This window comes from Plecotus auritus (genome assembly GCF_963455305.1).
Source record: "Plecotus auritus genome assembly, chromosome: 4".
Classification (NCBI taxonomy): Eukaryota; Metazoa; Chordata; class Mammalia; order Chiroptera; family Vespertilionidae; genus Plecotus; species Plecotus auritus.
Genome location: NC_137775.1, coordinates 189,730,907 through 189,802,824, shown reverse-complemented (window position 1 = coordinate 189,802,824; position 71,918 = coordinate 189,730,907). Strand labels below are relative to the sequence as shown.

At 46.9% G+C, this 71,918-nt stretch overlaps 1 protein-coding gene across 6 annotated transcripts; it reads left to right on the top strand.

Annotated features, from left to right (window-relative positions):
- Positions 1-33,613: 33,613 nt before the first annotated feature.
- VSTM2A (V-set and transmembrane domain containing 2A) lies at positions 33,614-62,509 on the top strand. Of its 6 annotated transcripts, none has more exons than XM_080663945.1 (5): positions 33,614-34,386; positions 36,218-36,384; positions 37,460-37,510; positions 40,542-40,878; positions 60,603-62,509. In XM_080663945.1, the coding sequence occupies exons 1-5, from the start codon at positions 34,314-34,316 to the stop codon at positions 60,689-60,691; spliced, it is 717 nt and encodes a 238-aa protein (XP_080520071.1). In that variant the 5' UTR covers positions 33,614-34,313; the 3' UTR covers positions 60,692-62,509. The 6 variants fall into 6 exon arrangements, with proteins under 6 accessions (XP_080520071.1, XP_080520073.1, XP_080520075.1 ...); XM_080663947.1 differs by having other exon boundaries at positions 33,736-34,386; positions 60,481-62,509; XM_080663949.1 differs by having other exon boundaries at positions 33,736-34,386; positions 60,343-62,509.
- Positions 62,510-71,918: the final 9,409 nt, after the last annotated feature.

Sequence of the window (71,918 nt, the reverse complement as noted above, 5' to 3'; positions counted from 1 at the left end):
GCCGATCCATGATTCTCTGTCATCATTGATGTCTCTCTCTTCCTCTCCCTCTTCCTCTCTGAAGTCAATAAAAGTATTTTTTTAAATTGCTGACAGTGAGCAGGGATTGTGACAGCAATGAGACTTGCAATGAGACAACCACTGCCCCTCCATGTCACACTCCCCTTTTGTGGTATCGCAATGCCTTTGTTGCTCACGCCACTTTTAATATGCCATTCCATCGTTTGCAGACAAAACATTCTCCTACACATGCTAGCAGGTTGGAGGCGGGTGGCAAGGCTGAGAAAGCAGGTCAAGATGAGATTACCAGGAGGCAGAAGCCCGGGCAGGGAGTGTGGGCCTGCCTTGGCAAACAGTGGAGGGATCATTGATGAATTTTGAGCCGAGGAATGACACCATCCGAGCTGTACCTCAAAGGACTAATTTAGAAGTTGTGTGTGGGAAGGACTTAAGAGAAGGCTCAGAACATTTCATCACTTGGAAGGCATTGTTGAATATTCATAAAAGCTAGTTTATCACTCAGCATAAATACTTTTTAAGCACAAAGTAAAATACAGTATGCGTTGCCATGGAAGTGAGAAAGCCCAGGAGAGATCATGACAAGCAGGAAAGAAGGTGCCATTGTAATTCAAATTGGCATAAAGCTTTCTAGAATTTAAGTACCTTCTAGGTGGAGTATTTTGAATACACAAGGAAATGATTATGGTTATTTTATAGTTCTTGCCAAGAAAGGAAGTAACAATAGAGGTTTTCACACATGAGACCTATAAAGCCAAACAAGATCAAGTTCACACAGTCAGGAAGCTGACTGGGGTTGGAAAGAGGGAATGAGTCGCTCGATAATAACGGGGCGGGACCGAACACAATATGAGGTTAGTGTCAGCACTTGCGATGGTTGTAGTCACTCTGATCACGGTAACAACAGCTAAAATGTAGTGACCCTGATTAAGGCCTAAGCCTTGCACATAACACACAGGGGCACGCGGCTTCTCTGTCCCTTTCACTGTCACTTCTACCCTCTCTGATGATGAAGTGTAGTACAGGTAAAGAACACAGCATCATGCCCTGCCTGGCCGGCATGGCCTAGTGGTTGAGCATCGACCTATGGACCAGGAGGTCATACTTCCATTCCCCATCAGGGCACCTTCCCGGGTTGTGGGCTCGATCCCCAGTAGGAGGTGTGCAGGAGGCAGCCAATCGATGTTGATGTTTCTGTCTCATCAATGTTTCTCTCTTTCTCCCTCTCCTATCCTCTCTAAAATCAGTAAAAACATTTTTTTTAATCTTTAAAAAAGAACCCATTATTGTGGAATTCAGAGAGAAGAGAAATACCGATGCGTGAGAAACAAAGCTGTAACGTAGGAAAACGGTGAAATCAGAATTATGCCAACATTTTCAAAACTATGAGTGAATAAGGAGTTTGGAAAGGAAGGTATGTGGATGTCAATCAAAAATAGACAAATATTTAAGGGTTCAGAATTTGAAAAAGAAGGTTTTGAGCAATTCTTTAGCAGGAAAATTACTGTATATAGAAAGGAAAAAGAGGTGATGATAGCCCCCCAAATTTCCTTAATCTGAATACACATAATAAATGCTATATCAAGTCAACGCCTGGGATGGATGGTGAAGAACCAACGCTGAAAACTCCAACGTCTTTGGTTTTTTTGTTTGTTTGTTTGTTTGTTTGTTTTAAACATGTTTGATCGCTTTTATTTTCTTTTTTTTATTATTATTATTTCTTTTAATTGTTTGAAGTATTACAAATAGTAGTACATATGTCTCCTTTTTTTTTTCCTTCCCCATTGACCTTCCCCCGGCCTCCCCTTCCCCCCAGTACATGCCTTTACCTGCCCCCTCCCCCCAGTGTTTTTTATCCATTGGTTATGCTTATATGCATGCGTACAAGTCCTTCGGTTGATCTCTTACAGCCCCCCTCCCCCGCAACCTCCTCTGCCTTCCCGCTGTAGTTTGACAGTCTGTTCAATGCTTCTTTGCCTCTGTATCTATTTTTTTCCCCATTTCATTCCTTTAAAAAATCTTGCCTCTGCAGACTAGAAATAAACATATAATAACAAAAAATGTTTGAGTCCCAATTTCCATGTCCAACAGTTCTGAGTCCCCATTTCAATGTCAAACAGTTCCTTATGTGTACATGTCAGCAATGATATCTGGATGGTGGGCACATGGTGGCAATGCAGGTCCGACCCTGTCTGGTTTGGTCCTAGGCAACTTGCTGCGTCGCACAGCTGCTGACTGCTAGCGTGGCAAGGTGTCGTCAGCGTCTTCCATCTCTGGACTGTTTCTCCTCTTGTCTTCGTGGTTGGAGCAGACCTGTCAATTCCTCTCTGTTGCAGGAATCCACATGGTCTTGGAGTTGTTTTCTGAAAATATACAAACATATTCTCGACCAAAAGTTAATAAAGGAATCTTTTCTATATAATTGATTTGGGTTCCATTTTATTTTTGCCCAAATGATTTTCCTTTGTCTTATTTAGACACCATGTGTGTTTTTCATGGGTGTCTTGCTGTTAGCATTACAAATGAAAACTAATTTTGTAAAGTAAAAGTTTTCTAGATGTAATTTACTTATAGGATATTTTTCCTTACATGATATTACCCTTCTATCCCCCCTTTTTTGATTAATGGAGGCTTTTGTAACTTTTATAATGCAGTCTTGATGACTTTAAATTTTAATTTTTTGACAAAATATGGCTGCTTTAGTTTCATTGCATGTTCAGGAATTTTACCATGAGATGAACTACCAATAGAAATTTTAGTTACCACATTAGGAACATACAACCTAGAGCAGCACCTCACACGGCCCGGTGGTGACATTCTGAGCAGCATTTCAGGTCCCTCAGACCCCTCGTTGCTATTGCTGGCACAGGCGGCCGTGTGCGGTGAGCGTCTCCATATCCTCCCTCACTGGACAATAAATGAACTAAAAGAATTAAACAGTGAGACAGAAACTCAATCAATCATGAGGGGGTTTTGAGCCTATAATCTATCTTCACAAACCTAACGTAATATCCCAAAAGCTGTGGTTCTCTGGGCTCAGCCCCTTTAATTTCTGGTTCAGTGGGTTGAAGGGTGGGGAGCTGAGAATTTGCGTTTTCCACATTTCCCAGGGGAAGCTGTCTCCTCACGGTGAGACCACAGCACACAAGCAGAAGACTCAACACATGCATCTCTCCACCTGACCAGTGGTTCCCACCCAACCCCGCCCCCACCCCCCACCGGCTTCCACACCAAACATCTCACAGAAGCTGTCTAAAGAAGGTGTGTTGCATCTATGCGATGGAACACTACTCGGCCATAAGAAAAGATGAAATGCTGCCATTTGTGATGACATGGATGGACTTGAGAACGTTATAAGACACAGACCAGAGGGCAGGGGTGGGGAGGAAGGAGAGTTAACTATATGGAAGTAAGTGTATGGCGACAGAAGAGATCTGGCTTTGGGTGGTTCGCACACATGCCATATACAGATGATGTATCATAGAATCGTACACCTGACACCTATATAATTTTATTAATGATGTCACCCCAATAAATTCAACTTAACACGAATAAATAATAAAAACAGTGTGCCCATTTTCTGACCTCCCGTTCCTCCTCAGGCCACTTCAACTTGTAGTTCACGCCCAAAGCTGCTGGGTAGGGTTCGTAGGACTCAGCATCCAAGTACCCCGCTCTCCTTGCTGACCTCACACCTTGCTGACCTCTCTGCACTCTCGCTTTGGGTGATGGCTCGCCTTCCTTGCTTGCTCTCGGACACCAGTGCGTTTATTTATCCTCCGTCTTCCTCGTTGACCCAAGCTCCTCGCTGGGTTCCACGCTGTAGCGAGATTTGCCTCCTAAAAATTCCAATGAGATCACATGGATGCCCTCCTCCAATGTTTTAAATGTCTCCCTTCTTCTCCCTGAACTGCACACACAGGGCCCCTTATCATCACTTGCTAGTTATTCTTCACGTTGAGGCTTAAAAGCCACTCCCTGTGCCCACCAATGTGGCTCAGTGGCTGAGCCTCTACCTATGAACCAGCAGGTCACAGTTTGATTCCCAGTCAGGACACATGCCCGGTTTGCAGGCTCCATACCCAGTAGGGGGCATGTGGGAGGCAGCCGATCAATGATTCTCTCTCATCATTGATGTTTCTCTCTCTCCCTCTCCCTTCCTCTCTGAAATAAAAAATACATATTAAAAAATGCCACTCCCTGTGGAAAGCAGCCCTGCCCTCACACCATCAAAGAGCACCCTGAGCTTTGTATGCGGTCACTGGGGCTGCTGCAACAAAATGCCACACCTTCGGTGGCTTAAGCAACAGAAATTTATTTTCCCAACGTTCTGGAGGCTGGACATCAAGCAGGATTGGTTTCTTCGGAGGCCCCTGTCCTGGGCTTGCAGACGGCCGCCTTCTCGCGGTCCTCACTCAGCCTTTACTCTCTCGGCACATCCCTGGTGCCTCTGTGTATCCTAATCTGCTCTTCTTATAAAAACACTGTCAGACTGGATGAGAGCCCACCCTGAAAGGCTCCTTTACCTTTCCTACCCTTTAAAGGTCTTATCTCTAAATACAGTCACATTCTGTGGTTCCAGGTTTCAGGGCTTTCACAGATACACTTTGAGGGAAAGCCATCAATCAGACCATACAAGCTTCTAGACTGCAGCTCAAGTTAGAATTAGAATTGCGTTATCCTTTAACTTCCCTGCCTTCCCTATTTATCACGTTCAGTGCTGGCTCTGGAGGACTTGCCCCAGTGTCTGTGCCCTAGAAGGTCAAAGTTAGCTTTCTTCCCATTGAGGGATGGGACCATGGTGGAGAGAAACTCGGATACAAGGAACCCCGGCCAGCTTCCCTCCAGTTGGGAAGGTTCCCGGCACAGACTCACTGGACAAAAACGCCTGTGATCCACGTGGCTTCGCGGTGACCTGCCCTCCCTGGGGCTCAGTCCATGGGACAGAGGCAGATCCAAGGCAGAAGAGGAAAGGGATTCAAGGAAAAGCGTTTGGAATCTCAAAGCCCATGGAACAGTTGTGCGAAGCTCATGACGAAGCCGCAGTTCCCTCCCCAGCTCACCTTCTCAAGCAGCTAAATAAACCAAAGTCCACAAATAAGCAATACCCCGTCCCCCAGGGCCAGGTCTCTCTGTTCAATCCAAAGATGGCAAAGCAAAGGCAAGGCCAGGCGGCTCCTCCTGTCCCATGGCACCCGATGGGCTCCTGGTCAGGCTGAGCTGGACACACCCTGATGCCCAGGACTGGGTGCCTGGACCTTACACAGCACTCATCTATATATATAAAAGGCTAAGCCACCAACCATACGTCCATCTGACCATCCGACCGACAGGCCGGCCGGTACCTATGACACCCACTGGCAATTTAAAAATAAACGTTGCCTCGCGCGTGCGCAATACATATAAAGCTCTCGCTGGTGCACTGACAGCATGGAGTGATTGGGGCTGGTGCCATCAGTGGGTATGAGCGGTGGCTGCTGCCCCGATCACCCCTCAGGAGCAGGGGGAGGTGGAGAAGCCCTCAGGGGCGATCAGGGCCGGCAGCCGTCACTCGCACCCACTTATGATGCAGAGCAATCGGAGCTGGCGCTGGGTGCCGGCAGCAGGTGTGAGTGGGGCCAGCACCAGCAGCGGGTGCAAGCGCTGGGCGGGACCTTGGCACACGGGAGCAAAGAATTTTCAGTAACCACCAGAGACTCTCCCCAATGACAGTGACCAGCACCCCACCTTGGTCTGGCACCCCCACTCACCTGCTCCACCATCCTGCTGCGGCTGATACCTGCCATGTTCCGCACGCGCCCCCTTGTGGTTAGCGCACGTCATAGCAACCAGTTGTTCGGTTGTTCTGCCATTCGGTCTATTTGCATATTAGGGTTTTATATATACAGGTGTTAAAATATGCATGCACACCAGATGCTAATGAACATATTACACAAAATACACTGATTTTTTTCCTAGTTTTTCAGCCTTATAGTCATTTTGAGAAACTCTTTATGCTTTTAGGTTTCACTTCTTTCTTCTATCTCTTTTACCCTTGTGGAATTGGTTTACTGTATATGTTATGATTTGAGAATATAATTATACTTTTTATCTTTTTTCTTCTGTTAAAATTAAAAAAAAAAATTATCCATTAAAAATTCAAGTGATTCGATAAACCTTTGAGTAAAATGAGGTAATGATTCATACTGCTTCTCTCCCCACACCCTGAACCCACACCTAAGAGGCTATCACCGTTTATAGCTTTCCAAACCTCTGTTCTTTTAGGTATCATTAGTGGTCTAGTTACACCTTTTTTTAATCAAATTTGATCAATAAATTATGCCACAACTTGCTTTTTCATATTGAACATTTGCTTAGTGGTCATTTCATGTTACCAAAACAGCATCATTTTTCTTTGAAGTTACGTATTATTCCAGGGTATGAATGTTCTGTAATGTATTTAACTGTGCAACCACAGATGGTGTTTAATTTGTTTCTAGTTGTTTTTGTGTGTGTGTTTTTATTTTATTTTATTTTATTTTTTTGCAAATAATATTGCAACAAATATCCTTGTGCACCTTTTATTTTGCTCATAAGTTATGATGTTTGCAGGACTAGATCCTACATTTTAAATTGTAAGTTACATTTTGACAGAGACTTCCCAACTGCTCCTAGACGGTCTGCATCATTCCACATTCTCACCAACAGTGTGGCAGAGTCACCCTTCCCCCCACATCCTCCCCAACTTCGCACACTTAAAATCGACCATTTTTTCCGGCTAATTGACAATAAATAGTATTCAGTTCCATTGGTTTGCACGGCCACACTCTCCTGGGCACGAGCAGTGCTGGTAAGAGGTTGGGTTTGCCTACCTGGCGCGGTGCCTGCGAAGTTGCCACCTGCGGGTCCTGCCCTGTCTGTCCCTGCAGCTCCAGGAGCAGCCACTGGCCCTGTGGCCTGGCTCCTCCCGGGGATCTCAGAAGTGCTGACTTTTCCTCTTGTTTGCTTTTTACTTGTGGCGACAGGGCGGTGATTTCCAAACTCCGTACACGCCGGACCGAGAACTGGACGTTCCAGGGGTGGGCAAACTTTTTGACTCGAGGGCCACAATGGGTTCTTAAACTGGACCGGAGGGCCGGAACAAAAGCATGGATGGAGTGTTTGTGTGAACTAATATAAATTCAAAGTAAAGGAGCGGAGGGGAGAGCAAGAGAACCCTCCGCTCTTTCGGCTCCGCGGGCCGGATAGAACAGCCGAACGGGCCGGATCCGGCCCGCGGGCCGTAGTTTGCCCACGGCTGTATCTAGACTTTTTATGTTTAACCTCGCTGTGCTTAACAGAGAACGAAGAAAAATACAAGCTGAATTCCAAGCTCACTGTCTTTGAAGGTCATGATCAATGCGTACGAAAACTGAAAGGAGCATTTACTCCTCTTGATTTGCGTCCCAAGCCTTAATTGATTCTTAGGCGCTATTTTCCTGGCATGACTGTTACACAGGTCAGCCCCACGCGGGCCTCTGACACCAGGAAACGTTGACCTCACTCTTCTACGCAGCTAATCACGTTAGCTCCATATTCCGCTGAGAAGACTCAATCAAGTGTTCACAGGTTCTCTCTCATTAAATCCAGACGCCCATTGTTTGGCCATCAGATAAATGCACTTCTAATTCGATGTGGAGAAAACTGAAAATGCACACCAATCTCGTTTGCATTTACTGAAATGTTCTTATGTCTGTTCGGAGCACAGCGTCATTCTGCAAATGAGCATCCATCTGGCATAGCAGGAAGATAATGCATCCTTGGCTCTTAACTTCCTCTTTTCCCATTAGGCCACACAAGGAAGGGAAATGAGTTCAAGGCTATCCTTTTGATTTATGGCCTAACTGAGCCCGTTTACACAGAGAAAAGTGCAATTTTAATTTTACACACTTCAATAAACGCACACACACGCATGTTCAACCTTTAGAGGTAGTCATAAAAGGGACTCACGGTGGGGGTTCTGGGAATACTAGAGTAAAAACACACATCGAAGTTTCACTTTTTAGTAGTGTTGTTCGGAATCCTATTACCCAAAATTAAGGGTAGGTTTCTCGTATTTTGTAAGGTGCACACCCTTGAATTTAGCCTTCCAAAACTGTTTACCTTTTACATTTCCTCACCATTTACAATAGGCTCGTGTTTCTCATGCTAGAACATTATGCAATGATTTTAAAATCCTGAAAGTAGGATTTCTCTTTTCTCCTTTCCCCCTGCACAGTGGCATGAATGCCTGCAACATTTTGTCCTTGTATTCGGGTCTTTGATGTTATTATCTCCAAGATTCAAAATAGATCAAGTAATTTTTTTCATGAATGCTTTTCTTGAAGAAATTCTGAGTCCCACCATTACAGATTGTTAAAGTACATTACCACATTTTATTTCTCATATTTAGCAATTACTATTTCACCTAAGCTATTCATTTTTTTAACATATTTTATTGATATTTTACAGAGAGGAAGGGAGAGGGATAGAGAGCTAGAAACATTGATGAGAGAGAGACATCAATCAGCTGCCTCCTGCACACCCCCCACTGGGGATGTGCCCGCAACCAAGGTACATGCCCTTGACCGAAATCGAACCCGGGACCCTTCAGTCCGCAGGCCGACGCTCTATCCACTGAGCCAAACCGGTTTCAGCAAAGCTATTCATTTTGAATGATAATTTCCTCATTACCTTCCCCTCCCACCTGTCACCAATATATCCTATATAATAAAAGCCTAATATGCTAAGTGTCTGGTAGTCCAGTTGTCCATTCAACCAATCAAAGCATAATATGCTAACGATATGCTAAGCCCACTCAACTGCTCGCTATGACATGCACTGATGACCAGGGGGAAGACAGTCGACCAGTTGACCAGTCGCTATGGCATGCACTAACTACCAGGGGGCAAATGCTTCAACCAGTAGGTACGCTTGCTATTGGGGTCTGGCTGATCAGGACTGAGTGAGTTGGGCCAGACACACCCTGGAGCCCTCCCTTGTCCCTCTCTGGCCCTGATCGTGCACCTTTGGGGTCCCCTGGCCTGGCCTGCACCCTCTCGCAATCTGGGACCCCTCGGGGGATGTCGGAGAGCTGGTTTTGATCGGATCACACAGGCCAGGCTGAGAGACCCCCACTGGTCCATGAATTCGTGCACCAGGCCTCCAGTATACAGATATTTAAATGTACCAAATGCCCATTAGTAACCTTTTGAAATTTTGGCATCTTAGTGCTTTCTTCTTCTTTTGACTTAGCGCTGTTTTCTTCTTCTACTTCCTCAATTGCTGAAAATCCTCTATCTAAAAATGATTCTGTGACTGCACCTGCATGGGGCAAAACCCCACATCTACCTTCTGATGACAAGGGTGCACTGAGAGCAGAGGCTGTGAAGAGATAGTTTGGAAGAGATAAACATTGGGTGAAACTGATGAGCCAAAGGAGACAGGAGAAATTAAAGACATTCAGAAACACACTCCTGATAGGTCTGTGAGCCACAATACAGAAAAACAGAAACACGTCGAGCTCTGATGCAATCTAATGCTAGGAAACGCAACCAGCAGCATGAATCACTGAAACATAAATGCATTTCAAATGAAATTAATTTTAGGGAACGCTATGACTTTAGAATAAGTCTATTTTGGATGAGATGAAGACATAATGCCCATTAAAATAGAAAAAATAGAACACAAATTTGTAAGACAAAAATAAAATACAGCAAGTTAAGAAAAAAAAGATTGGGCATGCTATGGCATAGATAGATAGATGATAGATAAATAGAATATTGTAGAATTGCTATTATTCAGGTAAAGAACATTACAATTCATAAGATGGCTATTTTTTATCATTTCCATTTAAAAGACCAAAGGACTAAGAAAAGAACATGGTCAGTGACCTGCCCAAGGTTACACAGCAAGTAAGGGACAAGGTGGCATTTGTGTCCATGCAGATGGGTTGCGCAACGCACACTCTCAACAATTCCACTTTTCTCTTTTCTCCTTTCCCCATGCTTTCCCTCACTTTCCCTCCCCACTCCACCCCCTTCTTATTAATTAGGTACATTTGTTACTCATCTTGCTTGTTTACTACTGCCTAATTAGTTAGTCAAGAATGACAGTAGAGTTAAAGAATTCCATACCTATTATTTCCCCTAAAGTTCTTTGTATATGCATTGTGGAAGGTTATACAAGTAAATCATTATTAATGATTTCCATAGAAGATAAAAAAAAATTTCCTATTGATATTTATAAAGCTTATTCAAATTTTTTTGCTCTTACAATAAAATAATATTCTAATTTATGAATCTTTACAAATATCTGTGCACTATATTATTTTTACATCCGAGAAACCTAGAAGACAGAGTACTAATAAAAAATGAACAATTATTCATGTAAATATTATCACACACTTCTAATTCTACAAACTGCAGTTTATTTACTTGCCAATAACATCAGCTTATTTTGTTTTGTCTTTCTGATCCACAGAGGTTTCTAACACATCCTGCATGATAACTTTATCTAAAATAAGCTGCAAACAATTGCTGTCACCGTGTTTTTATTTGTTAGTGAGATCTCTTTCCTATCAAAATGTTAATTTTCTCATAACTCCGGAGCTTTGTTGGGTTTGTAATAAGTGTGCCATTCCCCGAGGCTGAATCTATGGCCTCCTGTATTTCCTTCTAATAGCAAGGCCCTTTCGAATAGGGAAATGTGATCATTCCGTCTTGGTTGCATTTACTTCTGTGTTCGTCATTTATCTCTTGCCGTGTTTTATTCTTGCTGATGCTTTCACAACTTTGACTTTTATTTGATTCATGGAGGTTCCCAAGAACTCGGTGGTCATTCCTCCCTGGATTTGAAAAAGCAATGGTGCCACTGTATCTCTCCTACATGCCAGCTACCCGCCGTGACTCCAGCATGGATTCTCTCCACTGATTCCATCTGCCAGGTTGGTGTCTCCTGCCCCTGTCTGCAGGGCGACCCAGAGAGATCCCTGGTCTCTCCCCCGGGGGGTTGCTTCCAGTGGAGTTGCTTTATCCATCTGCAGTGAGAGCTGTGTGGGGGGCTCTGTGAAACTCGTCTGTAAATTAAGGGAGAAGAGGAGGTTAGCATCCACCTCCTTACCAGAGACGTTCATTTCTGTAGAGGAAAGCTGCCGGCCAGCCTCTCATGCCCACCTTCTGTCTGGTGCAGGTGGCACTGCATTCCTCAAAATTCATCCGATAGAGGATTGCATAAAGAATAGCCCTGGCTGGTTTGGTTCAGTGGATAGAACATCAGCCCAAGGACTGAAGGGTCACAGGTTCAATTCTGGTCAAGGACATGTACCTCGGTTGTAGGCTCAATCCCCGGCCCAGTCAGGGCGTGTGCAGGAGGCAATCAATAGTTGTGAATCTCTTGCATTGATGTTTCTCTCTCTGTGTCTCTCCCCCTCCCTCCCACTCTCTCTAAAAAAATCAATGGAAAAATATCCTCAGGTGAGGATTAATTAAAAGAAAGAATATGTGGCATATATATACAATGGAATGCTACTCAGCCATCAGAAAGTATTAAATACTGCCATCCGTGACAACATGGATGGACCCTGAGTCTATCATGCTAAGTGAAATAAGTAAGACAAAAAAAGTTAAGAGCCATATGATTTCACTCATAAGTGGCATATAAAACTGAAAGCAACAGGTGACCAAACAAGAAAAACAAATAAACAAAACTCATAGACAGAAAACAATATGGTGGCTCCCAGAGGGAAGGGGGGCTCAGGGGTAGCAAAGGGTAAAGGGGGTCAGATATATGAAGAAGATTTGACTTTGGGTGGTGGGCACACAGTGCAATATATAGAGAATTATACACTTGAAACCTATATAATTTTATTAACCAACTAGAGGCCCAGTGTGCGATTGAAATCGCCCAAGGAGGCACCCCACCTCCCGCCGTGCTAGGAGGCACCCCGCGGGGGGCCGGGACCCGCGCCTGACTCGCACAGCGCCAGCCACCATGGGGGTCAGGCTGGACTGGCGCCATGGGGGGCCAGGACCTGTGCCTGACTCACAGTGTCCCCCAGCCCCCCTGCCTGTGTCCACTCCGGGGCCACCCAAGCCACCGCACCAGCTGGGGCAGGCCCCCCTGCCTCTGTCTCAGTCTCCACTCGGGGCCTCACCTGCGTGTGCAACTTCCTCCCGTCTGGTCATGACCCATTATGGAGTCCTGGCCTAATTTGCATATTACCTCTCTCTCTCTCTCTCTCTCTCTCTCTCTCTCTCTATATATATATATATATATATACACACACACACACATATACATATATGTATATATATGTATATATATGTGTGTGTGTGTGTGTATATATATATATATATATATATATATATATATATATATATATAAAGCTCCAATAAATTCAATAATAGGGAAAAAAACTTCATAAAAGTGGTTGACAACAAGCTTCCCTAAGTCACCAGAGATAATAACCATTTGTTTCCTTTCGGTCCTATTTTTATCAGCAATTGGTTTTTTCAATGTGAAACATCTGTTCGCATAATTCCACTTCAAAAATCTCCTTGATGAGACTTTGAAATATCGCCTATGCTTTATGTTAACTATAGAGGACAGCCATTATATAAGCGTCTTTTATTTCTTCCTCCAGATTTATGCACATATTAGTCTCAATATTTCAGTAGTGTATTCTACTCTAGTAACATCAATGTTATCACTGACAAATTTAATCATTTGACCCGTCGTTTATTCCTATATAAAAATGGAAAGTTAAACTATGCCCAAGTACCACTAAATAATTCAAACGATTCGCTCATTCACATAAAGAAGGTAAGGAACTGCCCTCTTCTGAGCCAATTCCAGAAAGCATCTATTTCTTTTTTTTTTTTAAATATATTTTATTGATTTTTTACAGAGAGGAAGGGAGAGGGATAGAGAGTTAGAAACATCAATGAGAGAGAAACATTGATCAGCTGCCTCCTGCACACCCACCACTGGGGATGTGCCCGCAACCAAGGTACATGCCCTTGACCGGAATCGAACCTGGGACCTTTCAGTCCGCAGGCCGACGCTCTATCCACTGAGCCAAACCGGCTAGGGCAGCATCTATTTCTTAGGATGGAGAAAGGAATAGGAAAACAATCATGCAAAGGACTGAGAAAACCAGAAGTTGCTGGAATATTTCACTTATTCTATTTTGGTTTTATTTATTGGTTGCTTTCTCCTCATGGGCCTGTGCCTGGATCCTCCACTCATGTTGACATTGTTGACATTTGGTGCACCATTTGAAAGACTGTTGGACTGTAAAGCAACCAATAAATAAAACAAAAATAGAGTAAGTGAAATATTCCAGCAACTTCTGGTTTTCTCAGTTGAGAAAACTAAGATGACAGGGGAAAGGACGAGACGTACAGCACAAACTAAGTGAGCAAATGAGAAGCAGGAAGCCCGTGCGGTAACATGTGGGAGGAGAGGCAGATGGGGCAGCCTCTGGGGCACAGGTGCATGGATACGGAGCTGTTGAGACGGCCCTGCTGCTGTCTCCGCTCCCACACGCCATCCGTGGGACGTACTTAGCACTCATTGGAGTGTTAATGACAGAGCAGTATTTGTAGTCCCCGGGATTTTGTCTTGAGACATCACTAGGGGGAGGAGTGTGTGATTTACAGCGAGGTGGGCATTCCCAGTGGTAGGGTATTGATCTGGGACACGATGTAAGGGGCAGTCTGACATATCACCTGGCCTCGCAAGAGTGCAATATTACCGTAAGAGCCTCACCTAGGTTCTAATGCTCAGGTTTCTTAGTGTTCTGCTCCTGCTCCCTCTGTGACTTTTCTTCAGTATTTAACAGAACAGAAACCAGAACAATGAATATATGCTACAATTATGCAATGTGACAAATAGCGCTGCTCAGCAATGTAGTATATAAATGTCTCAAAAGAACATGCTCTACACCTTAAACCGTGTTCTAGGTCAAATGTATTCCACTAAAAAGTGGGTTCTCAGACTGAGCAAGAAATATTGGAGGCCAGAGGAAAGCAAGATGATCACACAGAGTCAGGCCAAAAAGACAGCTGACTTGTACGGTTCGGTCCAACATGAAAAGAGGTTGGATAGCGTCATTCCCATTCAAACAAGTCAAACTAACAAAGCATGCGGCCCGCCAGCCACGAGTTTGACATGTTTGGTGGAATCGGAGTCACAGAACAAACTGTGGCTCTGGAATCTAGAGAGTTCTGGAGATACTGAGACCCACATCTTATAGGGGGTGGAAGCGGGCCAGCCAGCGGGGCCAATGCTGGTGGGACCTCCAGCAGGGCTCAGGAATTCCTCCATGTATGCTGGCTTGAGTGCTAAAAACGCCATTCCCCTCTCACGCTTCCGTGAGTTTTAACACCAGGAGCCCTACCCACCTCTCAGGGTGAAGCCTACAGGGGAGTTTCTTTTGTATGTACTGTATATATGTACTGTATCTTAAAGAATATTTACTTGGTAAACCACAGAGGTAGAAGAAGTCATTCCTAGAAGAAATGGGCTTTAGAAAACAAGTTATAGAGGTAAAGGAAGAGACTATATATTTTAATGAATTATTTGCCTCTTTCATTTGAGAATGAACCTGACTTTCATGTAGGGCATTTTCCCAGTCCCTCTCATATTATACTCTGCCCTTTCAATCCTTATTTCGCATCCTTGAGTATTATATGAAGTTTCCTGTTGCGCAGTCCGTTTCTGCCTGCCGTTCCCTCATGACTGACCATATGTCTCCTGGCCATATTCTTACATCATCCGCAAGTCTCTTCACCTTCGCTCTGTCATCTCTCGGGACGCATCATTTATTAACCATTTCTTGAATGTTTGGACTGTCATTACCTTCAGATGAGCAGTTTTTCTCTTGAGATACTAAAGACATTGACAGCTTACACTTGTCCAAAACTCAGGACACCTCCTTGTTGCTCTTTTTAAGGGAAGTGTTTCATGGTAGGTTTTCATATTCTGAAGTTTTCCTTCCATCTTGAAGAATGGTTAGTGAGGAAAGGGTTTCATCACCCCGTACCTGAGCAGTACAGAAAAGTAGAACTGTACATGGTATCTAGTGGACAGAACAGGCGACTCATATAAGTAACCAAAACACAAAATGGCATTAATGTAAACTTGAGTTTTGGAGGTTCATGCAATGTGTAATGAAATAAAGTGAAGATGAGCAATTGCTTCAGTGGTTTGATCAATCTAGAATGCCAGAATGGATTGTTTGAAGTTGAAAAATGTTGAATTGTCCTGATGAATACACTTTTTAATTCAATTCATTAAACAATGTACTCTCAATCACTTAGTGTAATATTGCTTTCGGGGATGAAAAGGAAGAGGATTCTGTGCACCTAGCTGACCAGTATATCCCTTCTTATTCACTGTGAACTGTTAATAGTGATAATTGAATCTACTATGCTAAATATATTCTAGAGAGATGTATTAATTATTGATAATGTTTAAAATAACCAGTAATATATTATTATGTTGTAATATCAACAAAACCTATGTCTAAGTAATGTCAAGAATCCAGCAGAAACCAGAAAATTTCCAGTAAATATTCAACAATTGGTTGAATAAGTATTTGGAAATATGCAATTAATATTTATTTTGTTACAGTTTATTTCAATATTTGTCATTATAGAAACTCACCTCCCAGAAAATGAATTGCTTTTGTAACATTGCAATTGCCACTTTCTGCCTAAATGATATTCTACCAGGTAGAATACTATAGTTACCTCATGATAACACATATTTTCTTGATAAAGACTGAGGTCATCAACTCTATTAGTAGTGTAGGGATATCAGTAATAGTGAAAATTACATATGTGATTTGCATAATATTATGACATTGCTATTTAAGGAGAAGAAAAAGAAATAGAAGAAGGAGAAGAAGAAGAAGAAGAAGAAGAAGAAGAAGAAGAAGAAGAAGAAGAAGAAGAAGGAGGAGGAGGAGGGGAAGAAGAAGAAATTCACACTCAAAAAAAGAATAGAATACTTTTCTATTCTGTAGTCCTGTCTCCCTCTTCAACCCTCCCTCCCCCATGCACACACACATAAGTGTAACGTAACACTTTAAAATTTGAGAATTATTATTGCAATTTCTCTTTTTTACTTCATTCTTTCATATGTTTTTGGATAAAAGACCTCCTGAAATATGTAAAAATTCTAGAGTTTGGCAACTTTATCCTATCTAATAAAGATGGAATATGCAAATTGACCATCATTTCGTGACAAAGATGGTGGCACCCACAGCCAATAAGGAGGGAATATGCAAATTGATGTGACAAAGATGGCGGTGGCTGGGCTGGGGTGCTTGTGTCGTTGCCATGGCGACAACGCAGGTGTTCTGCCCCGCCCCAGCCACTCCCGGCCTCTGGGCAGCACGTGAAGATGGAAGGTGGCTCCGGGCCGGAGTGCAGGTGGAAGGCAGTGACCAGAGCAAAGGCCCGGGTCCTGGGTGCCAGCAGCCAGGGGAAGGAAGGCCTATTCTTGCACGAATCTTCATGCATCAGGCCTCTAGTATTTTATATAAAGAACTAGAGGCCCGGTGCATGAAATTCATGCACCAGAGGGGGGGTGTACCTCGGCCTGGCCTGCACCTTCTCCAATCTGGGAGATCAGGCCTAAACCAGCAGTCAGACATCCCTCTCACAATCCAGGACTGCTGGCTCCTAACCACTCACCTGCCTGCCTGCCTGATCACCCCTAACCACTCTGCCTGCCAGCCTGTTCACCCCCAACTGCCCTCCCCTGCCGACCTGATCACCCCCAACTGCCCCCCCCCTGCCAGCCTACTTGCCCCCAACTGCCCTCCCCTCCTGGCCTGATAGCCCCTAACTGCCTCTGCCTCGGCCCCGCCACCATGGCTTTGTCCGGAAGGACGTCCAGAAGGTCTCCCGGAAGGTCTCCCAGTCTAATTAGCATATTACCCTTTTATTAGTGTAGAATAGAGGCCTGGTGCACTGGTGGGGGCTGGCTGGTCTGCCCTGAAGGGGGTCCCAGATCAGGGTGGGGGTCCTCTTTGGGGATGGGGCCGGCCTGGGTGAGGGGCCTGGGGTGGTTTGCAGGCCGGCCACGCCCCCATCAGGGTGGGGGGCCTACTGAGGGTGGTGCCAGCCTGGGCCAGGGGCTGGGGCGGTTTGCAGGCTGGCCACACCCCCATCAGGGTGAGGGTTCCTGCTGGGGGGAGTGGCCAGCCTGGGTGAGGAGGCTGAGGGTTGTTTGGGGGAGGTTTGAAGGCCAGCCAAGCCCCCGGCTTTGTCCAGAAGGTCTCCAGAAGGTCTCCCAGTCTAATTAGCATATTACTCTTTTATTAATATAGATTTTTACTCTAATAAATATAATTGACTTAATTGGATTAATTTCATTAAAGTAACAGCTTCAGGACATCTAAATAAATGTATTGACTTGAAAAAAGTTTTATAAATTAAAGGACAATTATCAATTGACATAAAATTGAGTAATTCATTAATTTGTGGAGATTAGCTAAGTTAATGAATTGTGACACTCTATGAGAGTTGTCTTACTCATCCTAAATGAATTCTTCTGGTACCCATGAAAGCGTTGGAAGAAAGCAATGATGAAACTCTTTCCAATACCATTTAGTAATCTAAGGACGGCTTTCCTTTTCTAGTTCACTTAATCTGTATGTTTAGAAAAGTATTTGCAGAGATGCTGAAGTACATTGGGAAGATCAATACCCAGCTAAGGTTGGTATTTTTCAGCATTTTCTTCAGCTGATGATTTATAAGGTGTCAGAAGCACTAATGGAATCTTTAATTCTTTGTCATGTCTCTATTTTCTCTGTCTACATTTCAATGATGAACAAATGTTATACAAATTAAATAGTGCTTTTGGAAATTTTAGAGAAGTATTTTAAACTGCATTGTGGTGTCAGGAAGTTCATTTAGTCAGTGTTGTGGACAAAAAATGATCACTAAATATAATGGCATGACATATATCTGAGCAACACTGCTGAGTTCCCTGAGAGTCCACCTTCATTATGGTCTCGGGAAATATTTGGAAGTGTTATTCAACTAGAAAAGGGAGGCATCTCTCAAACCCTATGCCATCTTGAAAAATGTTAATATTCAAGAATATTCTATTTGTTTGTTCTCTATTTTGGGACAGATCTCAGGAGTTGCCCAATAGAAAAAGTTAAATCACGGCTATTTCTTTATGACACATTTAACCAGGGAGGTGATGTGCAGCTGCATCGCACGATGTCCACATGAATAGTCCCTAACTATTTAATGCTATGCATACGTTGAATGACTAAAAAAACCATTTTTTAATCATCAGGCTTTAGCTTCCAGATTACTCTTGCACTAAAGGTGATAACCAAACCTTTGGACACAAGGAAGTGGAGGGAGACCGGCTCCCAGTCTTAGCAGAACAGGGGATTTGAGCAGGCCTCCCCGCAAGAACCAGAAAAGCAAAATAAAGTATTTAAATTGTATGAATTAAAGCAAGGTGAGTCAGAGATGGTGAAGACTTACGTCCGTGAGACTCCCAAGAAGAAAATCTGGAGAGACGAAGCTTCCTCCCCCCACCTCCCGCTCCCACACCAAGCTTTCCCTAGGGGAGTCTGCTCATCACATCCCCAAGGAGGCTGCCCAGAGGCCGAGAGGAAGATCCCCGGGCCCAGAGGAGCAACAATGAGGATGCGGGGCCCATGCGGAAGCCGAGCGGGTTGGGAGGTGGGAGGTCGGCACCGCAGGGAAGCAGCCCTCCCGGAGTGCTCCACGCCCTGGAAAGTCCCAGAGCGGAGCACAGAGGAGCAAGTGATGACAAATACAGAAAAGATGCCATACATACAGATACAGCAAGCAAACCACCAATGCATGCTGGGAACTGGATGCGTGCACAGGTCAAGCAGCCTGCAGTGGCACCTGCAGACCCTGCGCAGCTGGGAGCCGGCTGTGCAGACCAGCCCCCCCGGGCTGACTGGGCGCAGGGCAGCAACAAGACGAAAAGCCTGCCTGGAGCTCACCAGCTCACGGGAAAGACCGAGGCTCCACAGCACACGCCAAAGGGGGTGACCTTACCGGGAGGCCAAGGGTAGCAGGAAAGTGGAAGGGAATCAGGGCGAGCCAGTGCCAGGAGGCCCTGAAATGGAAATCGTTGACAGTGGGATGTCAGGCCAGAGTTTAATTAGACGATTAGACCCTTTGACTTTTCCTGACAATCTTAAACGCCCTCGCTCCTGGGAGCAAAAAGAGCTCACACAGATCTAGCTGGTGTGGCTCAGTGGATAGTGTCCCCCGGGGACTAAGCAGTCCTGAGTTCAATTCTGGTCAAGGGCACATACCTCAGCTGCAGGCTCCATCCCAGGCCCTGGTCTGGGCTGTGCAGGAAGCAACCAAGCGATGTGTCCCTCTCACATCAATGTTTCTCTCTGTGTGTCTCTCTCCCTTCCTTCCACTCTCTCTAAAAATGAATGCAAAAGTATCCTCAGGTGAGGATTAACAACAACAACATAAAATAAATCAATAACATAAAAATAAAACTAGAATATCTATAATAATAAAAGTGTAATATGCAAATCGACCCAACGGCCAAACAGTGGAACGACCATCTGGGCGACCTTCCAGAAGAATCCAGGGCTGCGAGGGCTGAGGCAGCGGGGCTACAAAGGCCTACTCTTGCGTGAGTTTCGTGCACCGGGCCTCTAGTCCATAAATAAATAAACAGACAAGCACACACATTCCCAATGCCCTGAGAACCTAAAATGCAACGTGGTCGAAGTTGTTATTTCAGTGTTTAGTGTGGGTGCCAGTCCCTCCATGTTTCTGTGTGTAGAGTGGCCTTCAAAACAGTCCTTAAGCGAATTAGAACCACGTGGAAATGTTTTCCTTTATTCGAACGCCAGCTCCTTTATTCTTCACCTCCCGACAACTTCGCGTGGCCATTCGTGAGAGGCCCGAGCAGAGTGCAATTGCCTAAAACACACAGCACAGAGGCCGTAAGTGCTCCAATCATTGGCGAGTCTTCAAGAATAACGCTGTGGGGCTGGAAGTAAATCTGCGTGGATGGAAAATTACTTAGCAGAACATGAGTGGGCATTTTACCCCATCAGCTGAATTGTTACTGAACTGGAATGAAATAGCCCTCGCTTTGCACATGTCCACGCAGTCCTTTATGCAGACAGCTTTGAATCGCATTAAAAGCACCGGATTGGAGTTGCTGTGAGTTGCATTTTATCAGCACAAATGAGGGTGGAGTTTTTTGCCATACAAATTAGAGCAATTATTTCAACTCAAGCTGTGATCGTTCCGGGGAGAATGGTTGCACATATATTATTTTTTTAAAAGGAAGGAAAGAAGAAAAGGGAAAAGAAATGATCACAGTAGGACTCTGTGGTGCAGTGTTGGGTTTTGTTGTGTGTGTGGTAATCCAGCTACGTAGGGGTCATGTATTGCCCTGCTCCTTCCACGCTTTGCTGAATTCAGAAAGTCCATACCTGTCATGTCTACAATGAAAAATGCTACCCCCCTTTTCTGTGCCGAAACTCTAACAACGCTACAAACCAAGCCAGACATCATTTAAAAGCTCCTGATTGTAAAGTGAGAAGACGTTAAGTGAAAACAATTTAAAAACAGTTCTCTACATGTCCATATCATCCAACATTGTACATTGAACAAATCCAACGAGTGCTTACCCACCTTGTAGAAGCCTGTGTTCTGTGCTGGGGGGGGCGGGTCCCCCAAAAGAAATGGAACCAGAACCTAGTGTAAAAAAAATGCCTTTGCACCTCCCTCCAATATTTTTCAACACTAGATCAGATTCAAGAAAAAATCAAGACCTGCAGCCTGCATTGACATAGTTGCATGTAGGACAGAATATATATTCAGTGAAATTCCTTCTTACTTTTATGTCTAAGAGTGAATTTCAGGTTCTTACAAACCTTGACATTTAGAAATGATTTTGCTTTCAAAATTGTGAAATTCACTTTCTCCATTATGTTAACTGAATGCAAAAATTCACATTGAAGTTGAAATGATAATTATACGCATTCAAAAGCCATTTGTGCTTTTTGCTCTGGATCCTATCACAAACTTGAGGCTGAACCAAACCTAGCCGACGAAGGGATTCATGCGAAGACGGTGGTGACAGGGGCTGCTCGGTGACACGGGGGAGGCAAGAGTGAGGTGAGGCGAAGCAAGATGGCAGCCTCCCCCCGGGACACAGTGCCTGTCCCTTCGGTTTTCATTGGCAGCGAGAGAGCAGCGAGGTGCCCGTGAACTCAGGCAAAGCAGAGAGTGATCTCTTGACGCTCCCAAAGCAGTGCTGGGGGTCTACATGAAACAAACCCACAAGGGTCACCTGTCCGGGAGAGAAACAAGGAAACACGCATCTGACTCCCGGGGAGGTGCGGAGAATTTGTATGTAAAGGGCATGTAGAAACCACCGATGCGTGCAGGCTCTCCACCCATCGCTTGGTATGTGTGATCGAATGCTACGTGGTGCCGACTGATTATAACTTGGGAGTCAGGGATCGGTTCTGTGTTAAGGGGTGGCCAGAAGGAATTAGAAAGGGGACATGCTCCCGGTCAGCCTCCCTCAAAAATAATTCCATGAATGAATTTCACCAACTGTGATTCTGTTAACATCCGAGTCCTTTTTCCAGAGGCTCCTGTCACTTTCTATTTTTAAAAGCCACACTGCATGTTGGCAATACGGGATCATGCTTCCACGTGGAAGAATTTCTTGAACCTGCTAGAAATAGAAATCATGTTCAGGCACTAATTAAAAAAAAAGTCTTTCAAACTCATAGGAGAGTCTTTCAAATTCATATGTGAGAAGAATTGTGGAGGCATAAATGCTAGATATTTTCTTTCTCTCTCATTCTAGTTTGCATCCTTTGATTTGGGCATGTCAATGTTTTGTTTTTGTTTTTCAGGGGGGGGAAAGGACCAAACCTCAAGAGCAAAGTACTAAGTAGTGACATTCTGACAGGGCAGAAAGATACATCAACCTATCAAAGATACACCTTGTTGGAAGCAGGTATATAATAAACTAACTTAGTTGTCTTTTTTAAAATAAGACACTTGAATTCTTTCATTCAGCCAGCCAGTCAATATCTGGGGATCATCTGCTGTGCACTGAAAGCACCGTTAAATAAAAATAGTAAGGATACAGACAGGTCAATATATGGCACATACTTGCTGTGAAAGAGTTAGACTCTGCTGGCTTGTCCCAGGGGGAGAGATGAGGTGAGCCTTTAAGAGGAAGGGATGGTTGAGCTGTGTCTCAAAAGACAAAGTGTACAACTTGGAGAAGTCATTAGAAATGGAGAAATACATGGAAAGGTCCCAGGTGGCCAGGCATGACTGGGAAAGCAGAGAGCCGAGAACACAGGAAGGCGGGAGCTAAAAATAAAGGCGCTCTGTGGCATGACTGGGAATTTGGTTTCTGTAACTGGAGGCAACAGGGAGACCTTACTAGAATTTAAGCAGGGGATAGCATGTTCTTTCAGTGTACAGTATAAACTGTCAGGTAAATAAACCCAGAGTGTGTGTGTGTGTGTGGGTGTGTGGGTGGGTGGGTGGGTGTGTGCGCGCGCGTGTGAAGAAGAAAATGAAAAACCCTAGTTGCAGGAAGAGACAGCTGAGAGGAATACTGGAATCCTTTCAATTACACACGGTAAGGGCATGAATTCAGGCAGTATTTGCAGTTAGCTGGTAGCAGAATTCATGGAACTTGGGGATTGAATTCGTGTGCGGGTGAGAGGAAGGTTCTGAGAAAACCCTGCTTCTGTCTTGAGTAATTGAAAGGCTCCAAAGGCCGTCAATGGGAACAGGAAACTCAGTAAGAGTGGCAAGCTGAATAAGAAGGAAGTTGAGTTTTAGGCAAAAAGAGGGAAACAGTTCCCAAAAAAGAAAGGATATTTTAGAAAATAATTTTAAAGGCAGTTTTAATCATTTCTAATAGAAAACATATGACTAGAGGTAAAATGTAGGAAGTTCTTAGTGAATAAAACCAGGTAACTTACAAAGACCTAGACCTCATTGTTCAGGCTTTATAGATAACACTAGAGTCCTGATGCACGAAGATTCATGCAAGAATGGGCCTTCCCTCCCCTGGCTGCCGGCACCACCTTCGCTCTGGCCGGAGCCGCCTTTCTGCCATTGCTCTTGCCCGGAGCCACCTTTCCACCTTCCCACGCTGCCCAGAGGCCTGGAGCCACTGAGGCAGTGCAGAACACCTGCATCCCGCCCCACCCACGGCCACTCGGCACCTTTGTATGCAAATTAACTTCCATCTTTGTTGGGTTAATTTGCATACTCACTCCTGATTGGCTGGTGGGCGCCGTGAAGGCATGGTCAATTTGCATCTTTCTCTTTTATTAGTGTAGATACTAGAGACCTGGTGCACAAAATTTGTGCATGGTTAGGGTCCCTAGGCCTGGCCAGCAATCAGGGCCCATCTGTGGGGCAACCAGTGGGGCAGTCAGGGGGGCCCCCACTTGCACCTGCCTTGTCTGGCCTGGCACCACCCGCTTGCCAGCCCGCCCCTTGCCGCCGCCACCAGTCGGGGCCTGTGGACTGGGGGAAGCTCCTGTATTAAGCATGTGCCCCCTGGTGGTCAGTGCGCATCCTAGCAACTGGTCATTCTGCCAATCTGTTGATTTGCATATTAGGGTTTTATATAAATAGATAATAAGTATCAAGGACTTATAATGTATACATTTAATTTCTGTTCCTAGAAGTTAAGTGCCTTCTTATCAACGTTTACTTGAATATTTTTAGACTGATTTTTCTCTAAGTAGGTTTTCCCTCAATCATGACTAATGTGGGGAAAAATAATATTTGAACATATGAATAATTAAGAGCCCAGTAGAGCTGTTCTTCCATAGGAAGGGACTGAATGAATGAAGTTCAAACATATCTGATAAGCCTCCTTGAGTGTCTCGCTTTCAATTACCTCTTTCTTAATCAGTGTCGCTTTACTTAGACTCCCCACTCAGTTTGCTGTGATTTCCATAACTAAACTTTAGGAAAGAATAGAGTCCTTTCAGAAAGTGGTTTCCTTACTTCCAGCTCAGGTTCTGCACGAAGACTGTTCCTGGGCTCCCTCAGTAAACGGACCCTGTCTGCTTTGCTCTCGGTTAATGTGTAATAAAATAGTTGGTTCGTTGTTGTCCATTATAATCTTGGCGTTAGCGGAGGGAAGACTTGCTGTAGGTGAAAGAAGAACAGAACACAAGCGATGGCGTCATGACAGAGGAGAACCTCATGGCTGCTGCTGGGGAGGCCGCTGGGCCAGGCTCCCATGCGTGTCTGAGGGCTGACCCTCCCAGAGTGCGAAGTCGTGCCCCAGGGAAAGCCTCAGGCCCAGATCCTGAGGAAGCATCACAGGCGCCCAGGCTTCTTGTCACAAGAGGCCAAGTGTGCGGCGTCTGAATGAGCAACCATTGAACCGAGGAACAGATGACTTACTGTTATTTTTTTCTGTTATTTTGTTAAAAGATTTTTACTGATTTCAGGGAGGAAGGGAGAGGGAGAGAGAGAAACATCAATGATGAGGGAGAATCATGGATCGGCTGCCTCCTGCACGCCCCCCACTTGGGATCAAGCCTGCAACCCGGGCGTGTGCCCTGACCGGGAATCGAAGCCTGACCTCCTGGTTCATAGGTCCATGCTCGACCACTGCGTTCTCTTATTTTCTGTCATCACTGGGGACACTCTAAGTCAGGGGTCCTCACACTTTTTAAACAGGGGGCCAGTTCACTGTCCCTCAGACCGCTGGAGGGCCGGACTATAATTTTTAAAAAAAACTATGAACAAATTCCTATGTGCACTGCGGGCCCGGGACGCGTCGGCTGCTAAGCAGGACAGGCAGTGGCACCCGGCAGGCCGGATAAATGTCCTCGGAGGGCCACATGTGGCCCGCGGGCCGTAGTTTGAGGATGCCTGCTCTAAGTGGTAGGTGAGAAAAGATCAGATACAATAGCTAAGAAGCAGACCACTGGCTACCTGTGGTCACGCCCTCGCTCAGTGGTCCCCATCCATCAGCATCAACATTGACAGGTACTTGGGCAAAACCTCACCCCCTGTGGGTGGGCCGGGCCCTCTGTGTTTAACAAGCCCTCCATCTGGTTCGGATACTAGACATCCAAGTGTGGGATCCACTGCATGAGACAGTAGGTTCTCAAAACCCGGGAGTCTGTCAGAAATGCAAATTCAAAGGCCTCCCCATCATCCACTGAGTCAGCATCTCTTGGGATAAAGGCCTGGAAGCTGAGTCACAACAAGCTCTCCAGTGAAAGTATGGGAACCCCACTGTTCAATGTCACGGGGCCCCTGGGGGCAACTCTCTCCACAGTCCTATGACTTGTCCCTGGTCCATCCCCTGCGAACAAATTGAAGTGGGCGATATTTCAATGGGACTACCAGTACTTCATTCTGGGTGTGGCCACCTGGTACAGTACGTAAAACTGAGTGGGCCTATCATCCACCCGGGCCCTGACGCGTCTGGAAGGCCAGGTGGACAAGACCTGGACACCCCCTGTGTCCCAGCCAGCTCCCTGCTCCGTGCTGGGACATCCGGGGGGCCGTGGAGACTCTGGACTGCTCTCTGTGGAAAAAGTAAACTTGCCGGCCACCTCCAGAGGTTTTCAGGTCGCCCAGGTGGCCAGGGCACTTCTGTTTGGGTGGGTGGGTTTCTTCTCCAGCGCAGTTTCAATGCAAACAGCCCCGTACCGCTTTGTCGTTTTCAGGGAACAGGCCCCATTGCTCCCTGTGTAGCACGTTCTCCTTGCTGGCGGCCCTCGGACAAAGCACCCTTTCGGCACCCTGTTCTCTTGCCCGAATCTGCCGGGCCCAAACCTCTTTGTGAGTGCCAGCTGTGCCTGGGCTTCGCCACAGACCCGCCGCACTGGGAGTGTGGAGGCCCAAAGACTCGCCTTTCTCTCTCTGGCCTGCAGCCCCGCACATCTCAGTGACCCTCTCCCAAGTCCACGCTCCAGGCTCAGGGGCGGCCGCTCTGAGGTGACATCCAGGTCCACCCCAGAGTGGTGTGGGGGAAGCTGAGTGTCCACAGTCAGGGCAGGAAAGGGACTTCTGACCACCCCAGGCTTATGCCTCGTGACCTGGTGTCCCCTGCAGAAAGCAATCATCCATGATCCTAAGGCATCATTTGAGGCTGGCTTATACCCCAATATCCTATCCCGACTTCGTCTCTTGGAAGAATTTCAAAACAGAATGCTGTCTCTTTGCAGAATTCAATATTTATTGTTCTATAGAATGATAAAGAGACCTTCGAAGCAACAAAATCCAACCCACCAAGCACTGAACATGTTTGTATTTTTTCTGTGACACCAAAGAGGGACAAGCTCTGGGGGGCTGTGTGCAATCTGCCGGCTTTTCGGGACCCGAGATGGGGAGGACAAGGAATGGCCTGAGTGGCTGACATGCCTAGAAGCTAAAAGAAAACAGATTAGGCTACTGTGTCCTTAAAAAGTAAGGGTTAAACCGTTTCCAACTTGTAAGGTCTCTGACTTTGCCCATTGGTGTGACTCGCTCTCCCTCTAGAAATTAACTAAGCAGGTAACTCATCTTTTCAAGCTTGAAGGTTATAACTGACTGCACAATGAGGAATAAAATTAAAAATAATCAGGAAGAAACATAGTTACTTAATGAAATATAGATGCCAAAAATATTTGCTGAACTGACATACTTTGTGGCTGTTGAGATTCACTCCTCGGAGGGAAATATCAAACGGAGAAAGGCATTTATTGCTCAATATGCACAGTTCTAAGTATTTTTATTATTGTAACTATCCCCTGCTCATTTACTGTTTTTCGCAAAAATGCTAATTCCCTTATTTCGCAGATGGCGTACTCTGATTATATTTATCTAAATGGAGACGGGACTTCCCAGGAAGATCTGAGAAGGTGCACGGAATAATTCAGCATTTCTTACTTAAATAAGACAAGTAGCATATTTCTTTTAGGTAAATAAACATTTATGTCAAAAATCTTCTTGCATATTTGAGGCATGAAAATAACCTTTTTTGATTGACTGTGCTACTCAGGAGTCCCAAAATAGTTTGAAAGTGAGAAGGCTGATGAAATAAATTTAGCGCCTCGCCCCACGTGCCACGGGTATTCGGTGCACCCTTGAATGAATAAGTGAATGCATCAATTAAAATGTTGAATCCACAGTTCCCTCTCCTGTACTGAAAATGGGAGGCTGCTCAGCAATATTAAGATAGTAATTTAATTCACCTTTTCCCCATTCTGGTTTGAGACTTGCTTTTTGATTCACTGGTTGCGAAGCTAATTATCAGTGCTGGTACATCATCAGGTCTCAGTGTCAATCAAAGCACAACCTCTTCCGAGAGAAGATTGAAACGGTTATAAAATGTGCCCTTGGGGGCGCCCCCTCCCCCCCCCACTCAGTTCTGAGGAGTTGGATCGCTGAGCTCTTAGAGAGTTGGGAATCCGGGAAGGCAGGTGATGAACAAAAGATGTTTATAAATAGGACAATGCTCCCACAAAATCACATTATTTTTCTATCCCCCTTTTATTGTTTAAGTATTCTAATTTTTGTCTCAGAAAAATCAAGAACATTTTTACAATAAGTATTTTCCCAAAATGGAATAAATGTGGGGAGCAAGGAAAAGAATTCCCACTGGAAGATGTGTGGAAGATGGTATGGGCATGAGGAGAGATGGTAGGAAAACCTCTTTTATCGCTAAGATTCCCGTAATCCAGGAACAGATTGAGTTAAGGGGGCGGGGGGGGGGCGGAGTTAGAAGCATTATTGGCACCCTGAGTAGAAGCCATGACCAGGGAGTAATTTTACCTCCATTCCATGCTTTAAAATATTTTCATTGAAATTTTGGAATATAACAAACATTCCACAAAGACCCGTAATCTTTAGAAGTGATTTCAATATAAATGCCAGATACTGAGTTCATATCCCGAACCATTAAGCTTCCATACAAAACACACTCAAAAGGCCAAGACAACATAAAATAAAAGATCAATGGCAATCAATTTTCAGAATCTGTGGGGTGGGGGGGATAGATCCCATTAAAAATTTGAGGAAAGTGTTTCAGTAGAGTACCCTTCCATGTTTCCTCTACAATTAATACTTCACTTGCATACCTGAGAACAGGAGTAAAAGAGTTTGGGCAATAACAATATTTCAGCATCTAGAGGACGAGGCTAGTCCTGACTAACCTCCGTCAGAATTCAAAGTCTAAACTCTTGTGCATCCACTCGTGCAAAGACGGTGAGCTGGGGTGGGGGCCAGGGCATACTGTAACATATGCAACACCGACTACTGAGTCAGGGGCACTGGCCTCTCTCCCCTTAGATGGTCAAATTTTTAAAAATGACAGCATCCAACACAACCACAGCCATTCCGTGTGCATGAATCAAAATTACCTAACTTTTTTGGTCCTAAGAGGATGCTATGGGAGCAACTGGTGGGAGGACCTCACCTCGCAGGTGGCAAGAGCCTGCAGGATATGCAGGGGTCGAGCGCATATGGGCCAGGATGTCTGTACAGAATGCATGGGGAAGGGTGGACTCTCGGGGCCGGGGCCCACGTGTCCAAGATCTGGCTGCACTGTGCTATCTTAAGGAGGTCAGAGGTTATTTTAAGGGCAACGGGGGAGTATTGGGGCTTTCAAAGGAGAAACGGAATGTTCATATTTGCACTCTTGAACATTTTATTTAGACATGGGTTCATCATTGTAATGGAGTAAGAACAGAGATAAAAGACCTTTCAGGAGACTGCGAAGAGATTCGTGCAAGCAATGATAAACTGAAATACAGGGGGCCAGTAGGGATGGAGGAAGAGGCAACGTTGGCCAAAACCCGATTCCTACTCAGAGAATCCAAGTCTGAGGCGATATCAGTAAACACGAGTGTCTCTTCCCACCGCATAATAAAATAGCTCACTGTGTCACTGCACCAAGGCTGCTGTGCCCTGAATGTGGTTAGCTTTATCATCAAGGACTTTGGGATAATTTTCAGATGGAGCAGCTCTAATTGAATAGGTCTCTTCCACTGTGAGGACCAGAAAGTGAGAAAGAATATACTCTGAGTCCAAACATAGGGACCACCCTTTGGCATAAGGCAAGTCCATACTAAGCTTAGCACACCACTGGGAGACATTTCTCAGTAGCTTGGAGCCAGAAAATTATACCTGACTCCTTTGTTTAGCCGAAGTATTCAAGTTGCCTCAACTTTCATGAACAGACAATGACCAAAGAAACAAAAACCTTGAATGAACCCAATAGTTACCAAATAGGTTTTTTAACGTTTATAATATTTCGATGGCTTCGTTGCCACATGTTTTTAATATTTTTTAATGAGTGCACACAACACAACCTAATAGAGATAGGTCACAGAAAGAAACACGTCACTTAAGATGGATAAGTTATAAATAAAATACTAGTAAATTGCCTACAGTATCGTGGCCCAAAAAAAATTGCAATGACCCAAAATGTCTTTTAAGAATGGATGAAAACTAGGAAATCTGTTACTATAACTTATATGCTCAACTCAGCAGACACGGATAAGGTTCATAATAAAATCCAAACGTAATGGGCAGAAAGGTTCATTCTTACGATGCCGGAGACCAGCACATCACGTCATTCCAAGACGCCTTGTAGCATAAGGACACCCACAAAATCCACATCAGAGACAGACTTTTCTCAGAAGACTTCTGCCCCCCGTGCCCTCACATCTCCCCCTCTTCCAGCCCACTGCTGCCTGGCGAAGTGGCCCTGCCACTCGGCAGTGACAAATGAGTGGACGCTGGGGAGTGACCCGCCGAGCAGTGGAAGGAGAAGAACTCCGCGTGCCGAACTGGAGCGCAGAGCATGGCGCTCACACACATCCCACTGCCCCGTGAGTGTGGTGTGAGCCCCACTGCGCCGAGCTCAGAGCATCCCTGGCATCCCGGTCACTCCCCAGACATCCCTCTGCCACCCCCAGCGCTGCCCTCTGCTGGGTGGGCAGCACCCGCAGTGTGGAGCCACCTTTTAAAAGTCATGGACACGGCCCTTCAGTTCAATTTTCTATTAAAATTAGATTCTGCTTTGCCCCACCCGCGTGGCTCAGTGGTTGACCGTCGACCTATGAACCGGAAGGTCATGGTTCAATTCCGGGGCAGGGCACATGCCCGGGTTGGGGGCTCCATCCCAGAGTGTAGGGTGTGCAGGAGGCAGCCAATCAACGATTCTCTCTCATCATCGATGTTTCTATCTCTCCCTCTCCATCTCCCTTTCTCTCTGAAATCAACACAAATATAAGAAATAATAAATAAATAAATAAATAAATACATAAATAAATAAATACATAAATAAATAAATAAAATGCCTGGTTTTGCCTCGTCTTCAATTATTCAGACACCTTTACACTGGGCACTTAAGCCCCAAATGAGAGCAGCTTATGATGGTCCAACATGGAAAGGCATTCTATGACGTGCTTATGGGAGTGAAATATGGATCCCCCAAATCCAAGGCCCTCTTAGGAAAGAGGGGTGACGTGGTCTGTCGTCACAGAACTGGAAGAGCGCCATGCCCAGTTCAGCTCTTGTTGAATTCGTGGCTCCCAACGCTTATGCAACAGCCGCAGATACAATACGGGAGCAGAGTTCAAAGGACAAATTTAAACTAGTTTTTATATACACAAAAAAAAAGAAAGAAAGGGAGTAAAATGCAGGCTAGCAAATGAAGGCAATGGAATGAACTCAGATTTAATTAAGCCTGCGGAAGGAACACATTTGAGTAAGCCTTCTTATCATAAATTGCCAAGGAAAATAGCTGTGGTGATAAAGATATTTAAATTTTTTAAAAGAAAAAAAAAGACCAAATGTTAACTCAGAGGGCAAAACGAAAGTCTTAAAAAACGAGATCGTAGGATTTTATTTTGGGAGCATTAGTGCATAAGGGGGTGTCTGTAAAGAGGTCTGCAGTCGTCTTTCTAGAATAAGGCACCCGCCATCATCCTGGGGAAGACAAATGGGCAGGACACGTCTCTCCTGCACGGCCGGAGACTACTGGTCTTTTCCGACAAGTCACTGCCCTTCTTGTCGGAGAATGCAGTGTTCTAGAAGGATGGGTCTGAAATAATGCACTGCGTCTCAGAACCAGGCCGTTTGATATGCTGGATATATTTACTTTTTAATTACATTTTCTTATCACTTCAAACTGTTAATAGAGGGACATTTTGTCTTAAGCGAGGGGAGGAGATCATGCAGATGTGTTTACCAGCACTGTTTCCAGGTCTGGGGATGACACAGCAGATGCTATTTAAGATAAGATTTTTGGTCTACAGTGACAAAACTGAAAATAAAATATCTACCGGGCACTTTTCATAAGAAAAAGAACATAAATCCTTTTCCAACCCCCCCCATCCTTCCCTCCCTTCCTTCTTTCTCTTTCTCTGGTTGTTTTAATGTTGTAACTTTCCATGTAAAGTGTTTAATGGTTGATCTGGACTCTATAAGCTTTTGGCACCCTTCACTTTTCACACTTGAAACTTATTTTTATTATTCTTTTGCAGCGACCGTGACCACGTTCCCCCTTAAAAGCAGTTGAAGTGCTTTCCTGCATTAACTCCGAACTCCCCTTGCTTAAAATGGATGCCTTTTCTTTTTTCTGTGGCTTTGAACGTTTCTCTCTGTTTTTTTTATGCTTTTTAATTAAGTGGATTGGGGTGACATTGGTTACTAAGATCACAGGGGTTCCAGGTGTACGTTTCTATGGTACATGACCTATGTATTGCATTGTGTGCTTATGGGAGTGAAATATGGATCCCCCAAATCCACACCACCCAGAGTCAAGACTCCTTCCATCACTATATATGTGGTCCCCTGAGCACTTTACTAGCCTCCAACCTTCTTCGCTCTGGTAACCACCACACAGATGTCTGAGGCCCTTTTCTCTATATCAGAAACCCTTCCAACAGCAGATAACCTTGAGGTCAGGTCCCGTGGATGACATACGAATCACATGTTTACACTGAATGCTCTAAAAAAGCTAAAGTCTTGTGATAAACATTGAGTGTGTCCAGTGAGGCAGACAGGTGACGGCTGGAGATGACACTCCCCTCTGAGGAGCTAACACCCGGAGAGTTTATTTTCCGAATAACGTTCAGTGTGGGGTGCATGAATCAACGTGGGCCTGTTTCTGTATTCTGAACACATTGTCACATAGGGAGACATCTATTTTGGGGGGATGACATACTTCAGGATCCTTTGCAGAAGGAAGGCCACAGCATCTTGTTGGCCTAGCCATGAACAGATGTCAAATATCTCCATGACGTTCTCCAAATGTCATATTCTGCCTCTGCCCACAGTGGAAAATCAATGTCGCTTCAGAAGATAAATAACATTGCTACGAAGGTACCGTGACTTTGTTCCTGATCTTGTAAGTTACTTCCACTCCGCAGTAAATATTGGTTTAAAAACCCAACAACTATGTTAAGGTTCTTTTTTTTTTCCCTGCTCCGTGAAGGAATTAGCCAACTACAACATTTTTATAAGGGAAATGAAAATGCATTTTACTGTGTTCGTTTTCTGGCCACATGGTTAAGACTGAGTCATATTTCCAAGAAATATTGACCATTTGTGGTATTGATAAAAATAATAAAAGGGAATGAAGTATCTGGTGCTCTGCTTAGATAGCGAATAATTTTAACACTGTTAAAAAAATTTAAAATCACTGGCTAATGGTTGGACTTTGTAAGGACAGATGCTGTACTGTGAAGTAGACTGTTTTCTAAGTCTTGCTAAGAACATACATCTCGCCAAAACCGGTTTGGCTCAGTGGATAGAGCGTCGGCCTGCAGACTGAAGGGTCCCAGGTTCGATTCCGGTCAAGGGCATGGGACTTGGTTGCGGGCACATCCCCGGTGGGAGGTGTGCAGGAGGCAGCTGATCGATGTTTCTCTCTCATCGATGTTTCTGGGTCTCTGTCCCTCTTCCTTCCTCTCTGTAAAAAATTAATAAAATATATTTAAAAAAAAAAAAAAAAAAAAAAAGAACGTACATCTCAAAGCTTCTCCAAGGCAGGTAACTAGATGGGTTCCAAATTCTAACACTCCTGGTGCTTTTTGCTCCTCCAGCAGTATTCCGCACCCTTAGCATCCTGTGGAACATTGAAGAATCATCGTGCCTGGCAAGAGAAAAGCAAGTGAACAAAGCGAATCCTGCAATGAAGACCTTAGTGATACTTACAATCTCTCCCCGCTTCCAGAAACACACTGGAGGTGGAGGCAGCGGGGCATAGGAATTTTGAAAATAAATAAAAGTACACTGAGTCCGATTAGCTTTTCTTTCTGGAAAATTCTCTCAGTGCCTGACTTTGGGGACTTTCTGCCTCTTCCACTTGCCAGCTGGGGTGGTAGAGTGCCCGCCGGGCAATGTCTCTCTCTTCCCCGGAGGCTGTGCAGCAGGGAATCCGTGTGAAACCGCAGCGTGGGGCCCTTGTGGGCAGGGCAGCTGCTAACTGGTTAAGCAGCGTGGCCCTCAGATGGCGGTGTCCACCCCGCCCCCCCTCCAAAGAGGTCTCTCTCACACCCGGCCCCCCGCCCACAGGCCCCAACTTCCTCCTCCGACGGGAGCGCCCGCCCCCAGCCCTGCTCCGCCGCAATCCTGCCCCGGCATTGCCCAGCGAGCCGACGCGGCCAAGAACCCCTGCGCCTTGGTGGGGGGCGGCGGGGGGGGATCAGCTGCTTCTCCTCTGCGCAAGGAAGCCCTAGACTAGACCGAACCTCGGCGCCCCGCGCGCCTGCGGCCAAGCGCCGGCAGGTGCGGGGCGGCCCGGCGCGCAGAGAGTTAAAGGCATCATCGCAGCCATTAGAGGGAAAAGTTGCGGCGCGGCGAGCCCGGCGAGGTCCTCCGCCCGCCCCGGCCCCTCTCCACTTCCCGGGCTGGCGCGGCGTGGAGGGAGGGCAGTGATCACGCAAGCCCGAGCCGCGGCTGACGTGGGCCGAGCTGCCAGGGCGCGGGACGCAGCAGCCAGGCGGGGAGACACAGCGCGGCCGCCGGCTCCGCGCGCGCCCAGGCTCCCCAACCCCCCGCGCCGGCTGCAGCCTCCGCCAGCGGCGCCCGCTCTGCTCGCCCCGCACGCCGGTCCCGCCCAGCCCGCAGCAGGATGCGCGCAGCCTCGCGCGCCGGGCTCTGAGATCGCCTGGGCTCCCGCATTCCTTCCTTTTCGGGCTTTTGGGCTGCGGGCTCCACGGATGTGACCCCCCCTCCCCTCCCCTTTTCCTTCTTTTTTTTTTTTTTTCTTTTTTTTTTTTTTGGAAGATGGGGATCTTCTTGGCGTGTGTCGCGGTTGCCTTTTCTGTGTTCTACGTGCAGCAGGGGCTTTCTTCTCAAGGTAAGTCCGGGCTCCTTGGCAAACATGCATGTGCTTGTGGCGTGCGTGTGTGCGTGTGTGTGTGTGTGCGTGTGTGTGGTGTGTGTGGTGTGTGTCCAGGCAGATGTGAGATTCCTGGCAAGGAACAGCGGAATCATCGCGTTCTGTTAGGCATTTATTTTCTTTGAAGTTGATTAAACGGTAGGGATGCTGGATCTCAGAGCAAATCTGTTTGGTGCCTGGCAGTGAGGTGGGTCGCTCGGTGAGCAGAAACACAGGGGGATGTGTGTGTATGTGTGTGTGTGTGTGTGTGTGTGTGTGTGCGTGTGCGCGCGCGCGCCTCCTGTGTGCATGCATAAGGTAACCGCTCATGCATGCATAACCATGGCCAGCAAACAGGGGCTCTCCGAGGCCAGTCCTCCTGCTCCACGGAGGCAGGTGGGTTTGTAGTTTCCTTTTTTCTGGGTCCGGGTGACTTCGTGTGCATGTGTGTGTCAAAGGACAGACTCCTCGGAGGATCCGTGAAAGGCACCACTTGCATTCCAAGCGGCGCGGCTGCAGCCTGCGGAATCCAGCGGTTCGCGACCCCGCAGGCCACGGGCCGCTTTCAGCACCACGAACAGAGCTCCCCGCCGGGGCCCGAAGCCCGCAGCCCTTCGGAGGCAGAAATGCCACCTCCTCCTTCCCCCGGAACAAAACGTCCCTTCCCCATCAGCGTGTCTGCTTGGCGTCTCCCATTTACTCTGAGTATAAATGCAGTTCCGTGTCAATGGAAATCATTTGGGGTTTCATGAGATTGTGAAAAGGGACGCTGATGGTGTCTCTCCTTAAAAAGTGGGGGCCGGGGGGAGGGGATGTGCATTCATCACCACCCGCCCGCCCCCAGCCAGTCCTGCAGCCCCTGGACCCCCCTCTCCATGCTCGTGTGCGCTGTATCTGCGCGCACTGCCAGCCCCAGACCTCTCTGACACTACTTTTAGGGACCCATCAGCTCTTCCCAAGGTGTCCCTCGGAGAAGAAAAGTACACCAGCTGAAGCATGCACGTTACAGACACGCCTTGGGGAGGGAGGGAGCATCTTATCTTTGTGAGTTTTGCTCTGATTCCATGAAGCTTGCACACTAGCAGGGTCGAGGTTGGTCATGGAAAGACTTGGGGGCGGGGGGAGGGAGGATCTCTCTAGTGCCTTCACAACAACCTCTGCGTCCATGTGTGGGATCCATCCATCCCGGGATGGGTGTCAATGTACAGTACAAGGGCTTGACGGGAACACCCGTGAAGGTGAATTTGGAGAGAAAGAAGTCCTTAGAGCTTAGGAAGTGTGTGGCTTGTTCCAGTGCTGAAGCACCAATGGCTCATTGCTTTTGACACATCAGGAATGTGCATTGTGGCAGGCGGTCACGAGCCATTCTCTACCACATGGAACATCCAGTTACCGTAGATGGTTTGGAAACTTGGGGGCAAGAGGCCGCCCTCATGCATCCACTGGGCAGGTGCGTCTGCCATGCCCCTTGGAAAAGCTGGGGCCCCTGCAGTCTGACGGAAGGTTTGCTTTGCTCCTGGCTGAGCAGCCGGCCTAACACAGGGAGTTGTTGGCAAGCTCCTTCAGCTTTCCATTATCCCGGCTTGATGGGCAGCAGTGTGATTTGGGCCGGGCACCAAAAATAAGACAGGCAAGAGGCAACGGAGAGGGGGCGGGGAGGCAGGCAAAGTGCAGGATGTCATAGAGGGGTGTTTGTTCTTGATTCTTTTTTTTTTTTTTTCAAGCCGAGAAAAATGGAGCTATCCCTTAAGGAAAGCCAGCTAGGCAGCGTGCTGTGGATCTTCTAAAAGGAGGCGTTTCTGTTTTACAGCAAAATTCACTGAGTTTCCACGCAACGTGACGGCCACCGAGGGGCAGAATGTGGAGATGTCGTGCGCTTTCCAGAGCGGCTCGGCCTCAGTGTACCTGGAGATCCAGTGGTGGTTCCTGCGGGGCCCCGAGGGCCTGGAGCCCGCGGCCCAGGTGGCTGGCGCCCAGGTAGAGGATCTGGGTGGCCCTCACGCCCGCTGCGTCTGTCCCTCTCGTTCCCTGGGTCCTCTGGGTGTCCAAGCCAGGGGTGCAAGACCGTGTGCCTGGGTGTCCCTTGGGAACCGCCGGCTCTCTTGGCTGGAGTGAGGCCCAGGGACGCCAGGGGGTGAGCCTCCACGCGTCCAGGAGACCCTAACTGGAAACCAAGGAGGCAGTCTTGTGTGTCTGTCTGGTTCAAACTGGGAATGGCCTCCTCCTGTCGGTACCGGTTCTTGTCAAGATGTGCGTGATGGCACCTCCGTGTGGATCTGTCCTGGGACACTCGCTGTCCCATCTCAGGAACCGTGGGGTGGGGTGGGGAACTCTGTGGGTGTCTCTGTCCCCCGCCCCCACGTCTGTGATTGGCAGAAGATGTTCCTGAGAGAGGAGGGAGACGGAAGGGGGAGGGGTGACAGGGAGGAGGGAGAGAGGCGAGGAGGAGGGGCCTAGGAGGAGAGGGGGCGGGTGCAGAAGAAGGGAGTGAGGAGGGGACCGGAGGCCACTGGAGACTAGAGGGAAGAGAGGGGTAGGGGGACTGGGTGGAAGGGGCGCGGCTGGAGGGGGGGAGAGGGAGGAGAGAGAGAGGAGCTGCCGAGAAAGGAGGGGGAGGAGAGACAGGAAGGAAAAGGGGGTCGGAGCGCAGGTTGGAGACAGAGTTCAGCCAAAGAGGCAGCAGACCGGTCGGGGCTGTCGGGATGAGGAGAAGAAAATCTGTCCCTGAGACCCGAGGGAGGCAGGGGACGCAGTCCGGGCAAAGACGCGGAGTCTGGTCCCCGCAAACTTCCAGCCACGCGCGCGCCCGCGCCATCCTCCTCTGGGCTCCGCGCGTCCGGGGCGCATCCGAGCGCACGAGCCGGCAGCGCCCCCGCGCGGCGGTGGCCTGACTCGCAGGCCGGCGGGGGCCGCGCTCCTTCTCTCTTTGCCAACCGGGCCCCGCCGCCGCCGCCGCCGAAATGAAACGCTTGGGCAGCGACGATGGCCGTGCGGCTGCGGTCCGGCCGGGACCCTCGGGCGCCCGGCTGAGCTCCCTCTCCTTCTCCCGCAGGCAGAGCTGCTGCCCGACCGAGACCCCGACAACGACGGGACCAAGATCAGTGTGAGTGTCGCGGGGACGGGCGACAGGGGGCGCGCGCCTGGGTCCGCGGCCGGCCGGCCCCGGGGGAAATGAGCGCATTTTAGCTTTTCCACGTGTCCCGCCCTGAGGCCTCTTATTATTGTCCCTGAAAACGGCAGCCTCACAAACGCAGCAAAAGCCGGTGTCCCTGCCTCTCCGGGCGCATAAAAGCGGACGCCGATTTAGAGTTGGCACGTGAGCGTATTTTTTTTCATCACAAAATGTGGAAGCAGTTACTAGAGAATCGGTTTGCCGGCACCAGAGGTGTGTGGCGCTTCTTTGCTTTCTGCTTTCCAACAGTCACACGCTGCAAGAGCAGAGAGCTGCGTGCTGCTGGCCACTCAGAACTGTGGAGATGGTGATGGCGCTTTCGTAGGAAATGGTGCTAAGACAGGAAATCATATAAATATAAAATCAAAAGCCCAAACAAACACAAAAACGTAATTGAAGAGGTTAACCCGTGAAATACAGAGATAGATTTCTACACTACTGGTTCCTTCTTTCCATAGTTGTGAAATACTCTGAATGTCTTAGGAAATCTGTCATCATTTAATCATGGATAGTATATAATGTCTATTAAATCTAGCTGTTTTGATAAAGATGCTTAGGGCTATATATTACATATTATATAGAAGTGCATACACTCTACATAACCATATATTTATACACACACACACACACACACACACATATACACACACACACTGAGTGGCCAGATTATTATTATTACTAGAGGCCCAGTGCAAGAAATTCGTGCATGGGGGTGTGTGTCCCTCAGCCCAGCCTGCACCCTCTCCAATCTGGGACCCCTCGAGGGATGTCCGACTGCCTGTTTAGGCCCGGTGGGATCAGGCCTAAACGGGCAGTCGGACATCCCTCTCACAATCCAGGATTGCTGGCTCCCAACTGCTCGCCTGCCTGCCTTCCTGATTGCCCCTAACCACTTCTGCCTGCCAGCCTGATCACCCTCTAACCACTCCCCTGCCAGCCTGATTGATGCCTAACTGCTCCCCTGCCAGCCTGTTTTCCCCTAACTGCCCTCCCCTGCAGGCCTGGTCACCCCTAACTGCCCTCCCCTGCAGGCCTGGTCCCCTCCCAACTGCCTTTTCCTGCAGGCCTGGTTGCCCCCAACTTCCCTCCTCTGCCGGCTTGGTCACCCCTAACTGCCCTCCCCTGCAGGCTTGATCGCTCCCAACTGCCCTCCCTTGCAGGCCTGGTCCCTCCCAACTGCCCTGCCCTGATGGCCATCTTGTGGTGGCCATCTTGTGTCCACATGGGGGCAGGATCTTTGACCAAATGGGGGCAACCATCTTGTGTGTTGGAGTGATGGTCAATCTGCATATTACTCTTTTATTAGATAGGATAGAGGCCTGGTGCACAGGTGGGGGCCAGCTGGTTTGCCCTGAAGGATGTCCCGGATCAGGGTGGGGGTTCCCTTGGGGCGTGGGGAGGCCTGGGCGAGGGGCCTGTGGTGGTTTGCAGGCCAGCCACACCACCTGGCAACCCAAGCGGAGGCCCTGGTATCTGGGGTTTATTTATCTTCTACAATTGAAACTTTGTAGCCTGGAGCGGAGCCAAGCCTTCTGCTTGCTCCATGGCGGCAGCCATTTCTGTTGGGATTTATGTATCTTCTATAATTGAAACTTTGTAGCCTTAAGCGGAGGCCTGGGCCGGCCAGGGTGTGTGGAAAGCTTGGCTTCCTCCATCGCTGGGAGCAACCCTAGCCTCCTGCTCTTTCCAGCCCCGTGGCTGCCGCCATTTCTGTTTGGATTTATGTATCTTCTATCATTGAAACTTTGTAGCCTTGAGTGGAGGCCTAGGCCGGCAAGGGCAGGCGGAAAGCTTGGCTTCCTCCATCGCCGGGGAAACCCAAGCCTCCCTCCTGCTCTCTGTAGCTGTAGCCATCTTGGTTGGGTTTATTTGCATATTCACTCCTGATTGGCTGGTGGGTGTGGCTGGTGGGTATGGCTGGTGGGTGTAGCGGAGTGATGGTTAATTTGCATATTACTCTTTTATTAGATAGGATGATCTCTGAACGCATAATAATCTGGCCACTCCGTGTAATCCTACATAATAAAAGGCTAATATGCCAATTGTCCCCTTGACCAGGAGTTCGACCAGCAGGCAGGCGGGCCAACCGCCCATGTCTCCTCCCCCTGGCCAGGCTGGCCGGACCCCACCCATGCACAAATTCATGCACCGGGCCTCTAATATATATATATATATATATATACTGAGTGGCCAGATTATTATGCATTCAGAGATCATAATAATCTGGCCACTCAGTGTAGATACTCTTGCTATTAATCTGGCCTAAAAATTATTAGAAGAAGTGAGTGCCAATTTCAATTCTGAAAAGGAAAGCAGTGTTAAAAGTTCCTGTAGCACAGAAACCCCATGATGGCAGAAGGTGTATTCTGAGCCACAGACTTTAGGTGATATTAGTCTGCACCCTGAGTCACGCCACCCCATGACTATAGGTCAGAGCGTTCCAAAAAATTGAAAAGGAAAATCATTTCTATCCAAGTCTATTTTGTCAGTACCTTTCACTGTCATTCCCATGTGGGGATAAGAGCTCATTCTCTGTTAACGTTGCTGGTGTCCCAGCCACCCACAGAATATTTCTGGAATCTCTCAGAGTTGGAGCCCAGCATGAAGAAAAGAGGCTCTGTCACCTCTAGACTTGACCTCCTCAGGCTCATGCTTCCTTCAGCTGAGCTAACCAGGCAGAGGCCAGTCCCAGGATTGGAAAATAGCAGAGCTGTTACCAGCACCTGGGAAATGGGGGGTCACGTGGCTCGTGGAGGCCGGCGCTGGCTGGATGGAACTCATTAGCTCCCGATGGGAGAAGCCAGGTGGGGTAGACTAAGAGAAGTGCAACCTTGGGATTTCATGGTTGAGACCACAGGAGCTCTCTTTCATTTCCCAACATGCGCAAGCTCGGGACAGAGTATGGGGACCCAGGCATTCGATGTAGCCCTTTACTCACTGTTTTTCCCCTGCCCTTTTCCAGACAGTGAAAGTCCAAGGCAATGACATCTCCCACAAGCTTCAGATCTCCAAGGTGAGGAAAAAGGACGAAGGCTTATACGAGTGCAGGGTGACGGATGCCAACTACGGAGCGCTGCAGGAACACAAGGCTCAGGCCTACCTGAAGGTCAACGCCAACAGCCACGCGCGGAGGATGCAGGCCTTCGAGGCCTCCCCCATGTGGCTGCAAGACGCGAAGCCTCGCAAGAACGTCTCGGCCGCCGCCCCCAGCAGCGTCCACAGCTCCGCCAACCAGCGCATGCCCTCCACCTCCAGCCCTCAAGCGGTAGCCAAAATCCCCAAACAAAGTCCACAATCAGGTATGGAAACCAATTTTGAGCCTTTCATTTTCCACTCACACAACCCTCCCGGGACGATGGGTCAAGGAGCGTAGCCAGGTGTATGGGTGACGGCTTTTAAACTCGGAGCGCTAGCTCAGCTGACATAATGATGAGGCGCAGAGACCCCACGGCTGGCCTCCGTCGGGGATGTTACCCGCCCCGATAGTTGCCGGCCGTGCTACCTGTCCAGGGGACCTAAGAGCTGGACTTTCATTTCTTGACCTTCTGTATTGACCCATTATAAGAATAATAAATCATGTCCTGCCGGTTGCATTATAAATGCATGTTCGTTTTCTCTGTAGATGTATGTATTGATAGCGACCCAAATTAAGAGACTCGCGCTTCATCCGCAGGTAAATGAAAGAGAGACACCCCGTTTTCAGCGACCCGTCGCTTGAGGCAGGGCTGCTCTCCAAGGGCTGTTGATTGAGAAGGAGGAGCGTCAGCTGCCCGTGAGGAAAGGGATGATGATAAGGGCAGGAAGTGGCACAGAGATTAGGCAACTCCTGCACACGTGCCTTCCATGCCAAACTGGGAAGCTTGGTCAGACGTGACCACAGTCAGCTGTGCAAGTTAAAGCTGTTGTGAATGGCATTCGCGTATGCATCACGCAGCCCGTGGAAACGCGCTCACGTTTCGGGCTTGATGTGGGACACGGGCTTCTCGGAAGGAGCAGGGCCTTGCGGCCCCCCCCCCCCCCGCCCCCCGGCGAACGTGCTGTATGCGCTCCGACACTTGACGTAATGCTGTAGGATGGAGGGGGCATACAACTATGCATCGTTCTTTAGGTTTTTTTCCTTTACAGTTCAGCATCGAAAAATGATCGCTCCTAGTGTTGGTTCTAGAAAATCACAAGGCTAATGTTCAAGTTCTCTTCCGCCATCGAATTCTTTTTCAATCTGCTCACTTCATCAGGATAATTATATACATATGTATAATTATACCTTATCTTCGATATATCTTTAAATCCTTTCTTGTGAACAGTGCTGTTGAAATAATGTGTGCCAACCTAGGATTCCTCCTTATGCTTCATGTGCCAGCGGGTATGTCTGCAGAGAGCGTGGCTCAGGGGCCCTGGGACTTTGCACGGCCTTGCAATGTAGGTGATGCCTTGGTCATGGCCATTTATGTCACTTTGATGAATAGATGACTTGCCTTCACTAAAGCTCCATTTGCTTGGCTTTGTCTCATTTTCCTCTTTATTGTCTCTTTTGTTTCCCAAATTAAAGAACAAAACCATGCCTAGAATATACTAGAGGCCCAGTGCACAAAATTTGTGTAGGGGGGAGCCTCAGCCCAGCCTGCACCCTCTCCAATCCGGGACTCTTCAGGGGATGTCTGACTGTAAACCGCCAGTCAGACATCCCTCTCACAATCTAGGACCACTGGCTCCTAACTGCTCACCTGCCTGCCTGCCTGATCACCCCTAACTGCCCCCCCTGCCAGCCTGATCATCCCTAACCACCTCTGCCTGTGGGCCTGATCACCCCTAACTGCCCCCCGCTGGCCTGGTTGTCCCTTACTGCCCCCCCACCCACCTGGTTGCCTCCAACTGCCCCCCCCCTGCCAGCCTGGTTGTCCCCAACTGCCCCCCTGCCAGCCTGGTCTCCCCCAACTGCCCACTCCACTGGTCTGGTCGTCCCCAAGTTCCCCCCCTGCCAGCCTGGTCACCCCACACAGCCTGCTGTTCAGTCATTTGGTCGTCCCTCACTAACCCCCCCTGCCAGCTTTGTCGCCCCTCGCAGCCTGTATTTGGTTGTCCGTCCAGTTGTTTCAGTCGTGACGGCCCCTGGCTTTTTATATATTAGGGTGGATGGATGGATAGATGGATAGATAGATAGATAGATGCATATACATTAATAGCACACACACATTTATATGCACTTAATGGTTATAAGTTTGCAGCCATTATTTGATAAAGATTTAACGTCTTTGGCGGCATTGCCGCTCCCTTTCATGCCATCAGAAGAAGAAGCTAGACACTGTATGCAGATGTACAGCGCAGCCTCAGCAGTTTACCACCTAATTAGAGAAAACTTCAAATCATGGCAGTGAAATTATCAGCCCACATAGAATACTCCCAGCTAGATTTCAGAAAACCATGCTGTGGAATAAAATCAAGCATTCTATTACCTATTCCAATGATGGATGCTAAGTATAGAATAAAATGTCCTGTTTCTAAACTATTAACATTGGATTATGTAACGTACTCTGCAAATACCTGTTGTATTTGAATACATCTTTTTTAGTATTTTGATCGGAGCTAGATGGCAAGCTCTAGAGATCTTCTAGCAATTTCCGTGAGGAAATCACCGCTTGTTTTGCAGCTCAGCCCAGGCTCAGGCATTGCTTTTTCCAGAGGAAGGTGGGCAGAGGGGAATGCTGGCTCATAGAAGCCATGTTCACTAAAAGCCATGTTCTCTAAACATTACCTGCTCATCACAACGATTAACCTGAAATGTATCAACACTTGTCATTTCTATCTTCTCTACCAGTGAATACTGGAGAGCACTTTTTGTACACATAACCTTTTCTAACTTCTCGTTCAGAAGCTGGCCCAGCACCCCTGCTCTTCACGTGTAAGTTTCCAGACTTGCCCAGTTATTATATAAAACACAGTCTCCGGGGTGGCTATTTATATATTCTACTCACCTTAATACCCACATCCTGATTTATAATCTTTGCTTTATACATTTTTAGGTTCTGCTCAAATAAAGCTGATTTCAATACTCATGCTTCATTTACTCCCTCATTTATTCAGGCTCCATTCATTCACATTTCCAACTCCGAATTCATTCAGGAGAGCCAGGCTGGGGTTCAGTATTGTCCCCCAATATTTCTCCACATACATAACCCATGAGCACCACGGCAGAGTAGAGAAGGCTGCACCCACGAAGAGGTGGCCCCTCTCCCCCTCCCCCTAACTCCCTCCCTGGCCTGGCTTTGACTGTCAGGTGAGAAGTCACGCTATGCTCATGGCAGACTGGGCTATGAGAGGACTGACAGCTTCTGCCATGGCCCCTAGAAGCCAGCCATCCCTGCAGAAGGGCCAGCAAAGCCCCAAGCGGCCAGCCTTGACCTTCAACCCCAGCGGCCACTCGGCTGCATTGGGAGAGATGCGCAGTGAGCACCGCCTGAGCCAGCTGGACACAGACCCTGGAGAGATCCTTGCCCGGTGTTGTCCTGAGGCACTCAGCCCCGGTGGTCTGTTTCACAGCAGCAGGCGTCCGAGTCAGGCCCCTCCACCCCAGTGTTCAAAACCGAACTTCCTACCTCAGCTTTCTCCCCAAAACACACATGTTCTTCCTCCGTGGCTCCCCGATTCTTCCGACAGCAAACGCCATCACCATCACAGGTCTGCGAACCCCGGGCGATGTTCTTCTCGCCTCTCCTTCGGTCAGTTGCCCCAATGAACCAGTCATGGGGCCCACTAATGGTCTCTTCCCAGCACCCTTGAACAATGGGATCTTTCCTGTCCCGCCAGCACGGATGTGGTTCTCTGCACGGGCCTCTCCCTCTCTCCTCTACTTCATCAGCTCCTACCAGCAGGCCGGTCTCTGCTCTCACACACGGAACAGGTCTCAACAGAGCGAACACTCAATAGTGGTGTTTCCAGAGCAGCGCCGCCAACTTCGGGGTCTGATTCCCAGCCCCGTGTCTCCCGCGTTCCCAATCCTCACGCCTCATCTTCCTCAGGGGCATTTCCTGCATGGTCGTAGGTCCGTTCCTGCTTCTCCTGACTTCAGAGAGGCCGTTGTCTCTGTGTGGGTCATTCCCTACCTGCTGGTCAGAGCCGATAGTTTCCTCCGAAGCAAGGCATCTGTGCTTCCTGCGCAGCCCTCCTGGTGCCTGTAGGAATGTTCTCCTGGGACTGTCCTCCTGGCGGTGCTGGGAGGCCCACAAGCCGGGTACCTCTGAGTGGCAGGCAGAGCAGGGTAGCTGGTCTCCCTAAGGACAACGTCTTGGCTGCAGACACTGCAGCTCGCACTTGCTTCTCTTGAAGTGGCCCCCACACGTGGCCTCATGTTGGGAGAGAAGGGGAAGGGAGGGGATGGTGTATGTTGGCTTCCGTCTTCTTTCTCTTTCAATTCTGTTTACATCAGTAGCGTCGCCTCTGTTCCAAAGCTGGCCGAGGCTCCGCAGCAGTGTTTCTCTGAGTGTGTAGTGCAGCCGACCGGCCAGACTCAGGCTCGTGAAAATTCATATTCCAGGACCTACTGGGTCAAAACCTGAGTCTAGAACCAGAACGAGGCATTTCTGTGAGCGGTAGCTTATGAGAATCATTACCTCTGAAAAGTTCTTGTGGGTGAGAAGATGTTCTTATCGCTTACTATGAGGTGTGTGTGAATGTGAGTGTGAGTGTGTGTGTGTTTGAGTGTGTATTTGTGTGTGTGTGTGAGTGTGTGTGTGAGTGTGTGTGTGAGTGTGTGTGTATGTGTGTGTGAGTGTGTGTGTGACTGTGTGAGTGTCTGTGTGTGAGTGTGTGTATGTGTGTGTGTGTGTGAGTGTGAGTGTGTATGTGTGTGCATGTGTGTATGTGTGTGTGAGTGTGTGTGTGTGACTGTGTGTGTGAGTGTCTGTGTGTGAGTGTGTGTATGTGTATGTGTGAGTGTGAGTGTGTATGTGTGTGTGAGTGTGTGTGTGAGTGTGTATGTGTGTGTGAGTGTGTGTGAGAGTGTGTGTGTGTGTGTGTGAGTGTGTGTGTGTGTGTGTGAGTGTGTGTGAGTGTGTGTGAGAGTGTGTGTGAGTGTATATGTGTGTGTGTCTGTGTGTGAGTGTGTGTGTGAGTGTGTGTGTCTGTGTGTGTGTGAGTGTGAATGTGTGTGTGTCTGTGTGAGTGTGTGTGTGAGTGTGTGTGTGTGTGTGTGTGTGAGAGTGTGTGTGAGTGTATATGTGTCTGTGTGTGTGTCTGTGTGTGTGTGAGAGTGTGTGTGTGTGTGAATGTGTGTGTGTGTGAGTGTGTGTGAGTGTATATGTGACTGTGTGAGTGTGTGTGTGTGTGTGTGACTGTGTGTGTGACTGTGTGTGTGAGAGTGTGTGTGTGTGTGTGTGTGTGACTGTGTGTGTGACTGTGTGTGTGTGTGAGTGTGTGTGTGTGTGTGTGAGAGTGTGTGTGTGTGTGTGATGCTATTGCTTTAGAAGCTGGTCTTGCGCGGGGACCTTTTTTCTACTCGAGTGCTGAGACGGCCTTTGGGAATCTGTTGAGTTTGCTCCTGCGCCCACCGCTGGCGTTGGCAGGGACACTGGCCTTGGCTCAGGTGGAGGGATGCCCCCCATGTGGCCGTGGCGTCTCTAGTCGCTGGCAGGAATGCTGCTCCTCCGAGCTCTGAAACAGGTGACAGTGTCTCTCTCCGCCACCTGCGGACCCGGCCTCCAAGGGCGGCTGCTGCCCCAGCTGCTGGAGCCCAGCGCTCCCCGGCTCCTGGGCCGGTTGAACACAGCAGCTTCCAGAATGGGCCAGATTGAGCAGAAACAGTGTTCAAACAGAGGTGGGAGCTGGTGGGGAGGAGCGGAGGGCTGAGGGGCAGGCAGGAGGGTGTTTTCCTGACCTAAACTACAGGGAAACGGGGTCCGCGTGGAGGCAGAGAGCCAGGCGTCTACTTCAGGCCTTACCGTTGATTTGGGTTTTAGTGATCCAACCTGGCTGCTCACGCTGGTAAAGTTAATCTGCTCCTTGCAATGCTGTCAGTTAGAGGGCAGCTATGTAAATCGAGTGTCCGTGAATAAGATGCAAAATAGATGTGAGGCGATGCTTGTGTGATGCAGGCCAAGGAGACTGCTCGGGAGGTGTTTGCACTGGGAAGCTGTCAGGGGTCCTCAGGCTTTTTAAACAGGGGGTCAGTTCACTGTCCCTCAGACCGTTGGAGGGCCGGACTATAGGTTAAAAAAAAAAACTATGAACAAATTCCTATGCGCACTGCGGGCCCAGGACGCGTCGGCTGCTAAGCAGGACAGGCAGCGGCACCCGGCGGGCGGATCCATGTCCTCGGCGGGCCGCATGTGGCCCGCGGGCCGTAGTTTGAGGACGCCTGCTAGATGAACGGCCCACACTGCCTACGCTCTCCCACTGCCCCGTTGAACTCGGCTCGCTGAGCTTCAGTGCCAGCCGGTCCAGACCCAAGGCCTCTGGAGGCTGCTGGGCCGGCGGTGCGGGATGGCCACACGCCCCCCCGGGCGGCCAGGAGCCCCTCCCGGAGGAGGGACACGCCCACATGTGCCGGCATCCTCAGCCCCTGTCTCCGATGACTTCACGAAGCTGCCAGGCCAGCAGCTGTCTGGATCGATGACCGAAGGGCTGAGAAGGAGCTGCAAAGACTCATCCTGTCGGTCAAGGGAGCCCCGGTCCTGGAAGCAAGGGAAGAGTCCCTCTCCTGTGGAGCGCTGCTGCCACCGGTACCTGGCGCGGTGCCTTCGTGCCAGCTGCAAGGAGCAGAGAGAAGCGGGAGGTGCTCCTTCCACCTTCGGCCTCGGCCCGCCACTCCCCAACGCAGGCGGCCAGGAGGAAGACGGCTCGGTCACAGCCCATCACTCGGAGCTGCTTGCGTCTCCGTTTCCTCGTCTTGAGGGTTACATGCAATTAGATGCAGAGACCAGGCCTCCTAAGTGGTAACCACTTGACCCGTATCGCCCTGTGTTCATCTAGTGCAGGGGTGGGCAAACTTTTTGACTCGAGGGCCACAATGGGTTCTTAAACTGGACCGGAGGGCCGGAACAAAAGCATGGATGGAGTGTTTGTGTGAACTAATATAAATTCAAAGTAAAGGAGCGGAGGGGAGAGCAAGAGAACCCTCCCCTCTTTCGGCTCCGCGGGCCGGATAGAACAGCCGAACGGGCCGGATCCGGCCCGCGGGCCGTAGTTTGCCCACGGCTGATGTAGTGCCACGCTCAGCAGCATGAAAGGCGGAAGGTGAATGTGTGCCCACCTGGCTCCGCTGTGGCAAGTAGCTGCCCTGGGGCAGGGGTGAGGGGACAGTTAGCGATGAGTCAAAAAGGAAGGCTGGGGCTTCCACCCTGGCTTACGCCTTGTTGTCTGCGATTTCAGAACTTTCTTTCTCCTCCTGTGGCAATGCCGTGAATCGATCAGTTGTCCCCGATATAACCAGACCGTATTAGCCACCAGCTGTCTTGCCCGCGGTTGGAACTGGGTCCTCACTGTAATCATACTGACATTCCAAAGCGTTTCCAGGAATTGGAGCTGGGTGACCTGGATAAACAATAGGTCTCTGGAAGTTGCAATTGCACAGACTGGCTGCTCTCTTAGTTACATGCAAGATTTCAAGAAAGAACCTCCGAATTTCTCAAATCATAAAGTCATTACAGATGCAGCGGAAAGCATAAACAAGTGGAAATATTTCTAAAACTTCACAAGGAGAGAAAACCAAAACGGACGTCGAACCCTGTAACAGGAACAGCGCAGCCTGTGGATTTGATGCGGATTTGAATCGGAGATTCACCGGCTACCAGTGTGTTGAGTGAGCTGGTCACAAAATCGCCGAACCTCAGAGGCCTTAGTGACAAAGCTGACAACACATACAGCCCAAGGTCACTGTCAGCATTAAGTGACCTGAGAGTAAACCCAGCTCATGACCAAGCTCACAACGCTAAGCTCTCTTCCTCTTTGCCTGTCAGATATTAAAACGCATGTTTAAATGACCAGGATTCCACAGGGTCACTAAGGAACACAAATAGGAATAGCGATGAGAGGGAAAAGGAAGCCTGGAAACCTGTACGATCGTGTAAAATAATACAATGCCTGAGGAGTTAAGACATAATCATTAAGGAAGATTTGTTTAATTAATAAATGACAAAAGGAAGCAGTATCACAATGTATGATAAAAATGCAAATGAACTCTGATTGATTGAACAGCTTAGCAGAGAAGAAATATCAGATATAGAAAACTTAGCATAAAATCAGAGGCCTGGGGCTTGGAAGATTTACAGTTACAAAATAATGCAAATGAAAATAATATTTTACTATGCATAACTTAAAACCTGTATTTAATCTACAGATGTAGCCAAAGAGTGATACAACAAAGAAATATTTGTGTCTAATGCTTAAGAAAGGAAGGGAGAAAGTGTCAATTTTACAGATGCTATGATTACGTAACCCACTCCAAATGACTTAGCGATATCAAAAGTGATCATAAAGTATTGATAAAGACAAAATAAAGGTGTACGTTGAAATCAATTCTCTATAGAACAGCAATACTCAAACAGCAGATGTGAGCGGCCACATAGGTAATCATCAGTGTCAGATTTATAGACTTGATGCAATCCCCGTCACAACCCTGGTCATTTTCAAACTGCGGCACAGATCGTGGCAAAGGCTTCTTGCTGAAGGCGAAGGTTGCGGCCACTCGGGCACCCTGCGGGCTCGTTACCTGCATTGCACTGGGTGCTTCTCTTCCGGAGGGACCCCGGGGAGGGACGATCAGCCACAGGCTTCAGCGTGCGTGGCCATTGGTCCCTGCAGTGAAGCTCCCGGGAGGGAATTGCAGGTGGCCCAGACCTTGGGCAGGGGTGCCTGTCATGGGGTCTTGCCGTCACGGGAGATACGCAAATGGCCAAGAGTGGGAAAGGCACCTGGTGAATGTGATAAGACCATATGAAGACTATTCTCGAGTCAGGTTTTCAAATAATGTCTAATGAAATTCAAAAACACTGGACACAAAGTGTACCGTGACAAAACATAGGATGCAAACCTTTAAAAAAATATAGAACACAAAACTTTAAATCGATCTGAGATACGTGCATAGAAGACAACAGGAAGAAGCATGTGAAAATGTACATCGAACGTCAATATAAGTTAAGATTTTTAATTATCTGATTATTGGGTATTGATAACGTTTGTACAATGATAATTTATTACTTTGGTTATAAGGGGAAAAACATTATTTAAAATTTCCCAAATTTAAAAATAGGCAATGACAGCTCAGGAGAGGGAAAACAAATTAAACAATAGATTCAATAAATAAAGAAATAAAAAAAGAAAGAAAGAGAAAGAAAGGCAGAGTAAAACAATGGTGTGATGTGATTATAGAGCTCATGACAAATTAAATCTATGTACACATGTACATCTATGTACATATGCACATGTGTATACTATATATACACACATGTGCATGTGTGTCCATGCAGATATTATAAAGGTGCCATACTCATGAAATGAAGAACATACCTTGCTTCCTGGGATCTGAGTGGAGAATTTGATCATCAAATTACTCTTTCTGTTTTTCTAAACAGAGCAGTGTGCTTGATAAATACATATTGATGAAATGAGTCAAGCACATATAAAGTCCATAAAGAAAACATTATGCGATCATTTTTCCTCTCAATGGTCTGACTCATTCGGCCCCTGCTTCAGAGTTGGGGCAAAGTGATGAGCGATGGTGTGGTCATGGGGAGTGTCAAGGAAAATCAATATGCTGGAATATTTATAAAGGATCATTATGTTTCATTTAATACGACTGCTTCAAACAAGTGAGCGAACATTCTGCATGAATTCAGAATCCTATATGCGTAAAGCAGACCTCCTATAAATTAAGCTCTTAGTGCTTGAAGCAGAGCAAATTGGAAACGCTCCGAGTTAGAGTTGCTCATCCTGTGAAGCCTACCACTACAGAACTATTAAAAAAATGAAAATGAGATGTCAGATTAAGCAAATTGATTACCTTCACAGACACAAGAATTGTAATGAAGAGTAAACAATGCCATCAGATATTCCAAACTCAAAAACACAAAGGTGTCAAGCCGTGTGCAATGAGGGGGTCTATTATGGGACCAAGGTTTTTCTTCTTTCATGTAGATGGCTTATGTTGTCACTACATCCTTAGCGGCATCTTCTTCAGCCATTTGGAAAGTATTTTAGTTTTTTTCTGATTAAACAAATTTATTTGCCATGAAGGCAATATTCTTACTTCCCTTAGCATTGGAAAATTAATTTGAAAAAAAAATGCTCATTTAGGGACCAAGCCGTAGAATCATAACCACTAAGAAAAAAAACAAAACACTTTAGAATATAAACACTCACTCTACTTCCGAAGATCTAAAAATATAAAGGTTTTAAAGAAATAAAGTCATGGTCCTGAGGATGCTGACGCACTGCCAGGCAGCATACGAACCCAGGAGGTATGCTACTTCTAACACACCTGCCCAAGTGGTGTTCCACCAACTCCGAACACTTCAGATAAAAAGCTGATAAAGGGAGGGGAAGAAGAGATGAATTGTATCTTGATCCTGTTGGTGTTATCAGAGTCCCTAGCACTGTGCTTAGCACATAATTAGAGTTAAATAAATGTTTCTGGATTGAATACTGCTTTGCCAGAGCTCTTATGAGGATAATACCACTGCTAAGAAGAGGCGTGAATTGTTATGTAATTTGGTCGGATCTTTAAGAAAACAGCCCCAGGTCACTGATGTGTTACTGGAGAGAGAGGATTAGAAAACAGCACTTGGACCATCCTTCATTCCACATCCATGACAACAACAATATTTATTTTAGATTATATTTCATAACAAACTAAATCTAAGAAGTTGGGTGACCGATCCCTTGCAACTATATAGTTTTATCATTTCATTTGCATGCCTTGATAAGTAGGATATGGGTTTTAGAAAATCTTCAGCTATCTGTTAATTGCTTAATTCTGATGTCTAAGAAAATTTCTGTTATGGAGATAATTTCTAAAACACTCTAATTCAGATAATTTTGAAATAGCTATATTCATGAAAATGGTGAAAGCATTGGCTCAAACATGGAAAATATACCAGTAATGCTTAAATTTTATTTAGGTGAAAACAAGTGTGTTTTCTAAAGCTATATCATGGATGCTTTTCTGTATCCTATAGCATTCGGTCCTCAAATAATTTTTTCCTCAAAAACAGATGATGCTGAACAATTAAAATTAATTTTTAACTTAGGCAAAATATGGTGTTAGCTTTCTCTTTTTCCATTTATATAAGACTAGTGGCCCGGTGCACAGATTTGTGCACATTGAAAGGAAATTAACTAGAAGAAATATTTTAATATCGCTATTTGCCCTTTATAATAGAAGTGTCAGAGACTAAAGAAAATTAGTAAAATGTATATGAAAATAATATATAAATTGATTAATAAGTAACAATAACAACATGATATAACAACAAAGACATGATATAAAAACAATAAAACATGATATAAAAACAACATTGATAAAACCAATGACTAATAAAGTGATTAAACTTATTCTAATATCTCCCTGTATACCACATTAAGAGTGAAAACACTTTCAGAGTGCTTGACTAATTTCCCTTGTGATGAAGTATTTACAACGTTAACGCCACACTCTCTTCGCACCCGAGAGAAAGCAACATATAACTGACCATGTCCGAAAACGGGTTCAAGTAGGAATATTCCTACTCTGTCTAGAGTTTGTCCTTGTGATTTATTAATAGTCATCGCAAATGCTGGCATCACGGGAAACTGTCTTCGAATTAATTTAAGTGGGAGGCCAGTGTCAGAGGGGGACAAATTAATTCTTAGAATCAGAACAACCTCTCCTTCTGCAGATCCTGTTAATACTTCAGCTTCGATTATTTTAGGTCACAATCTTTTGATAATAAATCTAGTACCATTACAAAGACCCCATTTACTATTAAGATTTCTCAGTAGCATGATGATTGCACCTACTTTCAATTTTAATTTATGACACAGCATTCCCGAAGGAGTAATACTATTAAGAAATTTGATGGGAAAATTTTCATTTTCAGTATCATCCGTTGAATCATGGAATCATCACTCAAATACATGTGAAAATCTCCATTGAGTATATCCAAAATTTTTTCATTTAATTGATGAACGTGCTCATTTTTTGGACAAAGAGTCGCACATTTAGATATATTTTTAATATTATCTATAGATATACGATTTCCAAAGGTAACTTCAATAGCAGATCCATTACAAATTATCTCACGGAGATTTCAATAATATCTATTCTGAGAGCTTTCTATGTGTTGCACATGCACGCGTCAACGTTTATTTTTAAATTGCCAGTGTGTGTCATAGGTACTGGCTGGCCGGTCGGTCGGACGGACCGTCGGTCACTTAGCCTTTTATACATATAGATGTGTGGAAAATGAAATCACCGCCACCGCTGTTTCTTTCCTTCTTTCCTTTACTTCTGCTCCTTGACGCTGGGTCTCTCCATTGCCATTTCTCTAAACTGCGAGGTATGCTTCCATCTCTGATGAGGAGCTTTCCTCTGGTGAGGCTGGGGATGGGGGTTTAGGGCGGCATGCAGAAAGTGTGGGTGGGGCCCATACTCCTCTCTGCCATCAGAGAGTGGTCGTGAGAACGTGAACATATGTCTTTCTTACCTCTTTGCTCGGTAGTCAATCACTCCAGCCTCCTCACTCAGGGCAAACTCTCCCAGCCCCCTGCCCCCATCAGTGCCCTGGGGTCTCTGTGCCTGCAGCCACGCCACCCCACGTGGTCTCAGTTGTCCTCACAATTCCCTCCAGTCCCCTCCCCAAGTGAATGCACTTATTTAAGCCCTTGGACAAATGTGGCATTTCTCAACCGTGTGCAGCAAAAGCACTCATCCTAATGCGGAATCTGTGATCATTCCAACAAGGCGTGGATGAATTTCAACCGTCGTGTTGTGAGTGCGGAGCTGGCTGGTTAACAGCAAAACACGCAGGAGGCAGATTTTAGCTCCGCGAGTACGTGGTTTCAAGCATGTCAGCAGCACTTATGTATATACCTGTACACGCAGCGCTCGCAGTAAACATTCTCGCTGATGCAGTAAGCTGTGATTAAATGTAAGTGGCATTCAAGCGTCATTGTTTGGAAACATTTCACTTGTTTTTTCGCGCATTTGTATGTTCTCCCTTCCACTTCATCAAAGCCACTCCCGTCCCCACCGATCTCTAACGGGCAGAGCTGGGAGAGCCGGCTTGCAGGTGTGCAGAACGGCCAGCAGAGAGGACGCGGCGAATTAGCGCGTAGCGTCTAACACAGGGGTGGGCAAACTTTCTGACTCGAGGGCCACAATGGGTTCTTAAACTGGACCGGAGGGCCGGAACAAAAGCATGGATGGAGTGTTTGTGTGAACTAATACAAATTCAAAGTAAACATCATTACATAAAAGGGTACGGTCTTTTTTTTTTATTTCAATAGTTTTACTCATTACAAACATTTTAACAAGAAGAATGTAAACACTAATTATTATAATTTGAAACTTCAAAAAATGGAGGAATCATAGCACAATAACATACCTTCTATTGAAGATGGCAAAGGCAAAATAAAATTGCCTAACAAAGGAAAGGTACAAAAGCCTTTCAAATTAAACTTAAATATAATAAAATAATTTAAAACTAAAACAAATAGAAAAGAACAAAATGTGTAAACAGTAAATTAAACATTTTCTTTAGTGCAACTTCCAAATGATGCCCGGGATGTAGATATAGATGGCAATGTAGACTGGGTTGAAAGGTTTTTGGTCTTTAAAACATCCACTTCAGTGGGAACAGTGTTGTTGGTCTCCTTTTTAGCTAATGCTCTGATCCTGTGCTCTCCAGGGGCGTGTCTCCCTACATCACCACGATAACGTGTCTCCGCATTCCCAGGGTGATGTCGGGGGACGCGTCGGCGGGCATTCCAAGGAGCCTCTGGAAGATGGAGAGGTTGTTCCTTCTACTGAATGGGGGTATAAATCCGCCCACTCAGAAGAAGGAGCTGCGGCCGTGTTTCCCGACGTTGCCATGTTAACACTGCTGCTGGTGAAGGAGCGGAGGGGAGAGCAAGAGAACCCTCCGCTCTTTCGGCTCCGCGGGCCGGATAGAACAGCCGAACGGGCCGGATCCGGCCCGCGGGCCGTAGTTTGCCCACGGCTGCTCTAACGGAACCGGCTCTGAACCTCAGCCACCTCACCTACCCGCTGAGGAAACCCAGGCACAGTGCATGCCCCTCTCGGCAAAGTTCCTTCATCAGCAAAACCTTTGTAGCAGCTTCCCGGGTCACCGTGAGGAGTAAGGGAATAATAAGTGCTCAAGAAATGTTAGCTACTGTACCATCCTCCTCCTCCTCATCATCATCATCATCATCATCATCCTCATCCTCATCACGCTGCCTGCACCCAGAGCAGTTCCTACCCGGATGAGCAAGTCACAGTGAAAATGTGCTGTCCCTTTCCTGGGCCCCTTTCTGAGTCAGTGAAGGAGGCAGAAACCCGGGAAGTCTACAGGGACTCACTGGAAGGAAGAGAGTCTGGAACATTCCGAGGTGATGGGGGTGTCCCCAGGCGCCTTGCCATTTAGACCTGAGTTGCCAGCGAGGCCTCGTGACCCGCGGGGAGGGAGCGTTGCTGACTGAGGGAAGCGGGAGAGGACATGTGACGGCGCCTGCCTGCCGGCCCCTCGGTGACACCATCAGTGTGTGCACTGGGCTAAAATGAAACACATTTCTTTAAAAAAAAAAAAAAATAGGGGATTTCTGGAGGAAATGGGCACTGGACACATCATAATTCTGGTAGAGAGGTATTCTTTTCAAAAAATTATAGGAGAGAATCACCCTGTTATTTGGCGTTTCCCTTAAACAGTAAGTGCGAGCCAGAGGGGAAATGGCACTGAGAGTGGCTCTGATGGCTCCCGGAGCCGCTGTGGCTCTGAAGCCGCGTCTGCAATAGAGGAGGTGGCCAGCCCGTCTGCTCCCCGCGACGCTCCGTGCTGTGCGCCCGGCTTCCTGGCGGGCAGCATGAAATCACGCACTCGCTGTCGCTGCCTTTCTTATTCCATCTGTAGGTCTGTCCCTACGATAACATCACTCATACTCCCTGTTACAGAGTAAAGGTTCTGAGGTCAGACCACGGGCCCCCCGGGAGAGAAATTGTTTTCTTTCTCTTTTCTTGCTTCTTTTGATTCCGCCAGACACGCAAACCGAAAGAGAAAAACAGAAGAGGAAAACGCAGGGAGAATTGTACCCAAATCTGCAGACAGAGACCCTGATTCCGGACTGTCCCCCATCTTATCTGAACCAGCGAGGCGTTGAACTCAGACAGGAAAGCAATCCAGCAGCCGTTCCCTCCCCAGAGGAAGCGGGTAGTTGAAAGTGGATGGACATTAGGTGGCACACGCTGTCTGGACCAGGGGTCCTCAAACTACGGCCCGCGGGCCACATGCGGCCCGCCGAGGACATTTATCCGGCCCGCCGGGTGCCGCTGCCTGTCCTGCTTAGCAGCCGACGCGTCCCGGGCCCACAGTGCGCATAGAAATTTGTTCATAGTTGTTTTTTTTTAAACTATAGTCCGGCCCTCCAACGGTCTGAGGGACAGTGAACTGGCCCCCTGTTTAAAAAGTTGAGGACCCCTGGTCTGGACATTGCCCAGCGCCCACGTGATCCTTTGAATGAAATACCCAGATCCTGTTCCGATGACCTTTCCCGGTAGACAGCCCTCCAGCTGTCTCTCCCGTCACTGACTCCTGGTGGCACTTTAACTGTCAGCGTAGCCTCTGGCCCCTGTCTATCAGATTTGGGTAAAAAGCTTGGACAGAGATGTGTGGTCAGCGCATGTCATAGCGACCGGTTGTTCGGTTGTTCGGTTGTTCGGTTGTTCGGTTGTTCTGCATTTGGTCTATTTGCATATTAGCGTTTTATATATATAGATAAGTTTTTTCTCTACAGCATGTTGTGCATTTTCTCTGAAAAGATTCATGTCCATTTAAATAATAGCATATAAAAAAAAAAAAGAAAAGAAAAGAAATGCTAGCTTCCCGTCCTGATGTAGCAGCTCTGGGGACATTGGGGCCAGGTTGCCTGTCCCGGGGGTTCCCTGCAAGGAGCCCATCCGTCTGCTGGGCGCTCTGACTGCCTGGCTGTGTCCTCCCTTCTGTGCCTTTGTTTTCCCGCCTGTACCCATGGGACCCTGGGGGGCGCTGTCCCCGTCCTGAGCTCCATGCTCCTGATCCGCAGGATGGCAGGATGGTGGAGATGCACGAGCACAATGTTTGCAAAGAGCCTACTGCATCTTCACTGACAACTGGGAGCCGCCCCCTCCTGTCCCGTCAATGTGGAGACTGACGTGAGCGAGGGGAGGGGTGCCGCGTTATCCAGGGGGCCTCCCGCTCCCCAGCCTCGCGGTCCCCCATCCAGGGAAGAAGACCTGGTGGTCCTGGTGGTGCAGTGTGAGGGGACGCCCCAAAGGGAGCGAAGTGCTTCCGCCTGGCAGACAGGTGGGAGGCGAGGGCGGGCTGCCAGGGGGACGCTGTGCTGAGTTCAGTGAGGCGGGGACACGAGGGACCCAGCCATCGGTGACCATGACAGTCAGGATATGGGGGTGTAACGGCATGCGGCCTCTACCCGAGTCGGCACCGTGTTTTAAAGAACTAGATGGGACTGTCTGTTGTTCTCTGAAATAATCATTGGCGTGAGGGTAAAATATTTGAGACTTCTTTCCCCGTATTTATCCTTGGCCAAACTCTCCTTGGTCCCAGACACTCTCTGGGGAAGGCGTCCCCATCTCAGGGGAGGCGCTGAGCCTGGCTGTTGTGTGCGGTACAAAAAGGGCTGAGACCCGAAGCTACGCGTCTAGGCTCCTTGGACTCATCAGCAGACTTCCTAGACGTTTTCCACTTGCAACGCGGAGAAAGCACCTCCCCGTCTCACAGGGCGTAGGGAATGGCGCCTGCGAGAGCACTGTGCGAACATTTCAGCTTAAAAACACATGAAAGGCATCTGTACTACAGGGAAGTCGAAGGAGGCCCTGAAGGAGACCCTCCAGAGGAACCCTAGGCTCTGTCCGGCGGCCCCTCCTCCAGGCATGCGCTCTGTACAAATATAGATGATAGCACCTTCCTTTCCTCCTCACAGAGCAGTTTGTGTTGGGGGCAAATGTTTAAAAGCCCTCCAGGCATGGTTTTAGACATGGCGAGTAATGAAGAATCGTTGTTAAAATGTCACCTCTTGCCTTTAATGAGCTTGTATGTTCATCAGGGAGATAAGATATGAATATAAGGAATTACAGGTCAATGTAAGCCGTGCGAGGGGGCATAGGAAAAGCAAAGTTCAGAGGCAAGAGAGTCTACAGGGAGGGGGTGGGGAGAGACCTGGGTTATGGGAGGGCTAGAGGCGCTTCGATGCATGGCCGGGTTAAGGGGCTAAGGTTCTTCTGCTTGGCCTGGGCACAGGGCAGAGAAAGGAGAAAAGAATGAGAAGGGGGAGGTGGGGTTGCGTGAGCCTCCTTGAGCACACGGTCTGGCATAGGAAAATGGAAAGCCATGAATAACTATTGCACTCCTTTTGAAAACATGGAAGAAATCAGTGCCTTATCTGGGATCTTAGAAGGGAGTGGCGCCAGAGACCGTTAGAACCGAAGGCTCCTGACTGCAACCTCGGCGCTCACCTGTCCCTGAAAGTAAGAGGTGCCTGCTGGTGACAGCGAGAGAGCAGGAGGAGTGGCCAAAGTTTGCTTTTTACAAAAAAAAAATTATTTGTCTATAGAATAGACCATAGCATGTTTGATAAACAAGGTTTGTACTCAGAATAGTAACTACGGTTATATCCAGGACAATGTACCTGCGAATAAAATGGACTATTGCGAATATCTGTTACACTCACACAGGACAAATTATAGCTTTTGAAATGCCACTGCCTAAGTCTTTGGGATTTCCAAGATAAAGAACATATCTCTTCCTTCGAGGTATAAATAAAATGCAGAAAGAAGAGACCAACAATCAGTGATTTGCTTTATAATTTACGGTACAGGAAAGAAAACCTTTGTCAGTGGCCTGGCGGAAATACATGTCATTTAATCAAAAAAATAGGCTGGGAAATGCATGTGTAGAGTGGATGAATACTGTGCGGGGCCGGGGCGGGGGGGGGGGGACGGACTATATTACAATGGTATATCAGCTATGAGATGGCAGTTCAAAGTTCGAGTCGCCTTAACATACCCTTCTCCGTGTATGATGGGATTTATTTGCAATGACACTGCTCATGTAAAGTCTGTTTTAACTTGCACATGCTGGACATCGGGTGGTGGGAGACGCTGAGTCAAAGAGAAGCAGCTGTCCCCTGTATGTCTGACAGGGACAATAGCTGTCCCCTGTATGTCTGACAGGGACGATAGCTGTCCCCTGTATGTCTGACAGGGACGATAGCTGTCCCCTGTATGTCTGACAGGGACGATAGCTGTCCCCTGTATGTCTGACAGGGACGATAGCTGTCCCCTGTATGTCTGACAGGGACGATGGGCAGGCGCACCCTGTGATGGGCTCATCGCCGTAGAGAGGGGACGTTCCCACACAGCTCCCTGCCTTCCAGCCGGTTCTCACGGTCCCTGCTAAAAAGGAGCCACGATTCCGCAGAAACTTTCCTGGATGAACCATTTTATGTCGTTTTCTTGCTCTCAGCGTTTTCAGCCCTTTATTCAATATCAGACACTGTGTCAAGTACCATTGGCTACTTAAGGAGCCAAGGAATCAGTCATTCCTTTCGTTTTCTTTTTCAAAAAATGAATCCCTGTCCGAGCATCTCTGCTCAAAGGGGGCGAGAGCGCGGGGTTAACTCTGGGCTCTGCGTAAATTGTGCAAATTTCCCTCCAGCGCCTTGCTCTTAGAGCTGCACGCCCGCTCTCCTGTCCCTCCCGCACTGTGAACCCCGGGCCCAGCCTGAGAGAAGGGACAGGCTCCTGAGAGCCAGCACCAGCCTCTGGGTCTAAGGACAACAGCAAGGCGGGGCCACTGGGCGGAGTCCCACACACCTCTGCTGCCTGACGTGGTGACAGGGCGTTGCTGTCATTGCCAGTGGGGACCTAAACTGGCTTCGCTGAGTTATTCTAAAGGTCGAGTGTCTACCTTGACCCCCTCCAAACCCTCTTAACCTTTCTCCACGTAGTAGCAAAGACAGCAAAAGAGAGAAAGAAAACACAAAATGCTCTGAGCCTGATCACATTCTCATTTTCTTGCTAATGAAGGTACTTGATACATCCTTTGTAACTGGGAACGTATTCGATCAAACAGAGGAAGGAAAATTGCAAAGCCCCCATGGCATTCTCTCCCTTACACAGTCTTGAAGCTCTTCCCAAAACAGTCATTTCTTTGCCTCGGATTTCAAGGGTAAAAATTAAGGAAGCTCTTCCTCTAAAAGGGGGTGCCCACCTGTGCCCATCCCAGGGGACCATCCTGCCCCCGGGAAGCCGCTGCTCGGGGTCTGGGTGGTACCCCCTGTGGTTTGAGGCTGAGGCAGCAGGAAAGCTGGTTGTGTCTGTAGGTCCCATCATAGGAGCCGCCCCGGGACGGTAGGGGAAGAATCCCCCCAGAATGACGGGCGGGAGCGCTGGGGATTCCTTCCGCTCAGGGCCCCCCTGCTCCCACCCACCCCCCGCCCCCTCCGTGGAATGGCATTGTTTGAAAGCAGACACACACGGCCCGTGTCCTGGGACTGAAATACTCTGTATGTGTTGTCATTTACAGTGCATGCCAAGACACTCATGAGCAGCAGAGCCAAGCTGGCGAGCTAATTAACTATGTGTGTGTATGTGTTTAAAACAGCCTAATAAGGAGCGTTGGAAATCTTCAAGATGAGCGAATATCTTATAACTTCTTCCGCAGGTGCCAGGATAGCTACAAGCCATGGACTTTCTGTCCTGCTTCTTGTTTGTGGCTTTGTGAAGGGTGCTTTGCTTTAATCTAAAGTGCTGACTTTTTTCCAATATCACTTTCTCTTCTTAAAGCAAAGAGCAAATCGCCTGTAAAATCTACGGAGCGGACAGCAAAGTTGACCCTAAACACCAAGCACCACCACGCACCCACTGTAATCTAATTCCCCAGACAAGGAGCACCTGCTTCCGGAAACATACCTGAAGAGGCCCTCACACGCTTTGTCCATAATGTTTTCTTGGGCAAAATCCATGATCTTTCCTTTCAAGAGAATTAGTGTGAAGTGATAGGACATGTTCCGATAGCAACATCTATTTTTTCCCCCCCTTTTCTTCCGGATACTGAAAGCATCCTTTCCCTGAGTGCTCAGGGGTTGGCCTGAACGTCATCGGGATATAAATATTTACTATGGAGATCACCACTTCCTACTAAAAAGACCCATCATTTCAGGATCAATTCACCAACAGAGATCAAAAGACTCCAGGACATACAAACTATCACCAAACGGCACCCCAGTTTTGGGGGGCAAGAACAAAATTATCACCACTGCGAGGCAACGAGGAGAACCTTATTTTAAATAAGAAATAATACAAGGAGGAATTTTTTTAATTTTCCCTTTTTTCTTGGATTTTTCTCCTTTTTCTTGATTACAGTTCTTGTTCAATGGTGGCAAGTCGCTGATCACGGCCAATCCCTGTCAATCCTGGGAGCTTTCTATAAATACATTTTGGGTGTTCTATATCTCAATGTATTTTAATTCATTTTGCAATTCCTGTATATGCAAACTGGACAAATTCTGTAAATTGCTTCTAGTATGTGTGATATAACTTCAAAGTAGATAGACTATGACCTTCATGCAAGCTGATTTTTATCATTATATATAAATATACACATACAAAGATCCACATGTTGGGTCATCAACCAACTTTTTTTGACAAAGCATTTGTTTCTCACTTATGACTCACGGATTGTGTGGATTTTGAAATGCCTTGTTTCACAGCCACAGGTTTGACAGCTGCGGGTGGCCTGTTGGCTTCTCCTTCCTTCTGGAAAATGCATATTCAAGATTGTATTGGTCTCTGATAAATGAATTACTTCTGTTGTTTGTATGCTTGTTGGGATTTGCTATGTTTCTTCATATATGGTGTGTGTTGAGGTTCGAGGGTCTCGACTCTAAAGAATGTACACTCCCTGGTTTTGATGGCGATCCCCCAATCACAGTCATCATTGTTATTGTCAAAAAGCAATGTTGCTCCTAGAAAGTTTGCCTCAGAGGTGACTGTGGAGAAGACGAGGTGGTCACCATCACTCCCTGACTTCCTGCTGTGGCTAACGCTGTGCTTCCTTTGACCTTGATGAATTTTTGTAGCTTCATTGCTCTGTTATTTGCTCTGAATTATCTCTTAATGTTTCCTAATTAAAAGTTAAAATGTGTTTGTTGGCTCAAGAGAATGTGCAAAAGATGACAACACATTTCCGATTGAAGAAGATCATGTGTTCAGTTTTTTCTACTAAACTGGATTATTATTTTAAATGTTCCATTCTTATTTTTGGTTTATGATCATTTAGACTATTTTATTTAGAACCCGTTTTCTACTCTGGCAAGGAATGATGGGCAGAACTGTTCATATGGGCCATATCCACCATGGATAGATGCAGGTTGAGATAGCAATGATCTGAGTTGCCCTTCCAGAGCGATCCTTCCATTTTTCTTTCATCACAAAACCAGAAGACCCTCAGCTCCCAGCCAAGGTCCTAAACTGAAGCTTGAAGGCAATGAATACCTCTGCTTTTTGAAGGTAAATGCATTGATTTTCTGCAATTCAATTACAGGCAATGTGCATATTTTCATAATATTCTTGACATTATCTACTGAGAATTAATGCTTCATGCTAAATCTTTGATTGACATTTTCCTTGTTCATTTGGTTTATTATTTCAGTCTAATGAAAAATAAATAAATAAAGGATTTGATTGCACTATTTTATTAACTTAGAAATTTATTTTTCTTTCAACGTTGAATACTTAAAATGCATACAATAGTGGCAAGGTAAATGTTATTTATTAGGTCTATCTTGGCTTTAAAGATCACATACAGTCAAGTGTAAATTAGTATACTGACTCAAATTTAATCAGTCTGGGAAAACACACCATGTAAGTCACTTATATCTCAGTAGGCTCACTGTGTCCGTGTCCAAAATAAGACGTCTCTGTCAGTAAGCTACCAGAAATCCGACTCATCAGCCTCTTTGAGAAAAAATCATGGCATAGAAGCTTTAACCAATGAAGAGACCCTCCAGTCATTTCCACCTTATATTGCATCCCTCCGGGACTATTACTTTGTAACTAGGACTACGGAAACAAATATAGATGGAAAATTAAGTGACCTGACTTTTTCAACCTTGATTTCCAAGGTTAATTAATGTCTTTCAAAAAGGTGAAATCCTAAAAAGTTGAAATTGCTTACCTGAATTCAAGTCAGGTTCTTTGGTTCTTTCTTAAACACTTACAAATTGTTTACAAATGAAACAAGGCCAATGAAAACACTTGAGGGTAAAATAGGATAACAAAAATCTTCCAAATCCAGAGCTTTTCATGTGAGCTAGTAAGTAAGTGGGGGGCAAGTCCAGGAGCCCACTGAAATGCTATGCATGTTTCTGTAGATGTGTCTTTGATTTCTGGAGATGGTCCCTTACATTCATTGATTCTGAAAATGATTAGAGTATGAGTTTCTTGCCTAAAAGAAGAATGATTAGATGCTTTTGAGCACCTGAAAGGACCTGACTATCATAATTTTGAACTATTTCCCCTTAAAGTTCTTAGAAACAAGACATGTTTAGGGAAATAGTGTGTGTGTATATATATATATATATATATATATATATATATATATATATATATATGTATGTATATATATATATATATATATATATATATTTGGCAAAGAAAACATATATTTTTATGTCCTTTTGTATTTCTCATATACAGCATGGCATAATAGATATGGGATAATGCTTGTTGAATCTTTAGAACCAAAGCTAAGAGCTTAAAATATAATTTTACAAAATATACGCAGGTACCATTCAAATAAGTGGTCCTGGTATTGATACTATATGAAAGACAAAATGTTAAATATAACTTAGTGGTGGTTTCTACAAGAAAAAATAATTGCAAAAGGAAATGTAACCTCTTCAATAATACATAGACTCTGGTGACTCCATCTTGGAATAAAGACTGTGAAGCTACAAAATATGTGTGCACATGATTTCCAATGTGCAGCCCAAATAATTTTAATTACAGAACCTCTCACTCATTAGGGGAGCAGTCTATCACTCAGAACGTGCCCTAGACTTTATAGTCTTATCAATAGAATTGATAAGGTCCTTTCTTACTGAAGGAGCGATAGAGCATAAACACTCGGAAACAAGAAAATATGACAGTAATAAATTCTACGAAGAAAACCCAGTAGCATGCTAGCTGGTTTGGCTCAGCAGATAGAGTGTCGGCCTGTGGACCAAAGGGTCCCAGGTCTGATTCCGGCCAAGGGCATGTACCTTGGTTGCAGGCTCCTCCCCGCCCCGGGCCCTGGTCAGGACACGTGCAGAGGCAACCCATTAATGTGTTTCTCTCACATCTATGTTTCTCTCTGTCTTTCCCTATTTCTTTCACTCTGCCTAAAAAGCAATGGAAAAATATCCTCGGGTGAGGATTAACAAAGAAAAACAAAGGAGAAAACCCAGTAGCATGATATAAAGGAGTGTGACTAGAAGTGGTCTGAGGAAGTGACATTTGAGTAAAACGTGAATGACAAGTAGCAGGCGGCAGAGGACCTGGGAGAAGCAGCATCCAGGCAGGCACAGAGCCCCCAGCCTGCCGTCCATCAGGCTGGCTAAGGCGCTAGAAAGGGGGCCAGTGCACAGTCCAGTGGGGAGAAGGTCATGAGAAAGGTCAGAGAGGGAAAGCCTGGCCAGACCCAGCCAAGGACAGAGGAACAAAGCAGAGTTTCTGCAGATTCTAACGTGAGCTCGTACTCGGAGCCAGGACACGGGCCCTCTCCGCAGCTGACTTCTTACCGTGTGCAGGTGAGCTTGTAAACAAGACTTCTTTGGGAATAACATAGAATCTTACCTTCCACGAGTCAAGTACACTGTAGCCTAGAAGCTGTCAGGGTATACTAGGCAGAAGGCCATTTCACTCCATCTTCTATTATATTGTTTATTGATTTCAGAGAGGAAGGAAGAGGAGAGAGAGACAGAAACATCCATGATGAGAGAGAACCATTGATTGGCTGCCTCCTGCACGCCCCCCACTGGGGGGCATGTGCCCTTGACCGGAATCGAACCTGGGACCCTTTAGTCCACTCTGTCCACCAAGCCAAACCAGCTAGGGCTTAACTCCATCTTTTAATACTATTTTACAATTGTGAATTTTGAGGCAGAAAAGGAAAGATTCAAAGACTTAATGGGACTACGTTCAGTGTAGGGCTGGACTACTTACAATAATTACAAATGCAGTTTGAAATAAAAACAGGAGTATGTAGATTGAAAGAAAAGAGATTCACTCCTAGATACTTGTCGGTAAAACATTGTAATTTATAAGGGAGAAGGAGGAGGAAAGAACTCTACATGTACTGGGCGGGGAGGGGAGGAGTAATTGAAAAATCAGAAAGTAAGATCTTAGAGTTTTCCAGAAGACAATGGATTAAGAGGTACAGTGGGAAAATAATTATACTTGATTAAATTCTATTTTCATTGTGAAAGAAATAAAATTATTCTGTGATAGTCAAAGCTTATAGGAAAATAGCATGTATCTATTTCTTCTTGAAAGCTATACTTACCTACCTATATGCTCCGACTCAGATAGGAATCAAATATAATGTTAAAAAATAGGCATAGTATAAACTGCCTACCATAAAAGATTGTGTTCAATGTAAGGAATTACTGAATATTTTATGGTATTTCACTGTATATGAAAAGCGACTGAATTTTCAAACAACGATATTTACTCTTACTTTGTGCATGCAATGAAATGCACGCTAACACTTCCTATTTTGTTTTGTTAAAACTTGTCAAAAACCATTAAATTGGTTTTACAACCCAAAATTTGGGGGGGCGGGGGCGGGAATCACAGTTGTATTTTATTCCAAAATGTAATACAAGTGGCACAAATAATTAATTAAATGGCAGTATATCATATAAAACAGTAATTGGAGTTCTAAACTCTTACTGTGTTTTCTAAAACCAGGCAGGCATCGATGAGCCAAGGACGAGGAAGGTGCGTTCTTTGTCGCGTACCAAAGCGGCACTTGTGTTGGGGGTAGGAGCGCGATGCGTGTCCTGCGGGCGTGGTGCTCTGTTTTAGGTTTCTGTCCTTCTCTTTTCTGGTTTATCCATGTGTTTGCGATATCCCCACCCTTAGTTACACAGGAGCAGGTTCTCCAGAAGATATCTTCCTCTTCAAAGCTTTGAGAAACCACTGGAGAGCACCAAGCCCGCATACGTGTAGTCCCCAGACATCAGAGAAGTGGTGGGCGACGCGGGAGCAGTGGTATTTAGTCACTAGAGGAAAGGCTGGGTGGTGACTGGAGTAATCAGCCCAGGAAGGCCATCGGCATCGTCTGACCCCGTTATGAATCGCTGATTGAGTGTGGGATCTTCAGGAAGGGAACAGAAGGGCAACCTTCATGAAAGATAGTCCATTTCTTGAAAACAGAGTTTTGAGCCACCACAATAAAGTCACACTCCTCATCCAAGCCTGTCACCAGAGTCAGTTCCATCGAAGGGATCACTGATTTTAACAACAGTATTGCATGTGCGTACTAAGAACATTCCTCTCAGCATCCCCCGAAGGGGACGGAGACCTTTGGGAGTAACTGCGCATCAAAGAAATAGAATTATCCAGACCTTGCTGTGTTACTAGGTACTGACCCAGAACAGATACCACATCCTTGGGTCCCTGGGGTTCATTAGTCCAAGACTTAGTGAGCATGTGATTATGGGACTATTTATCAAAACCTATTGTTGGCCCATGGAGACCACTATACCCACCTTCAATGATGCCCCCAGCTCCTAAAAACACAGTTGAAATGTATACCTTTAGCCACGGAACAAGAAAGAAACCCTACACTGGTTCCCTGTCCCATAAGGTAATGGCTATAAGTTTTTGAAAGACCTTTAAGTTTCTCCTCTTCACCAAAATAGTTAATAAAAAACACACACACACACACACAATGACAGAAGTGAGTGGCACAACGTCGCGGATGGAGCATTTACCTCCTTCTCTGCTAGAACAAAAGGAGGCTGAGTATGGAGTCTGGGTTACCATACGCAAAATTAATGAGTGTCATTGTCGCTACTGATCCAAATATAGCTGCTTACTGGAGCAAGTCAGCCGAGCTCCCAGACCTGTCATGCAGTTAATGATTTGGTAGTTTTCTACTTTATTGCAATTAGAACAGATAAAAGGGTGTTTATTTTTTTTTTACCTGGCAGGGATGAAAGTATCCCTTTACTCTCCTGCCTCAAAGTTCCCGTTGGCTTTCTGGGTCTGAACCACCTTGTAGTCTTCCCCACTTGCCCCTTGAATGTTCTATTGATGGCATCGTGCTGTTAAGATCTGGATATCAGGATGAAGCAGCACCCTGGAGGCTTCATAATACACATACACTCTGCAGGATAGGAGAAATCTATAGAAGATGTAGGGCCGTGATGGCTCCAGCATACCTTTAAACCAGGCGTCCTCAAACTACGGCCCGCGGGCCACATGCGGCCCGCCGAGGACATTTATCCGGCCCGCCGGGTGCCGCTGCCGGTCCTGCTTAGCGGTCGCCCCGTCCTGGGCCCGCAGTGCGCATAGGAATTTGTTCATCGTTTTTTTTAAAAACTATAGTCCGGCCCTCCAACGGTCTGAGGGACAGTGAACTGGCCCCCTGTTTAAAAAGTTTGAGGACCCCTGCAACACTCAAGGAAGGAATAACTCCACTCTTTCACAGACTATCCCAGTGAATAGAAATATGGTATAGTCTCTGACACATTGTATGAGATTAGCATTACCTGGCTAGCAAACCTGACAATGACAGTGAAAAAGGGCAATTACAGATGAATCTAACTCATGCATGTAGTGCAAAAATCCTCTACAGAATAATAACAAAACAAATCCATCAATGTATAATACACCACCAGAGTCAACACATTTTATTTCAGGAATGCAAAATTGGGTGGGGGTGGGGGAACAACGAGATTCTCAATTATCTTAAATTGCTGTCACCAGCAGCAGACAGTGAGACCAGGATCGGAGTGCAATGGATTTATTTGGGAGGTTCCAGAACCACAGGTAGAGCAGGAGGAAGTAAGTCAGAGCAAAGAAGACAGGGTGTGTTGTCCAGCCAGCTATCAGCGTGGGCTTCCTGAGGTCCATCTGCTGGGGAAACCAAGCAAGTGGCGTAAAACTCACCCCTCAGACTTATCCCCACCCAAAGGAGAACCTGGAGTATTTAAATACCAACTCCTGCCGTCATTGGTGAAAGGTGGCCGGCCCTGTGGGGAGGAAGAGGGAGAAGTAGGGTTACGTCCAGGCATTTTAAGCCTGCCTTGCGCATGAGCAGCAGAGTCTTCTGTGGCTTCCAAGACAGCCTTTAGGAAAAGAACCGCAGGTGTTGGCAGTGGGAAGAGCTGAGGCCCATGGATGTGGACCACAGGTGTCTGCTGCGACCTTCACAGCACAGAGAAGAAAAGCAGGAGCACACCTCAGGAGACAGAAGAAAGGGATCAGTGAAATGCAACATCCATTCATGACTGGAAGCTCTTAGGAAAGTAGAAATGGGAAGGCCCTTCCTTACTCCAGTACTGGGCATTCTCAAAAGTGCTGTAGCAAACCACATGCTCCGTTGTGACACGTTGAATACTTTTCCTTTATATTCAGAAATGAGGAACAAAACAATAAAGCCCACCATCCCACATATGTGTACCATATAATAATGTTCTTAGAAGCATTTTAATGATCCGTAATTGGGAAGGACACAAATGACCACTGGTAGTAGAATCTATAATAATAAAAGCATAATATGCTAATTAGACCGGACAGCCAAACGACTTTCCAGAGGTCATTCCTGACCTCCTTCTGGATGAAGCCGCAGCGGTGGGGGCCGAGGCAGAGGCAGTTAGGGGCAATCAGGCAGGCAGGCGAGCAGTTAGGGGTGATGAAGCAGGCATGCAGAGTGGTTAGGGGCAATCAGACAGGCAGGTGAGCAGTTAGGAGCAATCAGGCAGGCAGATGAGCAGTTAGGGGTGATGAAGCATGCAGACAGAGTGGTTAGGGGCAATGAGGCAGGCAGGCAGAATGGTTACAGGCAATCAGGCAGGCAGGCGAGCAATTAGGGGTGATGAGGCAGGCAGGCAGGTGAATGATTAGGGACAATCAGGCAGGCAGGTGAGTGGTTAGGGGCAATCAGACAGGCAGGCAGAATGGCTAGGGGCGATGAGGCAGGCTGGCAGGTGAATGGTTAGGGTCAATCAGGCAGGCAGAGTGGTTAGGGGCTATCAAGCAGGCAGGTGAGTGGTTAGGGGTGATGAGGCAGGCAGGCGAATGGTTAGGTGTGATCAGGCAGGCAGGCAGACCAGTGGTTAGGACCCAGCAGTCCCGGATTGCGAGAGGGTGCAGGCCGGGCTGAAGGACCCCTCCCCACCCCCCCTTCCCGTGCAGGAATTTCGTGCCCCAGCCTCTGTACATAAATAAAAGGATATACTGGGGCTATCTGCAGTGTTGTGGGTGCCTCTTAAAGCCAAAATTAGTGTTTGATTGATTGAAGACACAAGGAGAGACATATGGCAAGATCCCATTTGACAAAATTCAAGAACGTAAAATTGAATCAGTGTCTGATGTGTGCAAGAAAATCCCTCCCAAAATGAAGAAACATGTCGGACCTGGTCCCTCCTGACACTCAGGGGCCTGTGTGGAGTTTGGAGACAGTGCACACTGCAGGCTGGTGTGTTGCGCTGACTCATTTCCTAAGGGAGCTGAACGTTTTCCAGGTTTGCATGTAAACCTGAGCGGGGGAAAGGCCTCTTACCTGGCCCAGGCCACGGAGGCAGTAGTTCTGTCCATCAGCACTCATAACCTGACAGGTCCGACGGTGGCCCTCGTCAATGCCCTTGTGAAGCTCGGGATCCCCTATGGGGCCTGTGCTGTGAGCATCACATGGCTTGTGTTGGAAAGCCTTGCCTTTGGTGGCAAGTCGCTCACCTGCTTTTAAGAACCCATTCGCCACGGCCCGCTGGTGGAGATTAAATAAATACGGGACACCAGGCAATTATGCGACTTCTCAGGACTCAGTGCTGTCTAAGAAACCCCAGCAAACCACAGCGGCCCGCCACCCAGCAGAAATGAGAAAGTGTCTGAGAAGATCCTGTCGTGCACGTAATTGCATAAAACACCGTGTTCTCCGTTTCCTTATTCTCCCCATACCGTCAACCCTCAATCAACGGACATTATCGTTTCATGAGGAAATAGCTCTCCAATTCAAGTTACGGATAATTTTGCAACCAGAAAATGCTCTTCTTTGAAGCTACCTAGAAGAGTTCCAAAACTTGAAATATTCTACAATAGGTCCCTGACAATCAAAATTGTATATATACATGCGTGTACAAATACAAGGTGTATACCAGCATGTGGTAAAGACCACATTCCAAACCACTGAGAAAGATTTGTTCTGTAAGCCAACTTGGAGTAACTGATTAATTAAGGTTGGGGAGAGGGGGAAACCAAGCGAAATAAAGTGAGGAAAGAGTAAATAAAATGGCACTATAAAACCTAAAATTTATGTAGGTAAAAATCCAAAATCAAAAGAGAACTTAGGGAAAAACCACTTCAACATACATGATATGCCCAAATCAATATCCCTCCATATTTTTTAAAACCTAAATCACTAAGCAAAAGAAAAAAATCTTGGCTTAAAAGTGGGAAAATAATCAAAAATTTATAAGGATCCAATAATTATGAAAATATTCAATCTCACTAAAAAGTTTAAAAAGCAATAACAATACAACCAACACTTTATAAACATAAATATCACAATTTGAGAAAAATAGATGCTCTTAAATGTTATAAAGCAAGAAATAAACTGTATATATTATATTCTCCACCAACGAAGATAAACATTTCCATTTCAATGAACCAGAGGATAAGAAAAAGGAATAAAGGTAAGTACAAAGATAATGAACGCTATAATAGAAAAAAATCTTATAGAGTACAAACATAAGAGAAAGTCATTTAATAAGTAATAAGAGGCAAAATTCTGGGTGAGAGACTTAAAAAAAAAAGTGGAAGAAAATAAAATGTTAAGACATAACAAGAGACCAGACGCCAGCATTTGCACAAGAGTACAACATGCATGTCTACGATCATGGGTGGTAGTTTCAGCGCGTGGGCAGCTTCGAAAGGCAAGTGGCAATCTCAATGTTCAACGAAGCCACTGTGAGTCCCTGCTGGAGGCGTATCTCCTGGGAGAACCGACGTCTCCATTGCGCAGAGTTTGAAAGGGACAGAAAGCACAGCCCGTCTGCGACTGGGTAACTGTGCAAACACCACAGCTGCCCCCGCTCCCAGCCTGGTTCCTGGAACCGGGATGTGGCTTTGGAAAGCCCTGCGCCAAGCGCGGGTTCTGGTTCAAACCAGGCCTTCTCTTTCTTTTTTCTTTTTTTTTTAATATATTTTTATTGATTTCAGAGAGGAAGGGAGAGGGATAGAGAGAGAGAAACATCAACAATGAGAGAGAATCATTGATCAGCTGCCTCCTTTACGCCCCCTACCGGGGATCAAGCCCGCAACCCAGGCATGTGCCCTTGACCGGAATCAAACCCAGGAGCCTTCAGTCCGCAGGCTGACGCTCTATCCACTGAGCCAAACCGGCTAGGGCAAGGCCTTCTCTTTCTGAGTGTTGGTGCTAATGAGGGCATCACCGAGGCCTCCGTGCCGCCTTGGCTTTAGCAGGCCAGCTGCTTCGGGGCGATGGGCATGCGGGCACCGGGGCCCTGTGTGGGCACGCACCCTGGGCACACGCCTGCCTGGGGAGACTCCCTGCTCGGAGGCGGTGCCGGATGATGGCACTGGCAGCGGCACTACCCCGGGAGGAACATTCTCAGGAGGATGCTTGTAGCTCCAGACAGAACAAATGGCCATCCTCTCTGCGATGGACGGAGTCCAGTGAAATTGGTGGCTGCCTCCCAGCTCTTCCTGGGAATGGGGCCAGGACCCAGCTCAGCATATTTCCACTCCGGGCCGGTCGGGCACTCGGCGGTGGCAGCCGACAGCCTGGGTGAGGAGCTCCAGTCACTGAGCCCATGCCTGTGAATCAATATAAGATGAAATAAGGAATATAATGGAAGATTATAACAT

What these genes read in the sequence shown, in the direction of transcription:
- VSTM2A (XM_080663945.1), top strand. Translation starts at nt 34,314, where the DNA reads ATGGGGATCTTCTTGGCGTGTGTCGCGGTTGCCTTTTCTGTGTTCTAC. An exon ending in CCCAGGTGGCTGGCGCCCAG is followed by an intron (nt 36,385 to 37,459) that starts GTAGAGGATCTG and finishes CTTCTCCCGCAG; the next exon opens with GCAGAGCTGCTGCCCGACCG. An exon ending in CAAACAAAGTCCACAATCAG is followed by an intron (nt 40,879 to 60,602) that starts GTATGGAAACCA and finishes CTCTTCTTAAAG; the next exon opens with CAAAGAGCAAATCGCCTGTA.